Raw genomic sequence first — 68961 nt, 5'->3', positions numbered from 1 at the left:
TCAGCTGGCTCCCGGTAACAATTGATGCTGCTGGCACCTCCAACGGCGTCCGGGTCACAGGCTATGCCATTTATGCTGATGGGCAGAAGGTATGGCCTGGGGACTGCCCACCTGTACCCTGGGATCGAGATGTGGGTCTCTCCTCGCCATGCTCAGAGGCCTAGTCTCCCCAGCCTGGCACAGAGGCTGCCTGGCCCTGGCATTTGGGCACTAAGTAGCAGATTGGTTAAGAGCGTGGGCTCTGGTAGCAGGTGACTGGGATGCCACCACTGAAACCACGTGGCCGGGAGGCTTAGATGAGACGTGGCACGCCGAGGGCGCCGAGCCTGGCACGATGCTGGTCGCGGTGGCGGTCGCGGAGTCCTCACACCTGGCCACCTCAGCCGCCCTTTCCTGTGCTCCTTCCACCCTGCAGATCATGGAGGTGGCCTCCCCCACGGCAGGCAGCGTGCTGGTGGAGTTGTCGCAGCTGCAGCTGCTGCAGGCGTGCCGCGCGGTGGCTGTGCGCACCATGTCGCCCCACGGCGAGTCGGCCGACTCCATCCCGGCTCCCGTCGCCCCTGCCCTGGCTGAGGCCTCCTCGCCAGCCAGGGTCTCCTGCCCCTCCCCACGACTGGGCTCGGAGGCCAGACCGCCCCTCGCTCCAGCCTCCCCAGGGCCTGGAGACCCCAGCTCTCCCCTCCTGTGCCCCAACCCCCATGGAACTCGAGAGCCCCCCGGGGGCTCCCCAGCAAGCTGTCCCGGAGAGACACCAAGAGGATCCTCAGAGGAGCCCCCAGTGCCTGGCTCTCAGGTACCCTGCTGGGGAGAAGGGGAGCAGGTAGAGACTGGGAGAAGGGTCTGGCGCTTGGGCCCTTCCTCAGTGCCTGCCATTCCAGGAGGAGGCTGGGACAGCTGAGCTGGGGGCCCCAGGAGACAGGAAGGCCAGTGAGCCAACCTTGGGAGAGCGAGTTCCTGGCCCTGCAGCTTCCTCCCTGGCCGAGGAGAAGGCTGAGTGGACTGCGGGAGAGGCCCGCCCGGCCCCTGGCTCCATCCAGGGAGCGCTGGCCCAGAGGCTGCCCTGTGCTGAGGCCTGCCGTGCAGGAGACACAGGGCCTGGGCTGAGGCCCAGGGCTGAGGTACGGGGTTGGGGACACTGGGCCACCTCAAGGAATCGAGGCCCCCCTCCCTGCCCTCTGCCAGCCCAGATCCGGCTGTCCTCTCTGCTTGTTCTCTGCTCTGCTCTGGCTCTGGTCTGTGCTGTATGTCTGACCAGCTCTTTGTCACTTTGTCTTCCAGGTTTCTTTCCATTTTGGCTGCCATCCTTCTTCTTCCCCACCCCCTGCTCTGCGTACCCCCCGTATGGGGCATGACCCTGTCTCCCTCTGCCAAGGGACCCCTTTCATTCTGGCTGGGGCTGACCCTGCCAAAGCGCCCTCCCTCACCTCCCTGTTCTCCTCCTTTGTCTGGCCCCTTGCAGAGAGAGGACACGGCCGAGCTTGGGGTCCGTCTGGGGAGCGCCCTTGTGGACCATGGCCGCAACTCAGATCTGTCAGACATCCAAGAGGAGGAGGAGGCAGAGGCAGAGGAGTTGGGTGTCAAGACTTGCTCCTTCCCGAAGCAGGGTGCTGGCAACAGCCTCAGGGACAATGGGGCCAAGGTAACGGGGTGAGGAGGGACTGGTGGGCCCTAGACCTCGGGTTCTGGGGCCCTCTGCCCCACGTGTCAGCAGCGGCTCCAATGCCACCGAGTGCCAGCAACATTCTAGGTGTGTGGCCTGGGCCCTGTCCTGAGCAGCAGATAGGAAGTGGCTCAGGCTTGGCTTCTGCCCTCCTGGAAAGAAAGGGGAGAACGAGGCACTCTTTCTGTAACTTCTCCCCACTAAACCCACCAGACACAAGCGCCCTGGCCATCTGAGAGCTCGTGCTGGGAGCTTCCAAGGAGGGGACGGGAGGCCTCCCTGCTGTTACAGGCATGGCCTGTTCCCTGACGCTTCTGCCCCTCGGGATCCCAGCATCTGGGCAGCCCGTTCTTGGGTGTGCTCCCTAATTCTTCCTCTGGCTCTGCCCCGGACATGCTGTGTGGCTTTGGGCCAGCCTCTCTCTCTGGTCTTTCCTCTTGGAGGAAGCTGAGAGAGGACTATGGGTTACCTGAAACCCCTGCCCTCATCTGAGGGCAAAGGTCACAACTCTGTCCTTTTCCCACGGACCTCTCTCCCCTGCCGCCCTCCTCCCCTACCCCCAGCCCCAGCCCGACCCCTTCTGTGAGACTGACAGCGACGAGGAGATCTTGGAGCAGATCCTGGAGCTGCCCCTCCAGCAGTTCTGCAGCAAGAAGCTCTTTAGCATCCCTGAGGAGGAGGAAGAAGAGGACGAAGAGGACGAGAGGAGGCCGGCGGCAGGCTCTTCTTCCCGGGACCCTGACCCGCCTGAGCCTGCATTCCTGGGGCTGGGCTGTGACAGCGGTCGGCCCCGAGGACCTGGCCTATGTCCTTTGTCTCCCGAGCCCTCCAGGGCTGGGGACCGCCTGGAGGACATGCCTGGACTGGTTGGTGGAAGCAGCTGGAGAAAAGGAAGTGGTTCCCCCGAGAAGCCCCCCAGCCGCAGGCGGTCCCCAGATCCCCGTGAACACTGCAGCCGACTCCTCGGCAGCGGCGGGTCCCAGGCCTCTGGACGACCAGGCCCCGCCCGGGAGAGGGGCGGCCCCCCCGTGGGCGAGGGCGCCAGGGCTGGACCGGAGGCTGGTGGGAGAGGGCGGCCGGCCCCTTCGAGGAGGTGCCCCCGTGGCCCAGCCCCAGAATCGGGCCTGGCCAGCTGCCTCTCCCCCACGTGCTTGGAAATCAGCATCGAATATGATTCTGAGGATGAGCAAGAGACGGGCGGCGGGGGCATCAGCGTCACCAGCTCCTGCTACCTCGGAGATGGGGAGGCGTGGGGTGCAGCACCCACGGGAAGGCCCAGGGGGCCTCCGAAGGCCAATTCAGGCCCCAACCCCTACCCACGCCTCCCGGCCTGGGAGAAAGGGGAGCCAGAGCGGAGAGGCCGCAGTGCCACTGGCAGAGCCAAGGAGTCACCCTCCCGGGTCCGTGCCCTCCCCCCTCCCTGGGCAGCCCCCTGCCTGCTGCCGCCTGGTGGCCCTGCTTGCTGCCCACCGGCCGCTCCCATTCCACGCTGCCGTCTCCATCAGCAGAGATGGGGCTGGGCCTCCAGGCTCGCTCACCCGCCTCTTCCCACCCACATTCCACTGCTTTGCTGCTTCTGCCAGTCGGAACTGGGATGCACAGTATTCTGTGGCCATACGTCGCCAGTTGCCGCCCGCCGGCCCCCTGCCTTCGGGCCGGGGGCCCTTTCCTCTGCTTAGCTAGTTACATCTTCGGGACACTGACTGTGATGTCCGGCATCACCCAACCCTGACACCGAGAAGAGGCACTCCTCTCCCACGCTCCTCGGCCAACTCTCAGATCTAACCTTAGTCCCTCAACTGCACTCATCTACTAAGGTGGCCGGAGCTGGGCCTCCCCTCCTGCCCTTCCTCCCCACGTGGGGGTGTCTGATGCCTCCAGTGAGGTTGGGCCACGGCTCCAGGAGAGGAACGTGTGTCCCTGCTCTGCTGTGCCGCTTTCGCTGACGGGGCAGAGCTGGGGGAGCGCTTGCGGGGTCCCGCCCCTGCTGAGGTGCCCATCAGAGGGGCGGTGTGTCACTTCTGCCGTCTTGTTGCCCTCTCTTTGCAGGCAACAGAGACTGGGGAGCCCAGAGGGCAGGACGGCTCTGGGCGGAGGGGCCCCCAGCGGAGAGGGGGCCGGGCCCCCAGGCCAGGCTCCGCGGAGCTGGGTGAGCACCTGTGGGGGGCTGGGCCAGGCTGAGGGGGCTTTCCTGCCCCCCTGGCCAGAGCTTATTGCCTCCGCTCTCCCCAACAGCCCCTCCGAGGAGCCCTCCAGAAGAAGCACTGGCTTACCAGGACCTACCTGTCAGGGTCTTTGTGGCTCTGTTTGACTATGACCCCGTGTCGATGTCTCCCAACCCTGATGCCGGGGAAGAGGAGCTCCCCTTCCAGGAGGGCCAGATCCTGAAGGTGACTGACTCACCGTCTGGTCCTCCTTCCTCCCTCCTTTCCTGCACTGGGGGTACGATAGCCACGCGTGGGTGAGAACACAGCTTCTAGAGCCAGGTGATGTGGGGTTGGGTCCTGATTCTGCCACATCTAGCTGTGAAACGTTGAGGAGATTAGCTAGCTCCTCTGGGCCTCATTGGTGAAATGGGGATAATGTTAAGTGTCTACCTCGCAGGGTTGTTTGAGGATGAAATGATTCAGTACCCGTAGAGCCCTGAAACTGCCTGGCGCATAACACAATGTGATAGCTGCTGCTGTTAGCATTGTAACTTTTATTGTGCCTCCAAGTATTTATTGAAGGCTTTCGGCTGTTGCTCTGAGGTCAGGGGGATCTAGTCTGGGCTGGACTGGGGGGATGGATGGGCAGATAGTGGGTGACGACCACACGGAAAGGGCTATTTTCTGTCATCCCTCTGATCCATGTTCTTGGCTATTTCCCCCATCTCCTGTTCCACAAAAGGTAGAGCACTCCTCTGCAGTCCCAAGTGTGGTGCTGTGAGCTCGGGGCCCCGGGTGCAGGGAGCAAGCTGAACTGGCCTCCTGACACAACGGGTCTTCTTCGCCTCCAGGTGTTTGGGGACAAGGATGCCGATGGCTTCTATCGGGGTGAAGGCGGAGGCCGGATGGGCTACATCCCGTGCAACATGGTGTCCGAGGTGACTGCGGACAGTCCTGCAGGGAGACAGCAGCTGCTCCAGCGGGGCTATTTGTCCCCAGATGTTCTCGTTGAGGGTTCAGGTATGACCTGCTCCTGTCCCCCACCCACTTCCGGCCACCAGGTGCCAACTCCAACACCACCCCGCCCCCCCCAGAGCAGTTTGTATGTCTGGAGTGGCCGAGGTGCCTGCTTGGTCCAGGGTCTGGCAGAGCCACTGGGGCCCTCAGAGACTTGCCGCCTGGAATGGGGGTTCACTGCCGAGGGGACGGGCCCTGTATTTTGGATCCGGGAGGTGGGGGATGAGAGAGGAATGCCCGTAGACGCTCTAGTGCAGGAGCCCTGGTACAGCCCCGAGAGAAGATTGAAGCCACTGCCCATCTCCCTCCCTGGCCTCGGCTTCTCTCTGACATCTGCTTGCCTTTCTGGACCAGGGAACGGTCCCTTTGTCTACTCCACAGCTCGCACAGCTGGGCCTCCCCCCAAGCCCCGCCGCTCCAAGAAAGGTGGGTGAGACCCCCTTCTCCCTCGGGGGCCTGTGAGGACGGGAGGGTGGGGACACTACGTGGTTCCCTGGGGAGACACATGGGAGGTCTTGAGCAGGTTCAGGGAATTGGGCCAGACCTTCATCCCCAGCCACCCCTCCAGTGGGCAGCTTCATTCTAATGGAGATGGGGAGTGGTTTGCTGGGACCTCTGTTCCAGAAAGCACCCGACTATAAATTCTCTGCCAGCTGGAGCGAGTCCCTTACCCTTTCTGGGCCTTAGTTCGCTACGGAAACCGAAGGGCTGGGCCGATGTGCTCTCCGGGCGTCCTCCTCCTGCATCCCTTGTGTGAGGCTGAGCATCCTGCCTGCCCTGCACCAGCACCCCACCTCCCCCGCCCCCAAAGAAGAGGGATGTGAGGGGCGGGGCTCACAGTCATATTCTCTCCGCAGCTGAGTCGGAAGGCCCTGTCCAGCCCTGTGCAGGTGAGGGGCCATCCCTGTGCAGTGGAGACTGGGCAGAGAGACGGGGCGGGGCAGCCCCTCCGACCTCTCCCCAGGGGCTACAACTAGCGGGCAGGTGGTGAATAGGGGTCAGCAGGCCTCCAGTGCCAAGGATAGTAGGGGGGTGGGGGAGGGTCTAGAGTGAGTCCTGAGTCTTCTCCCCCTCCTCCTCCAGGCGCCCCCCAGCCGGTCTCCTCTACTGGCCTGAAAGCTCCCCGTTCCATGGTGGCTGCATTTGACTACAACCCCCGGGAGAGTTCCCCCAACATGGATGTGGAGGTGAGGACCCTCAGATAGAGCCCAGCCAAGCTGGGTGGTGGCAGGGCCTCCCCGGACTTGACACGTGCCTCTTGGTCTCTCCATAGGCAGAGCTGCCCTTCCGGGCAGGGGACGTCATCACTGTGTTCGGGGGCATGGACGATGATGGTTTCTACTATGTGAGAACATGGGGGTGGGGGGATGTGCCCAAGAGGGCTCTCCCAGAGCCAGGGAGGGGGATGAGCAAGGGTTCCTGATGGAAGCCCGGAGGAATGGACCAGGTAGCCTCCCGTGATAGTGACATTGACTCCAGCCCGTCCCCCGGGCGCTTCAGGGTCAAGGGGTTGGGGGTGAGGCCTCTCCCGGTCTTAGTCTCAGCATCTCCTCCCCAGGGGGAACTGAATGGACAGCGGGGCCTGGTTCCATCCAACTTCTTGGAGGGCCCTGGGCCTGAGGCAGGCGGCTCAGACAGGGAGCCCGGGACACCCCAGGCCGAGGGGCAGGTCAGTGAGGACCTGGGCTCCTGGCTCAGCGGTTGGGTCTCTATGCTGCTGGTGTGGTTGGAGGGGGGCAGGGGTGGGCAGGATGGCGTCGTGCGAGGAGCACGGCCGGGCAGTGGTCCAGGTGCGCACTGCGCCCAGGGCGGGGCTGCGAGCTACCGCCAGAGGGAGCCCAGCCGGGGTGGCTCCCTCCCAGTGTGTGGCCCTCTGTGCAGTGGGGTGAGGCCGAGACCTTGATCCCCACCTGCCCACACCTCCGGCCAGTGCAGGTGAGGGGCCCTATGGAAAAGGACCCTAAGCCTCCCACACCTCTAGCTGTCATAGCCCCTGGTACAGGGACCCTCCCCACCCCACTGCTGCATCTCTCTGTCTCCCAGGTGCCTTTTAAAGCCAGACGCCCAGCAAGGCCCAGCTTCCTGGGTGGGTGGAGTACAATTAAGCTCCTGGGGCAGGGAGAGGGTGAGGAGGCCAGGCGCCAACCGGAAAGCCCTGGGTCTCCATGTGCAATCGTTCCAAAGGCAGGGGCTATGCAAAGCAGCACCTGCCCCTAAGACCTGGTGACCTGGGTGACCTGGTGACCGGGTGGAGAGCGTATGGTCTGGCTGTAACCCATCTCCTCTCTTTGTTCCCTGTTCTTCAGAGAACGAGGAGGAGAAGAGTCCAGTGCTAGATGGAGATAGATATATGTAGAGAAAGCGACATGTAAGTGGGGACTGACTCCTTATGTCCATGTCACCCTCCTCCTCGTGTCACCACAATCAGACGGCGCTCCTTTGTCTCAGACACCGGCGCTGAACTAACAGGGGACAGAGCTCTTGCCGTGAGCCAGATTTGGGCCTAGGATCAGCCCCTCCCCTTGCCTTACTCTGGGCAATGCCAGCTGCCACAGGAATACATGTCACCCTAGGATGTAACGTCCCATATTAGCTGAGTGCTCGTATTCTATAGCACATGTGGCTTATAGAATAGTATGTGACATTCCCATGGCCCATCAGTATATTATGATACTATGCGACTATGGTGTTATAATATTGTGATTATTCCTGGTGACAGAGGGATGACACTAACGCCGCCAGTAATAACAGTCTCCCCCACCACGGTCTCCTCTGTATCGCGACCTATTAGGGAATCAGATGCGTGATTTTATGTCCAACTCTCCATTTTCTCCGCTGGGGGGCATAAAAGGGGAGGCTTAAACAGTTGGAGTCTGTAGATAACCCCAGACCATTCATCTCTGGGGCTCAGAGACTCCCTCCATTTGTTTCCCAGCAGCCCCTCCCTCCCTCCTGGGAGCCCTGGGAGGGGGTGGGAAGGGCCTACCCCCCTCCGCCCCACCCCGGCCAGCCATCAGCCCTGGCTAGTTGGCAAGACACTCTTCGACCTCTGGGTGCTAGCAGAGCTCTTCGTGGGCGGCCTTGCCACATCATCAGGGTCTTAGATGAGGGTGGGCCCCAGGCTGGGCACCCAGCACCTGCCAGCAGACTGCCAGGTGCTGGTGGAAGCGGGGCTTCGAGGAAGGGAGTGGGGGGCAGGGGATGGAGAACACACAGGCTGACAGGAGCGGACGGGGCTGTACCAGGCACAGGAGGTCGCAGAGTGGATGTGGTAATTTGGCGGGTAGCGGGGAGGCTTGCTTGTGGCTCTCTTGCTTGCCCAGCCGCTGTTCTTAGGCCACTAACAGCACAGTCTGGGTGGGCCTGTGGCAGAGGGAGCCACTTACGGTGGCAAACGGAGCAAGGAGGAGATTCTGCAAGGGAGACGTGCCAAGGGAGGGGCAGCAGCCTCCAGAGCTGTGGTGGGCGCAGAATGCCGCCCGACCGTGAGTCCCCTCTGGCCCCGGGCTCCCTGCAGCCCTCTCAGGGGCCATTCAAGGAAGAGGCTCCGTCTCCTCCCCATGGGGTGGGCACTCCTCCACTCCCTGAAGGCCCTCGGACACCGCGTCTGCTGGCCTGTGCGGGCCTGCTCCTTCCGTCTGTGCGCTGGTGCGGGAACCATCGTTCCTGGAGTGTATGGCTCCCTCCAGCGTCCCTGTCCCCACTCTGCCTTCGGTTGGGAGGGGATGATGTGGGGGATTTGGAGCACCCAAGCCGAGGGTCAAGTCCAAGGACTCTTGAGCCCAGCATCCTACAGAGAAACCCAGAGAAGCGGAGGGGCTTGCCCAGGTCCAAGTGAACAGAGCAGAAATGAGACTCCACGTCCGTCCCTTCCAACTCCCAGCTCAGTGCTCCCTCAGCATCATCGCGCCCGTTTGCCTCTCCGTGCTCTGTGGGGGGCAGTAGCCAGGCGGTGGGTTTTGGTTCACGACTGTGGTTCCGTGACCTGGGGTCTGCAGGCCCCTGAGGTTGTGGCAGAACGGAGGTGGGTGGGTTGGCCGTCAGGCCCTGACGTTGCCCCTTTTCTCTCCCATTCTAGCCCTGGGCCAGCTCAATCCAAGGGCCCCCAGCGCCCCCCGGCTGGCCCTGTGCTCCCGGCCCTGGCCGCTTCTCTGGGATTGAATGGGGGGCACCACAGGGCCCGGGCAAGAAGGTGTGGGGTCTCCTCTCCAAGGGGAAGCAGCTCCTCAGGAAACTGGGCTCTGGGAAGAAGGAGTGACGCTGCGGCCCGTCCTGCAGGCCCGAGGCCCCGGCGCACTGTCCTGGCTGCTTGGGGAAGGCCCTGGACTCTCGTTCTCCCGAGCCAGCGCTCTGGCACTCGGATGGAAATTCTACCCGGTGAAGGTCAGATCTAGATGAGCCCTTGCGGATGCGTCCTCTGGATGGGCATCTTCCTCTGCCCGGAGGGCGGCCTGAGCCGCAGCGTGCGGAAGCGAGTCGGCCACCGGGGCTGAGCACCTGGGTCACAGAGCCAGGCCTGGATGTGGACTCATGACTCCTGCTTCTCCCACCCCCGCCTGGTGTCCAGCATGCCATGCGAGTCCCTTCTTGGCCTCCACACACCTGGCCCGGGGACCCTGCTCCCTCCGACGGCGCTGGCCAACCTCAAGTCTTCCCTCCCTGAAGGAGAGTTTGCACTGGATTCTGCCCAGCCCCCGACGACCCCCGGGCGGGCAGGGGGGTGGAGCCGTGTATATATGTACATACCCAGTGCCTCAGCCCAGCTTCCTCCGTCTCCCTTCCACTGCACAGGCCCCCCGGGAAGGACCCCGGGCGTAGCGCTGCCCTCCTGCCAGCCGCCCTCCTGGCCTGAGCCCCGGGCCAGCGGGCAGAAAGCAGGAGCTGGGTTTGCCTTATTTTGCTCATCAGATTCAACTTCTCTTTTGCATCGTTTTCCTCTGGCCCCTGTTGGAGTCGGGGGCCTGAGGAAGAGGACAGATTTATGCAGCTATTTTCATACATTCCCTGTTCAGGTTGGGGTGGGGGGCTCTCCCCCCGCTTACCCTAGCCACCTCCCTCCCCCTCCCCCTCTGGCTGGGTGAGCGACTCTGCATGTTTCCTTTGCTGTGCTGGGAGATTGATTGTTGGACTGAATGCCCCACCCCCCCCCACCACCACCACCTTGGTCTCCAGGGGTGTGGAATGGTGGGGGCATTTGTTTAAAGAGACATTTTATTATAATAAAGTCTATTTTCACAAAACCCATGCTGGGCTCTACCTGGGATGAAGGACTCCTGAGGGGCGGGTCATGGTGGGCTTCGGACTCCACTTTAGAGCCCAGAAGTTAACATCTGACGGTGACTGGGGTAAAACTAATGAACACCAAGAAGACCAAGCAGCTCTGGAATTCTCTTCCTAGGAAGGTCTGGCACCTTCCTGAGTGCCGGGTTGCAGGACCAGGTGTTCGGAGTTGGGTCAGGGTCCTGGAGGAAGAAAGTGAACTGGGAAGGGGGTGGGGAGACAGGAAGAGAGAAGGCACCTGTTTCAAGGTGGTGGACTGAACTGATTACATACTGCATTCTTGATTCTCCTGGACCAAACTCATAGGAATACTAGAGATTAAAAAAAAAAACCCAGGCAAACATGCAAATAAACAACATGCATAGCTCCATTTGAAGACCACGGACACCCAATAGACTAGAAACAGCAGGATTTCAGAAAGGACCGAAAACAGATGGGAGATCACACTCAGAAACCTCAAAGCAGGGCACCTGTGGGAGAATTCTGCACAGATCTCCACACCTAGAGGTGGCAGAAACAGCAGAAGGACCACAGGGGCCGTGACAGTGTGATCAGTTGGGGTTCTATGTGAGGAACCACCAGGCCGATGGTTGCACATTCTCCTTTTCTCCATGGGCCAAGGGGCAAAGGTGAGGATGGCTGCCCTTAGACGAGAACAGTGGGAGTGGCAGCTTGGATCAGAGCATGTGGGATCTTCCTGGGCCCGGGCTCGAACCCATGTCCCCTGCGCTGGCAGGCAGATTCTAAACCACTGCGCCATCAGGGAAGTCCCAGGAACACAACTTTTTTGTATTTTGGCCTTGTGTGCTGCAACCTTACTAAACTCACTTATTAGTTCTAGTAGCTTTTTTATGGATTCCTTAGAATTCTCTGCGTATGTGATCATATTGTATATGAACAAAGATAGTTTTACTTCTTCCTTTCAAATTTTGATGCCTTTAATTTCTTTTTCTTGCCTCACTGCACCGATAGAACTTCCAGTACAATGCTTAATAGAAATAACAGAAAAGGACATACTTGCTTTGTTCCTGGTCTTAGGGAGAAATCATTCGGTCTTTCACTCTTATGATGTCAGTGATAGGGCTTTTTTTGTAGATGCCCTTTGCTGTGTTTGAGGAAGTTCTCTTCTATCCCTCGTTTGCAGAGAGGTTTTTTTTTTTCTGTTTTAAAGAGAATCAGCATTAAATCAAAACTACAAAGAAGTATCAAAAAGTCTGCAAATAATAAATGCTGCAGAGGGTGTGGAGAAAAGGGAACCTTCCTACACTCTTGATGGGAATGTAAATTGGTGCAGCTACTATGGAGAACAGTATGGAGGTTCCTTAAAAAACGAAAACAGAGTTACCATATGATCCAGCAATCCCACTCCTGGGCATACATCCAGAGAAAACCATCATTCAAAAAGATACATTCACCCCAATGTTCATAGCAGCACTATTTACAGTAGCCAAGACATGGAAGCAACCTAAATGTCCGTCGACAGACGAGTGAAGATGTGGTATACATACACAATGGAATATTAGTCATAAAAAAGAATGAAATAATGCCATTTGCAGCAACATGGATAGACCTAGAGATTATTATACTAAGCCTGAAGTCAGTCAGACAAAGACAAATATCATGTGGTATCACTTATATGCCGAATCTAAAATCTGATACAAATGACTTTATTTGCAAAACAGAAATAGACTCACAGACGTAGAAAACAAACTTACGGGGACTTCCCTGGTGGCTCAGTGGTTAAGAATCCTCCTGCCAATGCAGGGGACACGAGTTCGAGCCCTGATCTGGGAAGATCCCACATGCCGTGGAGCAACGAAGCCCACGTGCTACAACTACTGAGCCTGCGCTCTAGAGCCCACGAGCTACAACTACTGAAGCCCGCATGCCTAGAGCCTGCGCTCCGCAACAAGAGAAGCCACTGCAATGAGAAGACTGTGCACCGCAATGAAGAGTAGCGCCCACTCGTCGAAGCTAGAGAAAGCCCGCACGCGGCAACAAAGACCCAACGCAGCCAAAAATAAATAAATAAATTTATTTTTTAAAAAAAGAAAGAAAACATACTTATGGTTACCAAAGGGGAAAGGGGAGGGAGAGATAAATTAGGAGTTTGGGGTTAACTTATACACACTACTATACGTAAAATAGATAATCAACTACGACCTACTGTATAGCACAGGGAACTCTACTCAACATTTTGTAATAACCTATAAGGGGAAAGAATCTGAAAAAAATAGATATATATGTATGTATAACTGAATCACTTTGCTGTACACCTGAAACTAATACAACATTGTAAATCAGCTATACTTCAATAAAAATAAATAAATTTTAAAAAAGAATCAGCATTAATTTATTTTTAATTGAAGTATAGTTGATTTACAATGTTGTAATAGTTTCAGGTGTACAGCAAAGTGATTCAGTTACATATATATATACATATATATACACACACATATATATATTCTTTTTTGGATTCTTTTCCATTATGGTTTATTACAAGATATTGAATATAGTTCCCTGTGCTATACAGTAAGACCTTGTTGGTTATCTATTTTATATATAGTAGTGTGTATAGGTTAATCCCAAACTCCTAGTTTATCCCTCTATTCCCTTTCCCCTTTGGTAACCATAAGTTTGTTTTCTATGTCTGTGGGTCTGTTTCTGTTTTGCAAATAAGTTCATTTGTATCAGATTTGAGATTCGGCATATATGTGATATCATATGATATGTGTCTTTCTCTGTCTGACTGACTTCGGGCTTAGTATGATAATCCCTAGGTGTATCCATGTTGCTGCAAATGGCATTATTTCTTTCTTTTTTATGACTAATATTCCATGGTGTATATGTACCACATCTTCTTTATCCATTCATCTGTCGCCATCGACAGATGGCCATTTAGGTTGCTTCCATGTCTTGTCTATTGTAAATAGTGCTGCAATGAACATTGGGGTGCATGTCTCTTTTTTTTTTATTTAATTAATTAATTTATTTTTGGCTGCATTGGGTCTTCGTTGCTGTGCACGGGCTTTCTCAGAGCGGGGGGTTACTCTTTTTTGCGGTGCGCAGGCTTCTCACTGCAGTGGCTTCTCTTGTTGCGGAGCATGGGGTCCAGAGCGCAGTCTCAGTAGTTGTGGCACATGGGCTCAGTAGTTGTGGCTCATGGGTTCTAGAGCGCAGGTTCAGTAGTTGTGGTGCACAGGCTTAGTTGCTCCGCGGCATGTGGGATCTTCCCGGACCAGGGCTCAAACCCATGTCCCCTGCATTAACAGGCGGATTCTTAACCACTGCACCACCAGGGAAGCCCTGCATGTATCTTTTTGAATTATGGTTTTCTCTGGCTGTATGCCCAGGAGTGGGATTGCTGGGTCATATGGTAACTCTATTTTTAGTTGCTGTTGTCGTTGCTTTTGGCTGCACTTCGAGGCTTGTGGGATCTTAGTTCCCTGACCCAGGATTGAACTGGGCTCTGGCAGTGAAAGTGCTGAGTCCTAACCACTGGACTGCCAGGGAATTCCCTATTTTTTTTTTTTTTTTGTGTGGTACGCGGCCTCTTTTTTTTTTGTGGTTGTGGCCTCTCCCGTTGAGGAGCACAGGCTCCGGACGTGCAGGCTCCGCGGCCATGGCTCACGGGCCCAGCCGCTCTGCGGCATGTGGGATCCTCCCGGACTGGGACACGAACCCGTGTCCCCTGCATTGGCAGGCGGACTCTCAACCACTGCGCCACCAGGGAAGCCCCTATTTTTCGTTTTTTAAGGACCCTCCATACTGCTTTCTGTAGTGGCTGCACCAGTTTACATCCCCCCCCTCCAACAGTGTTGGAGGGTTCCCTTTCCTCCACATTTTTTTAAAAAAAATAATCAATCAGTAATGGAGGTCGGATTTTGTCAGATGATCTTTCTGCATGTAATGAGAGATCATACCATTTTTCTTAGTTATGGCAAATTTCATTGATTGATTTTGGAGTATTAAACCAACTTTACTTTCCTGGGGTAAATTCTACTTGGTCATGACCTGGGAGGAGGATGAAAGCCTATTCCCCAGGATGCGTCCCTTTTGTTGAGTTAAGGAGTGTGTACAGGGCAAAGATAAGGGGGCGGTGGGGATGGTGGGAGACTCATACCTTAGCGTAGAGAGGCTCCAGTGTTAAAATCTGGACTCATCCATTCTCTGTTTCCTACCTACCCTCAACTGTGGGTCCTTACCCATTAGGGAGTCTCCATGTTCCTCTGTCAAGGCAAGAACTTCCCCTTAGGTCATAGTACTCTGGTCCTCAGGGCAGAGGAAAGAACCTGTTGCTTCCACTCCCGAACCTGGCCAGGGTCCAGCACCACTCTCACAAACTTCTGTTGGCCTTGAGGGGCTGTTTTCCTGCCTGCAGTCCCTGCAGAGAGGACGGCATAACTAGAAAGTTCTCCCTAGCCCCACGCCCTACTGGAGATGCCTGGCCCTCATCCCCTCTTAGTCTGTCTTTCTGTTACCAGGTCCCAGGCTCCTTCTGTCTCCCTGGGGGTTTCCCACAACTCTTGTTATTTTCTGCTTTCCAACAATTTCACTTCTATGTTTCACTTCTGTGACATCTTCACCGTCAAGTTTGGCCGATGGGATCCTGTAGCCCATGTTAATTCTGCTTTGCCTGAAACCAGGATTAATGTCATGTTGCAGGAGCTGGAAGTCTGCTTGTAACAGAGAATTTAACTGTAATACTAGATGCACAAAAATAATAGAGCAATATCTTCCAAGTGCCGAAAAGAAAGAAATTTGGACTTGAATTCTATATTTAGCCAAATTAATGGTCACACTACTGAAGTCTCCCACAGGGGAAGCACTTAATCCTGAATGCCAGGTGTTTCAAGGTCATCATTTCAATCTTTGGTAATGTTTGACCTCATATTTAGAAATCGAAATAAAAGTAATCCAAAACCTCAGATTATGTAAATCAAATCAAAGTTTGCTACTTTGCGGGGGGGGGGGGCGGTTGAAGTGGAGGGAGAGATTATTAATTCTTTTGTGAAAAAATTATTATATTTTCCTGGTAAAACTCTCAAACAGAGGGGCATTGATTTTACAGTAAAGCCTCCACCTCCTCAGCCTTTTCCATTCCATTCCCCAAAGGTAACCACTGTTAATAGGCTTCTGCGTCTGCTTCTAGAATGTTCTATGTATATTTAAAATACATGTGTGCGTGTGCGTGGCGTGTGTGTGTATGTGTGCTTTGCGCGAATTGCATTATGATGTATATAATGTTTTGTAACTAGCCCTTTTCCTTCAGCTACGTATTTTTCTTCATTGCTACATATAGACCTCCCTCCTTAGTCTTAAAGCCTGCATAAAACACCATTATGTGGATGTACCACAGTATGGCAAAAAGTTTTTGATGGACATTTGACTTGTTTCTACTCTTTTGGTTGTTGCAAATGAGGCTGAAATGAAGAACCTTGTGCTTTCTGTTTTCCTAAGAATGCATCTGAAGGATAAATTCCTTCCTGGAAGTAGAATTGCTGAGTCAGAGCAAGTGTACATTTTGGATTTTAACTGACATTGCCAAATTGCCATTCCATGGCATGGAGCCAATCTACACGTATCTTTTCACATGCTGACTGGCACTGGCTTTATCAGCCCTTTTAAATTTTAACTAGTCTGTCCGATGGATAAAGATGCCGTTGAATTCTTTTACTTTGAGTTTCATTGCTTCTTAATTTTAGTGTTATTTTGTAGAATTTTGACTCATGGAAGCTTACCACCCATCCCACCCCCACCACCAACAACCACAAGTATAAAGGGGGTTAACTGAATAACCATTAAACATTTGCATAGTCATGTTACTTAACTGTCTTTACCTTTACAATACTACCCTAAACAAATTTGGGAACCATTATTTGAAACTAACAAAAGCTTGAATGTTCACTCTTTAAAATGTTTTAATCTTGTTCAGTAAATAGGAAGTGCAACCTCTCTAGAATGGAGGGTTAAAAATGTCCAACGCTTTTCTGCTCTATGAATTTACTTTCTAAAGAGAACCAAAAGAAGCATACTAAATTTTTTTCTTTAAAAATACTTACCTTGGGGCTTCCCTGGTGGCGCACTGGTTGAGAATCCGCCTGCCAGTGCAAGGGACACGTGTTCAAGCCCTGGTCTGGGAAGATCCCACATGCCGCGGAGCAACTAAGCCCATGCACCATAACTACTGAGCCTGCACTCTAGAGCCCACGAGCCACAGCTACTGAGCCCGAGTGCCACAACTACTGAAGCCTGTGCTCTAGAGCCCGCGAGCCACAACTACTGAGCCTGAGTGCCACAACTACTGAAGCCTGCACGCCTAGAGCCCGTGCTCTGCAACAAGAGAAGCCACCACAGTGAGAAGCCCGTGCATCTCAACGAAGAGTAGCCCCCACTCGCCACAACTAGAGAAAGCTGCACGGAGCAACACAGACCCAACGCAGCCAAAAAACAAATAAATAATTAATTTTTTAAAAAATCCTTACCTTGAAAGCTTTTAAGGGAAAGAGAATGTTTATAAGATTTTACAAGTTCTGTGGAGAAACTCAAAGGCTGAACGTATATACATTTTCCAAAAAGAGAGTACTTAGGAATAAACCTAACAAGAGGGTAAAACAATAACACTTCAATGAAGACTATAAAAGTAGACAAATAAAATGGTACATTGTATTACTCAAGAATGTAAGCTCCGTGAGACCAAGTAATTTGTTAATTGCTATATCCCCAGTGCCAAGAACAGTGCTGGCACAGAGGTGCTCAGTAAATACATGTTGAATGGATGAATGTGCATGGATAGGAAGATTTAATATCATAAGATGCCAATTGTCACCAAATTTGTGTATAAATTGAATACAATATCAGTAAAAATCTCAACTGGATTTCTCATGGAACTAGGCACTCAAAAATTCACAAGAGAGAGAAAATATGTTAGAATGTTGAAGATTCTTTTGAAAAAGAAGAATGAGGAAGGAGAATTTATCTCACGAGAAATCAAAACATATTAGAAAGTTGTGGCAACTGCAACGTTTAGGTATCGACATCGGAATTGACAGCTAGACTAGTAGATCAGTAGAATAGAATAATCTAGAAACACACACACATATTCATGGTGAGAGATAAAAGTAGCATCTCAGCTCAGTGGAGAAATGACAGATTATTCAGTTAAAGGCACTGGGACAACTGGTTTTCCATTTGGAAAGAAATGAAGGTAGCTTGGTTTCTTACAATGGTCACGCACACAAATTCCAAATGGTGATCTAAATGTGAAAAATCAAAGTATTAAGGTTTTAGAAGAATATACATATGATTTTTGAAAAAGGGGAAGATCCTCTTAAACAAGTCTGAAAAGGAAGAGCCAAAGAGGAAAAGATTGATAAATTTGACCACCTCAAAATTAAGACCCTATAAAAAACATAAATGAAAAGTGACAAGACTGGAAAAAAAATATTAGCAACATACATGACAGATGACTGTTCATCCAGAACATACAATAACTTTTGCACTTCAATAAAAAGAGTGATAGTCAATAGGAAACTGGACAAAACCAAGCACAGGAAATTTACAGGGGAGATAATATGCATACGATGATGCACAACCTCCCTCTTAATCAAATAAATAAAAATTGAACCAATAATGTGATTCTAATCTTTGCCTATGAGAATTTTACCACTTGGAGGACAGTTTGGTGATATCTGTTAAAAATTTTAAATGCACAAAACCTATGAGCGACTTCTCAATCTTTACCCAGGAGAACACGTGTGTGTGAACAAGGAGGCTCTTGCTGCATTGTTTTTAATAGTGGAAAATGGAAAAATGTCGGCTTCCATCAATAGAGGAAGGGTGGCATAGTGGAGGTATACCTCATCTGAAGAATACCGGGTAACAGTTAAAAAAGTGAGATAGTTCTCTAAGCAGCCCATGATAACAGATCTGCGAGAGGTATTATTGAGTGAGAGAAGCACGCCTGCTGAGCTATGTGTACAATGTGACATCATTTATGGAAAAATATAGAAGAATATTTCCCACAGATCCATATGTATAAATGAAAGTAAAGTAAAAAGGTTTGGAAGGACAAATACAAAAATGACAAGTGTTTATGTCTCAGGATTGGGGGAAAGGGACTGTAATTGGAAATGGTGTAATAACCTAATCTAGAGGGAGCTTGAAACTGACCTGTAATATCTTAATTTTATTCAAAAGATATCCAGGTATTAATTACCTGCCTAATTCTAAATTAACTTTTAAAACTTTAAAGAGAGAGAAAACAAGGACTTTGGACTGGGTGCAATTGGGGTGTTTGAGGAGTCACTGCCCCCATTCCCTCCCCAGCTTCCATAAGCCCCCTTCCCTCCAACCACACACACACACACACACACACACACACACACACACACAGGAAATCTGGCTGTAATCCCAACTGAACTGTTTCCTAAACGGCATTAAGAAAGAACAAGCTGTTTTGCAAGCAGTAGCAGAGAGAGCCCGTTACCCCATAGACAGTTGGATTTCACCCTAGGAGTGGGGATGTTTGGGAAGGCAAATGGAGAGAAGGAGGGCAGTAGGTGTGGGTGGGTGGAGGGGCTCCCTCAAAGGACTGTAGTCAGGAGGTGTAGCAGTCTCAGCAGTGCCCTCCAGAGGCCACCCCCAGGATAGGGAGCTAGGGGGTAAGTTGTGGGACAAGGCTTGTCTGAAATATCTCCTCTGGCAGACATTCTCCTTCTGGTTATTCTGCGTGCTGAGAAGCCCTCTGAGCCTCAATTACACCTGAGCCAGACAAATAGGTCCTAGATGAGGGATCAGCAGAGATACAGACTGGGCAGCCTTACAGTGGTCCCACCTGGGCCATTATTAATTGGTTGGAAACATCATAAAGAGCATCTCACATCATCACAGAGCATCTCAAACCTCTGCACACAAATGGAGACCCACAGCCCCTGCCCTGAGCCAAAGGCAGGTGGTTTGGGGATTATAAATCTTGAGAATTCTACCCCCTCCACATGGAGAGAGAGTGAAGGGCATTTTAACGTCATCCTTTGAAAAGGCTTTAGTTTTTCATTCATTGCCTCAACACCACCCGTGAGAAATCAGGGCAGGTCTCTTGATGCCCATGAATCACTGCAATGCCTCCTGCACGGCACTTGGCCTCTGGGCCTGTCCCCTCAGTGCACCTTCCACTTGGCAGCCCAAGTGAGCTTTCTAAAATGAACTCTGACCGTGCACTTCAGGGCCTTCATGGCTCCCTGGAGCCTTCAGGACAAGAACTTCTCAGGAGGTCAGCAAGAGCGTTGTGTCCTGGGCCTCTGCCTGTGTTACCAGCCTCATCCTGCCCCACCCTGTCCCTCATGTTGGAACTGTCTGGACGAAGCCCACCTGTGTCAAGGCTTTTGCTGTGTCATCCTCTGGGTCCAGAATGCTCTTCCTCCCCGTGTCCAACTTATAAACATTCTTCAAGACAGTCTCAAGCACCAATTCCTCAAAAAAGGCCTTCTTTGATGCTCCCAAAGAACCCTGCACAAGGCTGTTGGGCTGCCATCGGTCTGCATCCCCCTGTGCTCACGGAGGAAAGGGCCTTTGCTCAACGGAGGGCACCCAACAGCCAGCACAGTACCTGTCATGTGCGGGGGGCTCGGTACCTACTCATTGAGTAAATGCCTGAGTGAAAGGTCAGCAACAAACCTGCAGAGGCCACTGGGTAAACAGCACTCATTTGTAAGTCAAGAGACCTGACAACTAGAGTTTTCTGAGCTGTGCCACACTGCTGCCCTAGGCAAAGTTATTTCCTTCCCAGACCTCCATCTTTCTCATCTGTGCTATGGGGAACTTGTATTAAATGTCTCTTACCTCTTGGGCTCTGACAATTCCCTTAAAAGAGTAAAGGAACACTAATTGTCAGAGTTGATGAGGGCGATGGGGAACAGGTGCTCCCACGCATGGCTGATGGGAGGGTGAAAGCCTTATAAATGTGGATACCCAAATATGCAGCAATTTTACTTCTAGGACTTTTTACCTAAGGAAATGACTGAAGATGCGACTAGAGATTTAACTCCATGGATAATGACCCTAGTACTGCTTATAACAGTGAAAATAGGAAACGACCCAAGTATCTAACAAGAGCGGATTAGTGGATAAAACAGTATTTCATACCAAATATTACGCAGACATAGAAATGAAATAAATCTCTTTTTATTGACAGAGAGATGTCCAGGCTAAATTAAGTATTAAAAGATTGTAAATTGTAGGGGCTTCCCTGGTGGCACAGTGGTTAAGAATCCGGCTGCCAATGCAGGGGACATGGGTTCGAGCCCTGGTCTGGGAAGATCCCACATGCTGTGGAGCAGCTAAGTCCTTGTGTCACAACTACTGAGCCTGAGCTCTAGGGCCCGCGAGCCACAACTACCAAAGCACGCACGCCTAGAGCCCGTGCTCCGCAATGGAGAGTAGCCCCCGCTTGCCACAACTAGAGAAAGCCTGCGCACAGCAACGAAGACCCAACACAGCCAAAAATAAATAAATAAAAAAATTTAAAAAGTAGATTGTAAAATAAGATTTAAAGTAATAGTAAATATTAAAAATAATATATATTTTTGGCCTCACCACGTGGCTTGTGGGATCTTAGTTCCCTGACCAGGGATTGAATCCGGGCCATGGCATGAAAGCGCCAAGTCCTAACCATTGGACTGCCAGGGAACTCCCCTAAAGTATGTTCTTATCACTGTTTAAAATACATATTATATCTACATATAGGATATAAAATTATGAAATCGGGTTATTGGTGAGTGGTGGGATTATGGGAAATTATTTTCCTTCCTGCTTCTTATTTATGTGAAAGATGGCAAACCTCGAGAGAAAAAAAATTACACATAACCTCACCTGATTGTAAATATTTTATTTACTTATTCTATAACATTTCATGTATGGAAATATATGTTACTTACAGGATGAAAAAAAATGTATTTTCAAAAGCCTATAAAATTCTAGAACCTGATTCACAAAGAGCCATTCGTCCAAGTTCACCCATAGCAAGTACCTGGCAGAACAAGGCTGGAAGAATGCCCTCCTCTCTCATGGGCCCCTGGACTCTGCTTCCTGGCAGATGACAGGATCACTGGGCACATTGGGAAGATGTCTCTGTCCCTTGTTCCTTGGCCAAGATGTGGTCTGGGCACAGAAGGCGAGAGTGAATGCAGGAGGGTATCTGAAGGTAGGAGGTGTGGGTAGACCAAACAGGACATGGGGGCCACGGCTGGCACATCTGACGAGGGCACAGGGAGGTGGACTGACACAGTCATTAGTCGTAGGGTACCTTTCCTGCTGCGGAATGGCAGTCCCTTTGCCAGTCTTCCCCAGGGCTTCTCCCTCTTCTATATCAAAAGTTTAATGCAAATCCTAACGACAATGATCTTGTCCCTGGGAGGCACTGGGCTGTGTCACCCAACTGACCACTAACCACAACCAGCTCGCTTCTCTCCTGGTTCCTGAAATCTGGGGGCAGATGGTGGGGATGTTGGAGACAGCCCCCTACCAAAAGCCAAGAGGAAAGGGGATGAAGAGAGGGACAGAGGAAGTTAACCTTGGTCCTCAGCCCATGGCCCCCAGGGTCTTCTTTCCTGTGAAGCCCAACGGTCCCCAGCCAGATTTCCTGTCCCTTTAGCCTTCTCCAAGAATGGAGGACTGCCCATCAAGGTTGGCCACAGGGGTCAGGTTACTGTTGGGGGTGGGGCAAGGTGCCCTGAGGCAGATCGGGCCATCATCACTCCAGGCGTCTCCTTCACCTTCTGTTTCCCATAATTCCTTAGGTTGTCAGTTCCTAACTTTTGTCCCTTTCAAAGGAACCTTGGATACTCAGTTGAACCAGAATTTTGGAGGGGGTGCGGTTAGTTGTCTGCGCCCCCTGGGGACAGCACTGGTCTAGGCACACAACGGGGAGCTGAGAAACTCTGGGGGTGCTAAGTTCAAAGGCTGGAGACAGTTCTGGTCCCTCCTCTCCTGCCCGTGTCACCCATATCAGAGAACTCTTTCTAAGCACGCTGGGCCCAGGCGGGGAGGAGAGAGAGTTCAGTCTCCAGGGGCGGGCCTCATCTGCCCTGCCCCTCCCCCAGCTTGGAGGACATAAAAGCCCAGATTTAGCTAAGAGGTGATGTCAATGTCAGCTGGAGCACGGGAACTTTGGAGGTAGGGTCCTGGACTCCGTCTGTTGGCAGAACCCACTGAGGGGGCACTGGGGGGTGAAGGTGGGAGTGAGGGGCCTGGGAGGAGAGGGACATGGGGCTCTCTTCTCCCTAAATGCCCTGTGGGCTTTGGACACTTACTGGGCTTGGGGTCTTGCTGCAGAGATGAAGCTGCCCCTGGGCCTAGCAGGACTCCTGGTCATTCTAGCCATGCCCCAGCCTTCTGAGGGTGCCGCTCCAGGTAACAGTTCAGAAGGAAGGGAAAAGGTGGTGTGCTGGGGGAGGTTCTGAGTCCCCGGGATGCCTTTCCTCAGTGTAAGCCACCCGGGCTCTAGGGCCTGATGGGGGCTTTGGGCCCATTCCTTACCTCATGACCCCTGTTCTGGGCAGCTGTCCTGGGGGAAGTGGAGACCTCGGTGGTGCTGACCTGCATGGAGGAGGCCAAGCGGCTAGTAGACAAAGCCTACAAGGAGCGGCGGGAAAGGTGGGGCGCCGGGGAACGGCGTGGTTCTGGGCAAGGCTGTCCCAGGCCTTTCAGAGAAGGAACAGGCAGTGGGGAATTTGTGGCTGGGCGTGGGGTCCTCTGTCTGTCAGTCTTTTTTTTTTTTGCGGTACGCGGGCCTCTCACTGTTGTGGCCTCTCCCGTTGCGGAGCACAGGCTCCGGACGTGCAGGCTCAGCGGCCATGGCTCACGGGCCCAGCCGCTCCACGGCATGTGGGATCTTCCCGGACCGGGGCACGAACCCGTGTCCCCTGTATCGGCAGGCGGACTCTCAACAACTGCGCCACCAGGGAAGCCCTGTCAGTCTTTTTATCTCTGGGTGCGAGAACATTTTCCAAACCATGCCTCCCGTGGCCTGGGCTCTGGGCACCCAGGTCCAAACCCCGTTTAAAAAGAGAAACCTGCTTCCTAACTGTGGGTCTGTCTACACTGTCCTCTGTGTCCAGAACCCTGGGCTGGGGCTGTGCTGAGTGTCTCTGCCTCCCTTCTCTGGCCCTCACTCCTCCCTGCCCCAAGCAGCATCAAGCAGCGCCTTCACAGTGGCTCAGCCAGCCCCATGGAACTCCTGTCCTACTTCAAGCAGCCAGTGGCAGCCACCAGGACAGCTGTGAGGGCTGCTGACTACCTGCACGTGGCCCTAGGCCTGCTGGAGAGGAAGCTGCGGCCCCTGTGGCCAGGCCGCTTCAATGTCACAGGTACCATTCCCTCTACATCCCCAGACCCTCGCTCAATCCCAGTGGTTCCCCCAACCCCTCTTTCCAGGGAGTCTCAGCAGGCATCCTAGCGTCCCCTCCATGTCCTCAGACCACACCCCCCAACCGAGGCTCCCCGGCAGAGGATAGAAAATAGAATCTCAGCTCCCACTCGCCCCCTACTTTCCCGGCCCCGCAGACGTGCTGACACCTGCCCAGCTGAATCTGCTGTCCAAGACTAGCGGCTGCGCCTACCAGGACCTGGGGGTTAGGTGCCCAGAGGAGGACCAGTACCGAACCATCACCGGGCAGTGCAACAACAGGTGTGGCCGCTGGGGACCTCCCCTCGGCGGGCGGCTGGTGGCTAGAGGGGGGTGGTCCCGACCACATGGCGTCAGCGCCCTGTTCCCCCACCCCTGCAGGCGCAGCCCCACGCTAGGGGCCTCCAACCGCGCATTTGCGCGCTGGCTGCCGGCGGAGTACGAGGATGGCTTCTCCCTGCCCTTCGGCTGGACGCCCGGGGTCAAGCGCAACGGCTTCCCCGTGCCCCTGGTGAGCCCTGGCCCGCGGAGTGGGAGAGGCCCGGCCGAGGCCAGGGCCCCTGACTCCCCGTGTCCCGCAGGCTCGCGCCGTCTCGAACGACATCGTGCGCTTCCCCACGGAGAACCTGACCCCGGACCAGGAGCGCTCGCTCATGTTCATGCAGTGGGGCCAGCTGCTCGACCACGACCTCGACTTCACCCCCGAGCCAGCCGCCCGTGTCTCCTTCCTCACTGGCATCAACTGCGAGACCAGCTGCCTGCAGCAGCCTCCCTGCTTCCCGCTCAAGGTACTCCCTCCCTGCCCCACCGGCCAGCCTGCCGGGTCGCGGGAGGGGCAGCGTTCCCGGAAGGGAACACCTCCCTCCGTGCCCAGCCTTCCTTCCCTGGCTCCCAGCAAGGCTGGCCCTGAGCCCCCATCCCCCGCCACTCTGGGCTACGGACCGTCCCACCGTCCCTCAAACCTCTGTGTGCAGGTGCCGGGGGCTCAGTCCTCCTCCCCCCCCCACTCACGGGCTCCCTCTCCCCAAGCCCACATCACACAGAGGCTGGGTTTTGGGGTTGGAGCAGGGCTGAGAGTGGGCTGGTTGGTCGAGGCATGTGCAGAGTAGGTAGACGAGGGGAGAAAGAAGGAAGGAGGATCCGAGAGAGAGGGAGAGAGATACAGGGGCCAGAGTGAGAGAGAGGAAGGGGAAAGGAAGAGGAGGCCCCCGGAGAGTGTAGAGACCAGATCTAGAGAACAGAGGAGGGAGGAGCAGAGACAGAAAAGAGGAGAGAAAGGAGGTTTGGGGGGAGGGGTCAGAGGACTGGCCACACCCCCTTCAGGGGCCCCACATCCCCCACGCCAGCATCCTACTCGTCACCCCTCCAGCTCGGAGGCGCTCTGCTGGTGGAACCTCAGGCTGATCCCCTGGGGGCCTTGAGACGGCTTCCTGCCGGCCGAGGGGGCCGAGGAGCTCCGTTTTAGTATCTGGGTTGCCCCCTCTGGTCCTGGGCTCTAGGCTGCTTCCGAGGTGGGAATTAAGGCCTTCAGGAGGGTGGGCGGGGGAAAGCCGCTCCTGATCTCTGTCCCTGGCCTCGGCGAGCCCGCCGGGCCTCTCTCTGTGCCGCAGATCCCACCCGATGACCCCCGCATCAAGAACCAACGCGACTGCATCCCTTTCTTCCGCTCCAGCCCGGCCTGCAAAGGGAGCAACATCACCGTCCGCAACCAGATCAACGCGCTCACCTCCTTCGTGGACGCCAGCATGGTGTACGGCAGCGAGGACCCCTTGGCCATGAAGCTGCGCAACCTGACCAACCAGCTGGGGCTGCTGGCTGTCAACACCCGCTTCCATGACAACGGCCGGGCCCTGCTGCCCTTTGACAACCTGCACGATGACCCCTGCCTCCTCACCAACCGCACCGCGAACATCCCCTGCTTCCTGGCAGGTCAGTCTTGGGCAGGGACCTGGGCTGATGCAGGGGTGCCCCCTACCAGAGCCACAGCGGGCCTGTTTGAGAGCCCCTTGTGGGTTTGCATTTAGAGAGACTGTCCTCATCAACTTCATGATATTAATCCAGTTGCCTTGGTAACAAGTTGGATGGAGCCAGAGAGGCGAAACAGAAACAAAACCCCAAACCAACAAAAACAATAACCCCAAACCTAAGAAGGAGACTCAGGGATGGCCAAGGAGCGAGCCTCTGTCCATCTGTTCAGCCCTTTCTCTGTCGCTCTCTTTCCCTCTGGACTCTGGGAGAGAGGAAAGTTGAGTCCTCCAGGAACAGGGAACTGAAGGGACAGAGAGCAACATGGTACCCTCACTCTCTAGAATCACAGTATCCAATATGGTAGCCACTAGCCACACATGGCTATTTTCATTTACGTGTAAGTTAATTTAAATGAACTTAAATTAAAAACAAGATCCCTCCACAGCGCTAGCTACATTTCAAATGCTCAACAGCCTCGTAGGCTAGTGGCTTCCATATAGGACAGCTCAAATGTAGAACATTTCCATCTTCATGTTCCATTGGACAGAACTGCTCCAGCACATCACCACCTATCCACCTTGATTCCCTGTAATGAGAGCGGGTGGGATTTTCGATTTAAACAACTGGCATTCCTGGGGATATGGTTGGGGCAATGATGGTGGTAGTGCCCAGAAATTTTACGCTTTTACCTTTAAACCCAACAGTGGGTCTGAGGCCTTTCTCTCTGGCCTCCCAACCTCACCTCCTGGTGGCTCCTGATAGGTGGGCCCTGGGGAGGAGAATCAAGGTCAGCACCAGTGTGGGCTTTTCTGGGCTAGTGGGGGAAGAGCAGCACTCCTTGGCCTCCTCATGGTGTTGAGCCCCATGTTCCCAGCCTGGATGGTCATGACCTCTGTCAGGTTGTGGGAAGGAAAAGCTGCTCTCAGAGAATATCCTTCTCAACAAACTTTAGAGCTGTGGAGGACTGAACCCAGTGTCCTGCAGAAATGGGCTTGGCCCTAACCCTCTGGTACTTCCAGAGCAGGTTTAGGGGAAGACTTGAGGGATCAGAGGGTCACACTTCGTTCTTTTGCACAGTCTCAGGGGTGGACTTCAAACATCCTGTACCCTGGCTCCCTGCCCTGAGCAGGCTGCACAATTAGCATGCAGTAAGGTGTGGATGGCAGTTCTGAACAGATGGTACTGGCTTTCTAGGGTCCTGTGTTAAGAAGGATTCTGAGGTTGCATCCAATTTTAGCAGGAGAGAGGGCTGTGATCATTCACTGTGTCTCACATGGACGGGAAAATAGGGAGAGCCAACGTGCATGCTACTTTTTGGCCTTCCCTGAATCAAGAGAATAAGTCAATCAAGCTGTATTCATGGATCTCCTATTTTGTACCAGGCACTGTGTTAAACCCCATGTGTCTGTGTATACATTGGGTGGGAGGGTCAGATACAAAAAGGCACAAGCCACAGTCCTTGTCCTCAAGGTGCTACCAGTCTCAGGTGTGGGAAGGTGGCAAGTCCTGTGTCAGATCTGGTGCTTAGTGAATGAGCATCTCTGACCAGCCGTGCCACTAAAGAGAGGAAGAGCTATTATGGTGGACCAGGGCATCAAGGCAGGCTTCCTAGAGGAGGTGTAGACTGAGCATGGCGTGGAAAGATGGGTGGAGAGGAGGGCTGGGTAAGGGGCATTTGAGGCCTTGGCTTGGGAGAGGGTTTCAGTGGAGCAAATCCTTTCTGGGAGGGAGGTCTTAGGAATGACAGTAGCTCTTGCTTCCCCAAGGGGACACCCGCTCAAGTGAGATGCCTGAGCTCACCTCCATGCACACACTCTTTCTGCGGGAGCACAACCGGCTGGCCACAGAGCTCAAGCGCCTGAACCCCTGCTGGAATGGAGAGAAGCTCTATCAGGAAGCCCGAAAGATCGTGGGAGCCATGGTCCAGGTAGGCGGTCCTGCGCGTCAGTGATGCCAGGGGTCGGCAGACTTGGGATCCAGACATGCCTTTGCCACATCTTATCAGTGCAAATTAACCCTCATGAGCTTCAGTTTCTTCATCCATGATACTGTAAGGATTAAAGGACACATATGAAAACACCTGGCAGATACCAAGCACCTGACAAGGGTCACTTGCCTTCCAACGCCTCTTTCCCAGGCTTGCTGACCTTTCTACTGATACTTTCCTGTCCACCAGGAATGGTACTGGGAGGTTTAAACAGGTGGTTCTAAAGTGCCTGGCGCACAGTAGCTGTTCAGTAAATGCTTCTCCTTTCCTTCATCTCATCATCACCCTTGGCTCCTTTGCACACTCTCTCTTCTTTATAGCTCTATCACAGGTCACCTGCTCTCCTTATCCTCGCTTATCCATGGTGGGTGTTCTCTGAACTTTTTTTGAAATGTTTAAATGCTTTATTTATTTATTGGCTGCACTACATGGCTTGCGGAATCTTAGTTCCCCGACCAGGGATTGAACTCGTGCCCCCTGCAGTGGAAGCAGAGAGTCCTAACCACTGGACCTCCAGGGGATTTCCCTTCTCCCAACTTTTGATGCTCCAGCATCCCCATTGTCTCCCCAAGACATAAACACACACACACACACACACACACACACACACACACACACACACACACGCACATGCACACCCCTTGTTAATACTCTTTGACCCTGGAGGAGAGAGAGTTGCTGGAGCTGAGGGTGAATTTTCAATCTGCACTAAGAAAGTGAGATTCATTTAAACCTCAGAGGAAATTCCAGAGTCTAGAATCTAGAGTGGGACTGTTCCATCTCTTTTCTTTTCACTGGGAGAAAGCATCTAGGGTGGCCCTTTTCCATTTTGCTTCCCCTCTTCCTACAGGCAATATATTGAACCCTACTGTGAGCCAGGCACTTGCTGGGCACTGAGTAATTTCAAGAGAAATGAGATACAACCCTTGCCCTCAAGGAGCTAATAAGTTTGTAGGAGAAATGGGACCATGGGTAACAAGGGCAAGGGAGCTACTGCAAGGACTAACAAAGCCCTTTTTTTATGAAATACTTTAGGGCAGAGAGCAGCATAATTACCCGTAATTTACATTTGAGGAACTGGGGCTCAGAGAGGTTAATAACTGGCTCAAGGGCACACAGCTGGCAAGCACTAGAGCTCTGTTTATGCCATTCGGTGCCACTCTGTGAGACTCAGCTCCAGTGCTGTGGGAGGCAAATCTCTGGCCTTATACGAGGGAGGGATCCCCTGAGTCAGGAGCAGGTGAAGAATCTGCTGGGCGGGATGAGTGGAGAGGCTGCTCTGTGTGACTTTTCTTTAGATCATCACTTACCGAGATTACTTGCCCCTGGTGCTGGGGCCGGAGGCCATGAGGAAGTACCTGCCCGAGTACCGCTCCTACAATGACTCGGTGGACCCGCGCATCGCCAACGTCTTCACCAATGCCTTCCGCTATGGCCACACCCTCATCCAGCCCTTCATGTTCCGCCTGAACGATCAGTACCAGCCTATGCAGCCCAACCCTCGTGTTCCACTCAGCAAGGTCTTTTTTGCCAGCTGGAGGGTTGTGCTGGAAGGTGAGCGGGACCTAAGCCAGGAGTGAGTTAGCTGGCAGCCGAGGGTGGGATGGGGGTGGGCTTCATCACAGGGAGCTAGGGTGGACAAAATCCTCTTTCCTTCCATCTTTGGGGATCTGATCTGACTTTCCAGCCTCTGACTTTCAAGCAGAGTTCACCTGACTCTGGTGAACTCTGGTGCAGATGGCTTGTAAGGAGCTGGCTCCTTCCTGTGTGTTGTACTGAATAATCCTCAGTGACCCCGGAGGCCAGGGGCTGGGAGCACCTGAGCCTTGCCAGTCTGAATGGCATTACCCCCCGAGACCTCAAAGCCTCAGTGAGGACCTGCCCGCTGGGGACACCTTGGCGCCAGAAGCCGCACATGCCAAGCCCGCTTCTGCAATCCCCCCGGTTCTACCTGACTCCGGTCTGAGCTCTGATACTGAGCCAGATCCTTCCCCCAACCTTGCTCCTCTCGCCCCAGGTGGCATTGACCCCATCCTCCGGGGCCTCATGGCCACCCCTGCGAAGCTGAATCTGCAGAACCAAATCGCGGTGGATGAGATCCGGGAGCGGCTGTTTGAGCAGGTCATGAGGATCGGGCTGGACCTGCCCGCTCTAAACATGCAGCGCAGCCGGGACCACGGCCTCCCAGGTGAGGGCCCCGCCCCTCCCCACCTCCCACTCCAGGGCCTGCCCTCTCCAGTGCCCCCAGCTGCCCAGGGCTCCCCCGACCCCCCAGAATGTTGCTCTTAGGATGCGGTCTGAGGTCAGGCTCCTACTTCTCCCTGGGCCCATCTGCCCCATTTCCAGCACCTCCCACCTCCTTTGTGTTGCTGTAACCCTCCAACTTAGAACATCATCGTAATAACCACAAGCCCCCACCCACAGTCTCAAAATCTGTCTCCATCTCATTTCACTTTGCTTCATTTTACATGAATTCTGAGGGGAAGAGATTATTATCACCTCCATTTTACTGATGAGGAAACCGAGGCTTGGAGAAATTCAGAATCTGCCCAGGTTCTCCAGCCACGTCCATGACAGAGCTGGAATTGGAGCCCAGATCAGCCTCACGCCACGCCCGTGCCTGTGTCATAGGACAGCTGGTGTGGCCGATCCTTCTAGACACACTGCACCCATCACGGGTCTGAGATCTCCACAGAGGGCCGGGAGATGCCAGCAGGAGTTATGGCAATTTAGGATTTACCGAAGGGTGGGAGGACAAGGGGAGAAAGAGAGGCTCCTGGAGAGACCCAGCTGTCCCCAGGCCCCTGGAGAGGCCGGAGGGTTCCCTGTGGGGTTTATAGCCTGGTAGCAGCCCCTCTGTGTCCTCCCCTCCCTCAGGTACCTCAGTACGTGGCCTCGCTGTGTTGGGAAGGTGGCCTTTCTGGGACCCACCCACGGGCGTCTCTCCCCTCCCCCCGTACAGGGTACAATGCCTGGAGGCGCTTCTGCGGGCTTCCGCAGCCCAGCACGGTGGGCGAGCTGGGCACGGTCCTGAAGAACCTGGACCTGGCGAGGAAGCTGATGGCCCAGTACGGCACGCCCAACAACATCGACATCTGGATGGGTGGTGTGGCCGAGCCCCTGAACAGCAAAGGCCGCGTGGGCCTGCTGCTTGCCTGCCTCATCGGGACCCAGTTCAGGAAGCTCCGCGATGGCGATCGGTGAGGACGGAGGCCGAGGGGCTCAGGCCCGCTGCGTGGCGGTGGGCCTGTCCCTGACCCTCGGGGGCCCCAGCTTCCTCCTGCTAGAAGGGGTGCATTCTGGGGAGCCTCAGGGTCATCCCTAATGCGCCCTGAATCTGTTGGGGGCACAGCAAGGAGGGACCTGGACCCCTGGTTGTCAAGGAGGGAAGAGAGAAAATGCCACTCGTAGTCACTTCTTCTCCGGGTCCCGGGCTGCCGCCACGGCACCGCCAATCTCTGTTGGAAGGTCCCATCCTCGCTTTCCCACGGCTGCTCCTGGGGTCCTGACATCTATCACACCCAGTTCTACCCTAGCCTGAATCGCGCCTTTGGGATCATTTTTAAAAGGTGTCCCACTCCAGGTGGACAAATTATAAGCCACCCCCAAGGGCCTTTCTCCCCACGTGGATGTAGCCCTGGCTACATTGTGAATGAGTGGGGGCCTGGCTCCCAGTCTGTCATCAGCGGTGCCCGGAGGCTGCTGGGGCGTGGGCGGGGGAGGCAGCTGGGCAGCTGTGAGTGGGGCTCTATTTGTTTGAACCCCCCTGGGCTGCCTGAGGGCCTGGAGCTCCCCCGTGCTGTGGGGCCGGTGTCTGCCGTGGTCCTCTGTCATCCGGGAGCATCTCCAGCCAGTGGATGCCCTCCCGGCCCAGGAGGGCCTCAGGCACGATGGCCAGCGGTGTTCCCGTGCAGGTTTTGGTGGCAGAACGAGGGCGTGTTCAGCCCGCAGCAACAGCAGGCCCTGGCCAAGATCTCCTTGCCCCGCATCATCTGTGACAACACAGGCATCACCGTCGTGTCCAAGAACAACATCTTCGAGTCCAACACGTTCCCTCGGGACTTTGTCAACTGCAGTGCACTCCCTGCGTTGGACTTGGGTTCCTGGAGGGACAGGGACTAGAGGCTGGGTAAGGGGGTGCAGTGGTGAGGTGAAGGTTGGGCATACCTGGGCTGGCCAATTGGAACCACAGAGATCTCCCTTCCCTAGGTGGGCCCATCCCTGTTCTGGGTGCCAGCCAGAAAAACCAATGACTAGACATTCATTCATGTGTGTGTGTGTGTGTGTGTGTGTGTGTGTGTGTGTGTGTACGTATGCAGTGAATATAAATTGCATTTCGTGTGTGTGTGTGAACATGGGTAGTATTTTGTGTGCGTTGGGTTCAAATCCTGCCTCTGCAGCTCACCAGCTATGTGACCTTGAACAAGTTCCTCAACCTTTGCTAAGCCTGAATTTTCTTCTCTGTAAATAACAGCTATCATGGCTCCTTAGAAGGTCCATTTGCATTCTCTAGTACTCGGTTTATTGAGCACTTACTACCTGCCAGGCACTGTGCTAGGCATGGGAAACATACAGAAAAAGTCAGACACCATTTCTGCCCTCACAGAGCTTATACCTTGAGAGGGTCCGGGTAGCAGAGGTGAACCAGCGACCCCAGAGGAGTGGCTAGTAGCAGTGGGGCTGTGGGTGGTGGTTGAGTTATGGGCCCGTGCGAGCCAGGCTCAGTCCCTGGCTGCCCTTTGTCTTCCTGACTCTCTTCTCTTGCTTTTTCACAGGAGCCTGCCTGGAGAGGGACTGGGGCCCACTGGCCCTTTGGTACCATTTGTTTGTACCTGATGATTATGATAATAAAACATCACTGATGGGGATCTTTGCTGTGTCTGCAGTGGGGCTGGACCCTCAGCATAAGGCTTGTTCTGGGCTCTGAACTTGAACCAGGGTGGTCAGTGCTTCAGGGCCCTTTCTGAACTGGGGGTCAGGACATCCAGGAGTCCTCCTTTGGCCGATTCATACGTGGAAGGCAGTCAGTTCTTAGAAGCCTAGGGGCCAGGCCAAACCAAGCAGACCCTCTTCGCTCACCTTCCCCGGGGAACAGGAATTGTGGTCTCCAAGCCCTTCTGTTCGTGGGAAGTATTTGCTATGTGTCAGGCCGGGAAATAGAGGGGACACACACTTTTACTGCAGGAGAGGAAGAGCAGAGGGGTGATGGGAAGGTAGTTCCCTCCCCAGATAACAAGGCATCTCTGGATCCTGCATCCCTGCAGCTGGCACAGTGGTTCGGAGGCCCTAGGACAGTAGACTCCTTCTCACTCCTGCCTTCACGGGGCCAGGTTCCCAGACTGGGACAGCAGGCTGGGCTGAGGGAGGGGAAGGCGCATACTTCCCTAATAAACTTGCCTGGAACTTAATCCCTCTGATCGGTAGATTCCCTCCCTGTTCCCTCCCTTCTTCCCACATTTGGGGAGGGGCACCCTCAGCTAGAGCCTGAAAGTATGCAGGATGCTGGGGCTCCCATGCCCATAGGAGCCCCCGGCACTTCACCCTAGCAGGATAAATACTACTCAGCTCCATTTCACTGATGACGAGAGGGGTGTTCAGTGAGGTTAAGGGCCTCATCTGAGGCCTCAGAGAAGAGGGTGCCAGAGTCAGGGCTGCAGCCCAGGCCTTGTGGCTCCTGGGCTTTTCCCACAGGATGGCTAAGTGCCTCCCACCTCTGCCCCACCAGTCAGGCATCTGGAGGCCCCGGCTGGGCTGACCTTACCCAGGAAGGTCATTTTAAAACAACTCATGAATATGTATTGGGCGGCAGCGCTAGCGATGTTCTGGAGCTGCCCGTCAAAGGCCTCGCAGGCTCCAAGGACTGGCCTAGAAGAAGAGGGTATTTCCCTGAATGGCCCCTGGAAGGGAAATTAACTTTAGCTTTGGGGGAATCCAGGCTTGGATTTCCTCCCTCTTTGACCCCGTGGCACTGAGGGCTCTCTTGCCACCCCACAGCCATGGCTTCTTTTCCCAGGAGCCCCTTGCCTCCTCTTTGAGAGCACTTTGAAATCCCACCAGACCGGGCCCTCTCGGCCCATGGACTCGTGCACACGACCTGTTGGTGGTGAGACACGTCAGAACTGTAAACATCCAGTTACTCATTTGGCAGTGACCCCAAGGCCTGCCTTGGGAGGGGAACAAGGTCATTGCCAGCCCCCGTAGTCAATCACCAGATGTTTACTGGGCACTTCCTGTATGCTGAGCACCGTGCTGGGGGCCACGGAACACACTTGGATGTGGGCTGAAGTCCCCGGCTCAAGGAGTTTACAATCTTGGGGAGTTTATAATCACGGGGGAGTTTACAATCATGGGGACTCGGAGAGATAAGGGTGTAAAGGCCTTGACTTGTTCAGGGGAGAGGATGGGTGACACCTGGCAAGCTAGACTGGAAGGTATCTCAGAGGGTATCTCGGAGTCTTGACAGAAAGGTGCGTTTCCGCAGGCAGAGAGGATGGATTCAAGAGGAAGAGCTGGAGAGGCCGAGGGGGCTGGCTTCGGGCTTGAGCGAGGTGTGCATCCAGGGAGTGTAGAGAGACCCGGCTGGAAGGAAGGGCTGGGATTAGGTATGGAGCTCTAAGGGACCGGGTCACTGAGCTTGCTTGAAGTGGCATCGTGGACCAAGGGGAGCTTTACTGCACAGTTTGGGAGGCCGTGGAGTCCAGGCCCCTAATTCTCCTCGGAGGCCCACGGTAAGAGGTCCAGCTTATCGATGGCTGAGCAATCCACAAAGCCTTGGGGGTAGCTGTTGGCTTGGAAGGGGTGCAGCGGGACCTTGGTGACGTGGGTGTTGTCACAGACAAGGCGTGACAAGGACATTTTCTGTAGAGAGTTCCGCTGCTCCTCAGTGAAGACCCCAGGGTTCTCCCACCAGAACCTGCAGAGACAGAAGCAGGGTCTCTCCATACAGCCCAGCCGTTGGACCCTCCCCAGTCTGCCAGAGGGGAAGGAAGGAGGTCACCGGAACATGCCAAGGTCTGGCGTCAGTCCTCCTGTAGGACGCCCACGGCCCGCCTCCGAGAAGGGATGCCCTCCGTGCCCTCCCCCGTGAGGTCTCACTTGCCTGTCTCCGTCACGGATCTGCTGGAACTGCCTTCCCAGGAGGCAGGCCAGGAGATGCCCCACCTGGCCCCTCTCTACCAGGGGCTCAGCGATGGCCCCTATCCAGATGTCAATGTTGTCAGGGGTCCCGTAGAGAACCAGTAACTTCTCAGCCAGCACCTTGTTCTTCAGCACGGCGTGCAGCTGCTTCAGTGTTTGGGGCTGTGAGAGGCCACAGAAGCCTCTCCAGGAGTTGTACCCTAGGGCAGAGAGGCTGGAGCTGTCTCATCCCCCTTGCAGAACTGCCCACTCCAGCTCCATCAGCCCCAGAAAGTCTGTGTTCACAGCCCTTGGGATAGGGGAGTCAGTGAGCCATTGTTTTATACTGTGGCACTTGAGCTTCGAGGGGGCTAGTAGGTTATATGGTGCTTACTATGGGTCCAGGAACTATTCTAAGCACCGTACACAAACGTAAATTGAAGAACAGAGATGTCAAGTAACTTGCCTGAGGTCACATAAGTAGGAAGGGCATAGCTGGAATTTGAACCCAGGCAGTCTGGCTCTTAAGTACTACATTTAGGAAGATCCGATAGTCGTTGTTTTCCCTCTGTTATCCTTTTCTTAATATTTTCTGGACTTTTAAACTGGTTTTACAAGTCAGTTGTTGATTCCTTTCATTTGAGGAGCTCAAAGAAAGTACCAGATGTGTTCTCTGGTCTCTGCATTAAGGAGAATGGAAGATTCCATTTCACAGATGAGCAAAGTGAGTTTTAAAAACGGGCATCTCTGGACTTCCGTGGAGGTCCAGTGGTTAAGACTCTGTGCTTCCACTGCAGGGGGCACGGGTTCTATCCCTGGTCGGGGAACTAAGATCCCACATGCTGCGTGGCGCAGTCAAAAAAAAAAAAAAAGGGCATCTCTGCCTTCTGTTTTAGAAGTGATCACCTCCTCAGGGCTACAGACGAGAGTCCCTTGGAACCCCAGAAAGTAGCTAAAAGTTCCCCAGGCCTGGCAGGACCCTAGGCCCACTCACCAGGCATCCCATGGTCCCGGCAACGCTGTATGTTGATGGCAGCCAGGTCAAAGCCGTGGATCACGTGAGTGGGTTGGAAAAGCTTGTTGCGCAGCTCACTCGTCATCATTTTATTCTGATTCATCGATTTGGACTTCTTGGCCAGCAGGCCCCGCACCAGAGGGTCAATTCCACCTGCAAGGGAGACCCAGAGGCCATGTTGGGGATGGGGGCAGCTGGGGACATCTTCCACTGCTGGCTCCTCCCTCCACCAGACATTTTCTCTTTCTCAGGTGAAAGAAGGGCCAACTGCACCTCTCGGGCTGGAAGTGGGGAGAGAAGAGCCCAATGCAGCCCGCAGGGTATGCTGGGGGCTGGGGGTCAGTCCAGACCACCTGCCGTCCTGGGGTGATGGCATGAGCATAAGCTCAGGGTTTCTTTCAAGCTCCAGTTCAGAGAGCTGGCTCCTTCTCCTCCATATGTTCCCCCAATGAACTGTGCAGCTTGGGAAGAGATGTCAGAAATCTCTGGAAAATGCCCTGACTTGTCAGGCCTTAAGTAAAGCCAGTTTCAACACAGCCCACCTCAGGATAAAGGGGAGCTGGCTTCAACCTTTGGCACTTAATGTAGGTAGAAAGCCGTAGAGGAGAGCAGAAAAGAGCAATTTTTTTTTTTTTACCAGACCTAGGAATTATTTCTGCAGGGATCAGAGAAACCTGAGGCAGGGAAAGAGAACAGGGAAAACTCAGCATCTTAAAGGCCAGCAGAAGAAAGAAAGAATAATAACCACATCCTGTGTGTCAGGAACCATTGTAGGGCACTTTATACATATATTTCTATTTTTTTAATATCCAATGAGATAGGTATTATTACTGTCCCCATTTTACAAATGAAGAAACTGAGGCTCCGTGAGGTGAATTCACTTGCCTAGGGTCACACAGGAAGTGCCTGGAGTCTGACTTCCAAGCCAGGTTTCCCTAGAAGCAGGCTACAGAGTGAGACAGCCTAGTGACAGTGCTTCCCTGAAAGGACATACCATCTTTGACTATCCTCCAGGTGTTGAAGAAGAGGGTATGCAGGGGGAGCTCTGCTTCCGGACCCCATGGCTGATAATTCTCATCCAGGCGGAACACAGTGGAGGGGACCTCTAAGTGGCCAAAGCGGAAGGCGAAGGTGAAGACATTGGAAATTCGGGGATCCACAGATTTGTTATAGCCTTGGTATGGAGGGATCCACTTTTGCATCTCATCACCTAGCACAATGGGTAGGTAGTCCCTAAAGGTGATAATCTGGAAGGAGAAACAAGTCGTGAGAAAAGGGTGTGAGAAGCCCTACCTCTGGCCACAGTGGACGGGCCCAGCTGTGGCACCAGACTAAGCTGGTCAGTCAGACTCTCTCTCTCAGGAACTTAGATATCAGATGCAGCTCTTCAAGAAATTATAGCTTGAATAGAAATAGCTATTCAAGCTATTTCTGGCGGTGCTCTATCTGAGGGGACAGATGGGGTGATATGGGTTGTCATCTTCTATCATGTGCAGAAAAGCAGAGAAAACCCATCTGCAGAGAAAGAGAGTGGAGAAGTGAAGAGAGGAGCAGAGAGGAGGGAGAGACAGAGTGAGAGTAACTGCCCTAATTCCAGATGGTTTCCAGTCTCTGGCTCTCACCCTAGTTGAGGCCCAACTACACTCCCTGCCTGGGGGTTCCGGGAGAAACCCTTACTAGCTTCCAGTTGATACATGTATAGGGTGAACCTGTACTGAACATCTGAACTAGCTTGCATGGGTTTCTTTTTCTTGTAGTCCAAGACGCCTTATTATGGATGCAAATCCATATGTTGAAGCTCTAACCCTCTCATTTGATTGTATTTGAAGATAGGGCCTGTAAAGAGGTAATTAAGGTTAAGTGATGTCATAAGGGTGGAGCCCTAATCCAAAAAGACTAGTGTCCTGATAAGATGAGAGACACATGCACAGGGGAAAGACGTGTGACCTCCAGAAAGGAAAGAAGAATGATGTACTGGGTAACACTACACCCATCAACAGCAGAATACAAATACCTTCTAAGGACCTATGGAACATTCAACAAGATAACAATACCAGGGTTATAAAATAAACCTTAACAAATTTGGAAGAATTGAGATCATAAGAGTATATTCTCTGACCATGATGGAATCAAATTAGAAATCAGTAACAGAAAGGCAGCAGAAAAATCTCTAAACACTTGGAAATATACTTCTCAATAACCCACAGGTCAAAGAGAAAGTCTGAAATGAAGAAACAACAACAACAAAACATACACAGTGAATTAAAATGAAAATATAACATATCAATATTTGTGGGATACAACTAACAGTGCTAAGAGGGAAATTTATATCACTTGTAATACTTATGTTAGAAAAGAAGAAAGCTCTCAAATCAATAATCTAAGCTCCTACCTCAATAACCTAGCAGGAAGAGCAAAGTAAACCTAAAGCAAGCAGAATAAACTAAAGAAGAAAAGTCATATGATTATCTAAATCAATGCAGAAAAACCATTTGACAAAATTCCACATCTATTCATGATAAAAACTCTCAGTACGCTAGGAATAGAGCAGAACATCCTCAACTTCATATAGAGCATTTACCAGAAAAAAATCACAGCTAACTATACTTAATGGTGTAAACTTGAATGCTTTTCTTTTACTATTGAGAAGACAAGAATGTCTGCTCTCATCACTCTTATTCAGTAGAGTACTGGAAGTTGTAGCCACTGTAATAAGGCAAGAAAAAGAAATGAAAAACATACAAATTAGAAAAGAAGGAATATAACTGTCATTATTTGTAGGTGACATGACTATCTATGTAGAAAATCCCAAGGAATCTACAGAACTCCTGGAACTAATTGCATTCAACAAGGTCATAGGATACAGACTCAACACATAAAAATCAATTATATTTTTATACAATGAATAAGTGGAAACTGAAATAAGAGATGTAATACCACTTACAGTTCCTCCAAAGGAAATGAAATGCTCAGGTATAAATGTAATAAGCATGTATAGGATCTGTCTGATTAAAATTATAAAATGCTGATGAAATAAATCAAAGAAAATCTAAATACTTGAAGAGACATGCTATGTTTATATAGTGGAAAACTCAACATTGTAAAGATGTCAATTGTCCCTAAATTGATCTATAGTTTTAATACAATTCTTATCAAAATCTCAGCAAGATTTCTTTGTAGACATAGATCAGCATGTTTTAAAATATATATGGAAAGGTAAAGACCCTACAATAGCCAAAATAATTTTGAAAAAGAATAAAGTGAGGAGTCATTCTTCTTAATGTTGTCTTATTTTATAGCTACAGTTATTAAACACTGTGGTACTGGTGTAGGAATAGACACATAGATTAGTGGACTATAATGGACAACATAGAAATAGATTGACATAAATATGCCCAAATAAGTTTTTTTTTACACTTTTTATTCTATATCGGAGTATAGCTGGTTAACAATGTTGTGATAGTTTCAGGTGTACAGCAAAGTGACTCAGCCATACATATACATGTATCCATTCTTCCCCGGACTTCCCTCCCATCCAGGCTGCCACATAATGCCCAAATAATTTTTGACAATGGAGCAAAAGCAGTTCAAAAGGAGAAAGATAGCCTTTCAGTAAGTGGTGCTGGAGCAATTAGACAACCATACCCCCCACCCCAAATGAACCCTGACCTAAACCTTATGCTTTATACAAAAATTAACCTCAAATGGATCATGGACTTAAATGTGAAAGATAAAACTATAAAATGTCTAGAAACATAAAACCAGGAGAAAAATCTCTGGGACCTAAGACTAGGGAAAGAATTGAAACTTGACACCAAAACACAATCTATGAAAGGAAAAAACTGATAAATTTGGCCTCATCAAAATTAAAAACTCTTACTCTGCAAAAGACCCTGTTAAGAAAATGAAAAGACAAAGTACAGACTGGGAGAAAAATTTTACAGTCACATATCTGACAAAGGAGTCATATCTAGAATATATAAAGAACTCTCAAAACTCAACAAAAAGACAAAATCCATTTTGAAAATGGGCAAAATATATGAACAGATGTTTTATTGAAGAGGATATCCAGATGGCAAAAAAGCACATGAAAAGAAGTTCAAGATGATCAGCCCTCAGATAAAGCAAAGTAAAACCACAATGCAATATCACTACATACCTATCAGAAAGGGTAAAAAAAAAAATGAGTGATGACACCAAATAATGACCAGAATGCAGAGAAACTGGATCATTCATACATTGCTGGTGGGAATGTAAAAAACAGTACAGCCACTCTGAAAAATACTTTGGCAGTTCCTTTTAAAACTAAAAATGGACTTAGTGTATGACCCAGCAATTGCACTCTTGGGCATATATCCCAGAGAAATAAAAACCTATTTTCATGCAGAAACTTATCCATGAATGTTCATAGCAGCTTTATTCATAATAGCCCCAAATTGGAAGCTATGCAAATGTCATTCAATAGGTGAATGGTTAAACAGAACTTAGAATACTACTCAACAACAAAAAGAAATGAACAATTGATGTATGGGACAAGTTGGATGAACCTCAAGGAAATTATGCTGAAAGTAAAAAGCCAGTCTCAAAAGAATACATACTGCATGGTTTCATTTATATAATACTCATGAAATAACATAACTGTACAGATGGAGAACAGATTAGTGGTTGCCGGGGGTTAGGGATGTGGGAATGGGGAGGGTGGATGTGGCTATAAAAAGGTAGCACAAGGGAGTCTGTGGTGATGGTAGAGGTAAGTGTCGTTATTGTGGTGGTGGTTACCTGAAACTACATATGTGGTACACTTACATGGAGCTACACACACACACACACACACACACACACACACACACACACACACACACGCCACATGAATTGACTGCACTTATAACTGGTGAAATCTGAATAAACTTTATGGTTCGTATCTATGTTAACTTCAGGCTTTTGATATTGTACCATAGTTATGCAAACTGTTAGCACTGGGGGAGACGAGGTGCCTGTGCTTTTTTTTCTTTTTGATACAACTTCCTGAGCATCTACAATTATTTTTAAATAAAATGTTTAAAAAATAGGTGTATGGTTAATATCAACATATCAACTTTTCTAAGTCTCTTCTAGTTAGTCAATCAGTCAATCAACAATAGCAATTGACTATGCCTGTGACATGTGGCTTAGGTGTGGAAAATTTTAGAAGATAATCCAATCAAAACAATCAAAATAACTGTGATGTAACAGTCCCAGGAGTGATGGAGCCTGTGGTCCCAGTGATGGCCCCTGGGTGGGCATACTGAGTAACTGACATATGAATGACTCTCCAACACACTGAATCCAGGGATTCATTCTGGGGCCGAGAAGCTGAAGAAACAAAAGGGAGGGTTTAAAAGAATGAGACAGTGGGAAAGATGCAGCAGAGAAGAGGAAGGGGGAAATGGAGGTGTGGAAAGCCGAGGAGGTCACTAGACGCGTGGACGCGGGCAGAGGGCAGAGCCAGGAGCAGAAGCGAGGCTGGCACGTGACGCAGTTCTCCTGAGCCTCTTACCTGTATGAAGGCGCCTAGGATTTTCCGGGCTTCCTGGTAGAGCTTCTCTCCATCCCAATGAGGGTTGAGTCTCTTTAGTTCTCTGGCCAGCCGGTTGTGCTCTCGGAGAAGGAGGGTGTGGGCAACGGCCAGTAGGATCTGCTCCGAGGCTCGGGGATCTCCTGAAAGCCCAGAAGGCAGAAGGGTGGGTCCCCCCTGAGCAGCCCCAGAACCCAGTAACCTGCACAAAGAATAAATGTGGTGTCCCAGAGGGAAGCTCTCCTAAGCCCCTCCTTCCAGTTAGTTTAAGGTGGAAAGAGATCGGGTTTGCGATTCATAGATTTGAATCCCAGCTCTCCACACACACTTTTTAGTTCTGTGACTTTGGACAAGTTACTTAACATTTCTAAGCCTCAGTCTTCATGTCTGTGAAAATGGGGATAATAAGGTCGAACCCACAAGACTGTGGTAAAGAAAGACTACATACAGGTGACGTTAAAAAGTAAAATTTTGCTAATTAAATCCCAACTGCCTTCTAAGACGGGACCTACAAATAAACGAGGGGCTTTTTATTGTGTGGAGCAATTTGGATGGTTTTAGGAGTGCAAGTTTGAGGGTAAGAGATTGGGTAGGGTTGAATTCCTCTGTGTAATAAGGGAGAAGAATCTAGAGATGGGGACTATTGGGAAGAGAGGGTCGTATAGATGGTAAAAGACCAGCTGTTTCATAAGGGGACTTCTCCTTGTGTCCTCTAATCTTCAGGAAAGTCTATTAAGTTCATGAATACTTGGTCTTACCGGATATTTTAATGGAAAACAGGAAGGGCTTAGTTTTGTGTCTGGACTGATGCGAGATGTGTATGGACACAGAATCCAAGAGCTCTACCAAGAGATCTGGGTCTTCTGCCATGTCTGGGTGGGCTGGGGGTTTGTCCTGGGAGAGTGGGTTTTTGGAAGAGAGAAGGCCTCCAGAAGCCACAGGCAGAGAACACCAGGAGGGCATGAGCCCCCGGAATGAGGAGAACTGGAGGGCTTTGGCTGCGTACAGGATACGTGGAGCGGGGACTTTGTGCCAAGTTTATGGAAAGCCTTAAAAATATACATTCCTCTTAATCTAGAACGTCCTCCTCTAGGAGGTTATCTTAGTAAAATTATTAAAAATGAGCACAAGGGCTTCCCTGGTGGCGCAGTGGTTGAGAGTCCGCCTGCCGATGGAGGGGACATGGGTTCGTGCCCCGGTCCGGGAGGATCCCACATGCCGCGGAGCGGCTGGGCTCGTGAGCCATGGCCACTGAGCCTGTGCGTCCGGAGCCTGTGCTCCGCGACGGGAGAGGCCACAGCAGTGAGAGGCCCGCGTACCGCAAAAAAAAAAAAAATGAGCACAAGAATTCATCAACAAGGATGCTCAGGACCTTAACAAAAACGAACAAACAAAAATCACAGAAAAACTAGAAATGACACGAATGTCTCCAAGTAAGGTTGATAAAATACATTATGATACATATATGTCATGGAGTACCAGGCAGCCATTAAATATCATGATGTAGATGAATATTTAAAGATGTGATACATTAAGAGAAGATATCAGACAATGAGAAGACAGAGAATTACTTCTAGTATGACCCCAATTGTGTAAAACAAGGTAGAACTAGATCTATGACAGAAAAAAACTGGAAACATAGGCACTAAAATGCTAACAATGATTGTCTGTGAGTGGTGGGATTTTGGGGATTTTCTTATTTTCTTTGTGCTTTACTGGACTTCCTTAATTTTTTTTTTTTTTTATACAGTGAACACATGTTCTTAGATTCTGTATTCATCTGCGCCCTTCTGCCAGTCCTGGACCACTGCCCACGGCAATGGTGTCTTGGTGTGTGTTTTTCCAGGAGACAATGAGAAGAAGCAATGGTAAAGCCTCCCTGGAAGCCACCCAGTGGCCTCGAGAAGCTCTTCTGGCCTTCCTCTGCTCTCAGGCCCCAGGATAATCCCCTTGTCCTTTGGCCCCTCTGTTGCCAGCCTAGACTCACCTGTCAGGAAGCAGGGCACGCGGGCAGTGGTGTTGATGAACTCACAGGGGCTCGGCTTCTTGTTGTCAAAGGGCGGGTAGGCCAGCCCGTGGTCCTGGGCCTCCTGGTTGATGGCCATGAGGCCCAGTGGGCTGCTGAGATCCCGGAGGCGGCTGGCCAGGCTCGGCTCAGGGCCGTACACTAAACTGGCGTCCAGGAAGGAGGTCAGAGCATTGATCTGCTCTCGGGCCAATGACTGGTAAGGTGGAGTGGGGCAGACAAACCCGGCCCGGAAGAAAGGCATGCATTTCCCTTGAGTCTTCACCTTGGGGTCGTTGCACGGGAACTGCAGAGAGATCGGGGTGGGTGACTGGGCAGAGGTGGTACAGCTGGCAACCTCTCCCCAGGGTAGGTCTGGATGCAGCTGGCAAAGATGCTGATGGTGCCCTCCTGGGACCCTGGCACCAGACAATGGCTCCAGATGCCTCCTGCTGATGCTATAAATCCTGGGCCCCCAACTCCCTGAAGGTCACTACATCTGCTGACTAAAAGGGCTGAGGGGGAATCATTCAATCTCTCATAGCAAAACCTCCAAATTTTTGGTTGAGAGAGAGTCCTGAGATCCCGGCACAAGGAAGCAGGACGTGAGGCAGGAAAGGGTTTGTTAATAATTAACAACAGCTACCATTGATTTATTCTGGCCCTACCATGTGCTTGGCATTAGGCATACTTTATCTCACTTTGGTCCTCATAAAACCCTGTAAGGTAGACCATTCTGTCCCATTTTACACGGGAGAAAACGGAGGCTCAGAAAGGTTAAGTAATTTGCCTAAAGTCTTACAAACTGAAAGGGAAAGATGTGGGATTCAGATCTAGGCTGACCTTACTTCACAGCTTATGTTCTTTACACCACAGCACATAGCCCCGATTTGTTTGAGTGAATAAATCATTCTCTAACTGTAAAATCATGAATAAGAAGAAAGGTGCACCACTGCAAGTTCCTTTCCCTTCCTGCTGGAAATTCCCACAAATGCCTGCCACTCATCCTGACTCATCCATTCTGGGAGTAGCCTTCCCGACTCTGAGATGACTTACGGTAGCATTCCACAAATTTCACTGTCTATAAAATGAATCTCCTGGGGATTCCAATAAAATGTAGATTCTGCTTCCCGGTGTCTGGGATGAGGTTTGAGATTTTACATTTCTAATAAGACCCCAGGTGACATCAGTGCTGCTGGGCCAGGGATGAAGACAACACTCCCCAGAGCTTCCCAATTTTGCCATTAGTGATTACTTGTCCATTTCCCACACAGGTCCTTTGTCCTTGATGGAAGGGACAGTGTCTTGTTCACCTTTGAATTCTAAGTGTTCAGTGTACTGCCTGGCACAGAGTAGATGATTGATGTCTATTTGCTAAATAAATGGGCGAGTGAATGAATAGATGTGTGAGGCTTGGGAAGCTGTCAAATCAACATTCAAGATCTCCAGGAGGTCCTGACTGACAGGCTGGGAATGTCTGCCACATCAGGGAGGCAAGGGGTTTGCCAGGGACCCGCAGCTGCAGGGCCTACCATGATGGGGAAACAGTTGTCTCCCTGGATACAATGCTCATCACACTGTACTTTGGAGTACTCGCTGCTCCCCAGTTCCGTGTCGGGGGCAAAATCCAGGTCGTGGTCCACAATTTGACCCCACTGCATCAAGAGCAGGGACCTGTTTTGGTCCAGAACACCCTCTTCATTTAGGTAGCCTACAATCTTGTTGGATACCTCACGGGCCTACAGGTGGAGAGAGAAGGACAGGGAGGAAAAGGTGCTTTGAGGATTCAGATTCAACTGCAGTTTATAGGGTACCTGTGACGTAACGGGCGCGCTTCATCCCCATGACAAGCTTGTGAGGTACGTGGCATTACCCCCATTTTGTAGATGAGGAGACTGAGGACTAGACAGGTGAGGTCAACTCACCAAGGTCCTGCCGCTACAAAGGGCCAGGTGTGTATGATGTGCTGGCTTCAAGGCCAGTGCTCTTTCCACTCAGAGAGGCAACACAAAGACAGGCTGTCCCTGAAGTGCCACGGAGGTGCCAGGTGTCTGGGACTAGAAGAGGGGCTCTGGGGAGGGCCCGCCAACTCAGATGAGGCCAACAGATAGGACGTCCCGGCAAGCACCAGCTGATGCACTCCAGGGGCTGGGGCAGGGCAAGCGCGAACAGGATGGGGCAGGGAAGCCATCTGCCTGGGAGACCCCAGGATACTTGGCCTGACGGCAGCTGGGACGTGACCGTCACGTGGCTGGGCTCCGGGACCCGGACTCTGCTGCTCTCTAGTGGCATTTTCCGGAACACCACCAGGGAGGAAGTCCAAATCTCCATCTCTCCGGATGCGGTTCTACCGCGCGTCTGTCCTCCCACCTATTTCTTCTTCCTTTCCTTGTGTGTTTGTGGGAGGGCATCCTTTCCCCTCTGACTCCCATCTTTCACCCGCCTGCTCAGGGCTCGCCCCCACCCCGTGTCCGCCCTCACCAGCGGGACAGGGAAGCCGTTCCGCTTCTTCCTCGGCGTCCAGCCGAAGGGCAGGGAGAGCCCGTCCTCGTACTCCGCCGGCAGCCAGCGCGCCAGCGCCCTGTTGGACGCGCCCAGCGCGGGGTTCCTCCTGAAACAGCAAGACCGGCCCTCAGCCTAGGCGGCGGGTTCGCTCCGGGGTCCGCTTCTCCGCAAACCCCACGGGGATCCCCTGGGGAAGGACGCGGAGGAGGGGCCTCTCAAATGTGGGGTGTCGGAACTACTGCCACCTCCGAAGGCGCGGGGCTCCTCTGCCCTGGGGAAAGGTGCTCCTTCCAGTGGGATACAGTGGTCTCTTTAGAAGGTGGGGAAGTTAGCGGGGTTCCAACAGAACAGATTCCCGTGGGACGCTAGTCCAGGAGGGCAAGGCGGTGGGAGTTAAGCCTGTAATGCCCAAGTGACAAAGGCCCTGGCTGGGCTGAGCAGGGCAGGTGGGCTGGACAGATGGGTTGGCTGTGGTGATTGGGAGAACCTGCCTCCTAAACCCACCTACTGGCCACTCACCTGTTATTACAGTCTCCCGTGATGGTGCGGTAGGGGCTGTTCTCATCACATTTCACCAAAGGAACTGGGGCACCACAGCCCACCTCCTGAGAGAGTGCAGTGAAGTCCAGGCTAAGGTCTGAAAGAGAAGGGATGCCAAAAGGGCTGAGTTCTTTCTCCATTCTGAGGCCCTGAGGGGAGGTTCATTTTTTGAACTTTGATTTTTTGGGGAATACATTTTACGTTCTAAGTAAGCATTTCTCAGGGGGTTTCTCATTGAATCCTGACAACTTATTAAGGTAAGAATTTAAATTCTCATTTTACGAGAGAACGAGACTTGCCCAAGGCCACACAGATAGTAACGTCTCCAGAATTGTTAGTAGTTCTTTGTCTATCAGACCCTTTGAATCAACAGATCTTTCTTTTAGAACAATACCCCTGAGAGGTTAGGTACATGTTAGTATGAGTTAGTTTGAGAAGATTGCTTTTCTTCTAAAGCTCCACTGACGTCTAAGGTCCCAAGCACGCAGGAATCTAGATAGGAAAGATGTTGGGAAGGGACAGGGCATTTTTACGTGAGGGGCGCTGTGATCTCGGTGGGAGTAACAGAGCGGGGAGCCTTAGGCATCAGAGACCTCCACGTGGGCACAGAATGGAAAGAGCTGCCAACGTCCTAAAGCAGCCTGAAGGGAATCCGGCTCTGGGGGCCTTCTTCGGGGGCTCACCTGCGGAAGTTGGCAGGGGCTGAGGTTCAAGCCCCAGCACCTTTTGAGTCTCAGAGTCCAAAGTGCTCCCTACTTCTCCCTACCTTGTCCTGGTTCCCTCCTTTTGGAACTTTGGAATTTGCCCGAGTCCTAGGCCAGGTATCTTCCCCCACTTGATGTTTTCCCAGGGAGAACCTGCAGCCTCTTCCTCCTGTCAAGACCAATCCCCTTCCTCCGTGACCCACCGTGAACAGCGACGTTTGGTAGGGGGTGGGGTGGAGGGGTGGAGGAGGTCACGATCAATCCATCGGCTCATTGTTTCAGCTCCACGGTACCCAGAACAGGAGAGACAGCTCATCACCTGTGACGTAATCCCAGTAAATCCCCCCTGACACAGGTGGCTGAAATGTCCCGTCCACAGGCGGAAGTGGTGACACTGTGGTTTGGGACAGGGAGCCTGTGTTTATTAACTTTAGTCCTTCCTCTGGACAGAGGCCTTACAGACGGTGTTATAACAAAAGGCACAAATGTCCCCTCATTTGGAGTTGGCAGTGTGACCTTGCCGGGCCCAAGTTCCTTTCTCTGCAAAAGGAGCATTGGCCTGGCTGTCCGCCCAGCCCCTCCTTGCTCTGCAGTCCATGATTCTGATGGAGAGAGAGGACATGGCTCCCAGTAGGAACTGTGACTTTTGGTGGCTTGTGTTCTCTCCTGCGGAGAGATGACCCCTTCCTGCCATCAGAGGGCTGGTGGGTTTTCTGTACCTGTGACGTTGGTCAGGGTCACTTTCTGCCTCAGTCTCTTTAAGGACTCCTCCCACACCTGCCCGTGGCGGATGGCCATGCGGGTCCAGCCCTTGGCGTGCTTCAGGTATTTGGAGAGCTGTCGGGTGGTGGGTGCCTCAGAGCTCATGGCCGTCTTCAGCCTACAACGGAGAGCAACGGGGGAGTCCTGACCGGGCCCTCGGCTCCGACCCTGTAGCAGGGGTGTGAGGTGCTGTGTGTGTACAGCAGAGCTGCGGGGGTGTGGGCAGCATGCAGGAGACCCCGACTTCTGTGCTCTCAGGATCTTTTCTTAGCTCTCCTCTGATGCCTCTGGAAAATCTCCTCTGGCAGGAGGAAGCTACAGTGTGTCTTTAAGCTTTGTTAAGTCTGTTTCTCAAGGAAGGCAGACAGATGGACATGAGCACTTCCTGAATTAGAGTCAGAGGGTTGCAGCTGTGCTGGCTGCTTCCGAATCAGTTGGGGGACCTAAGAACACCTAAGTCCCAGGATGTACCGATTCAGACCGAGGAACCCCTGACCATGGAGCTGGCCTCGTGCACCGAGAATTCTGGAAATAACATGCCTATGGGCCCCAGTTCTGCCCATGAAAGCATCCTTCCTCCTATCTGGCCCTAGAGTTAGTGTGGAGTTTGTTTAGTTGTGGCTGTAGCATCTAGCCTCTTGTTGACCATTTCTTGCGCCAGATGTTCGGGCTTTGTCTTAATTACCTATCTATAAAAAAGAGAAGCCCCAAACCTTTCTACTACTAAGAAGTTGGTGACCAAGGGCAAGGTGGTGTCAGAAAAGTCCCTGCATGAGAACCCTCTCCCCCTTCCTGTGCCTCAGTTTCTTGTGTGTGAGATGAGGGGTCCTATGAGATGATCTTTACGGCTCTAAGACTGAAATTTTGGAAGTGGCTCAAATTCTCACAAAGGCAACCCTGCTTCGGGGATATGCGTCACAGGCTGTAACTCCTGGCCTGTCCCTGTGGATCAGGTTATCGATTCTACTTCAAGCATGAGGGGGCCTGGTGCTCAGCCTGAGGGGTGACAATGGGCGATGACTGAGCTGTAATCACCAGGCCTGACCCCTTCCAACCTCCCCCCAACCTCGGTAAGAAAGGACCCAAGAAGATAAGCCAGACTGCCTTTTGTTGCTGTTACAAAAGACATCGTGGGCCAGTGGCCCAGACTGCTGCATGGCATGTCCAATATGGTAACCGCTAGCCACATGTGGCTGTTTAAATGGAAATGCATTAAAATTAAATACAATTAAAAATTCAGTTCCTCAGTGTCACTAGCCACATTTCAAGGGCTCCGCAGCCACATGTAGTCAGTGGCTCCTGTATTGGACAGCACTGACCTAGAGTTTGAACCCTGGTTCCCCCAGGATTGGTTTACAGACATGACCTCTGAGTGAGCTAGGACTCACTGTGTTACTTACATCAGGGCCTTTGGAACACGCTGGCTGGGTCTGACTCCTGCGGCCACTTAGTAGCTGTGTGCCTTTGAGCAAGTTACTCAACATCTCTGTACCCAATTTCCTTACCCATAAAATGAGGATAATGGTCGTAATCACGTTATTTGATCATTTTGAACTTCAAAAACAGTGACTTCACATAGTTGGATTCAGCGCTTTCTAGGATTTGGGGGAGGAAGGCGTGGGAAGTGCTGAGAGCTGTCTCTGGTACAGAGGAAACACTCACACGTGTTAGCATCAGCGCCATCCCCATCATCATGGATCCCAAAGGGCCCCCCCACCCAAGAGAGAAGGTGTGTTGCTGGGCCTCCCAGGGCTCCACCCAAAGGTCCCATGCAAGCCCCTCCCTGTTCCTGCCTTTCTCCCCCGGCTAGCGTTATGCGTGGTCTCCTGCCTGACCTTGACTCGCCAGGGACTTACCTCCTGATCTGCCTCAGGGCCGGGCTCCACAGGCGCAAGCAGGGCCTTGGAAGAACTCTGTTTCCATCTCCAGGCCTACCCCCTTGTCCTAGCCCCCAACCTCTCCCATCTGGATGGCCACAGCAGACTCCTAACGGGACTCATGCCTCCTCTCCTGTCCTTCTCCCATCCGTTCTCCCTCTGGCTGCAGGAAGGTGCTTTTTCGAATGAAAAGCAGACCAGGACACTCTTCCTGAAGCACTTTCTTGGCTCTCCCTGTGACGTGCGTGAATCCACAGGCTTACTGTGTACGTGCTCGTGACGTTGTGGGATCTTTGCCTCTATCTAGTTCCCAAGCATTTTCATCACCCTCCAAGGAGACCCCACACCCATGGACAGCCAGCCCAATCCCTCCCCTTCTCCCCCAGCCCCTGTCAGCCACTGCTGTGCCTCCGACTATCTGGCCCTCAGGCCCCACCTGTGTGTCCTCTTTTCCTACTGCCACCACCAGCGTGGGCCTTCTTTCTGTTTCCTGAGGACCCTAAGCTCTTTCCTGCCTCAGGACCTTTGCCTTTGCTGCTCCCAGACCCTGGCTTTCTACACGGCTGGCTCCTTCTCGTCCTCCGTCAGGCTTCCCTGCTCCCCTGCTCCCCGCGCCTAGAGTAGCAGCCATTGCCCTGTTTATTTCCTTCGTTTTCCTTATCACAGACTGTGAGTCACTGGATTGTGTGTGCGCCCGTGAACAAGATGTTTCAATGTGATTCTTTGAGTCTCCATGAGACCCCTAAATCCAAGAACTAATCGGTGGGGATGAGTTCCAAGGCAGGGCTGGGTCGTCCTGTGCAGCACGACTTGCAGAGGAGGCGATGAAAACCAACTGTGAGGCTTTTATTCTACCCCGACCTTGGGCTATAAAACGATTGACATTAAGGAGGGGGACAGGATGTTCGTCTGGAGGTAGTTGCTGAAATACCAGGCAGTTCCCTCCTGCCACTGTGGGGCTTCTTCTTGGCACTCAGTCTAGTGACAAGGGCCTTGAGAGGAGGGCCCTGCTGTGTGTCCTGGAGCTATGGCTGGTGGTTGACCCCTGCCCAAAGAGCCTAAAGAGAACAAGAAAAGCAGATGTGGCCCGTGCTGTGCACCTAACAGCAGAGTAAGCCAGGCAGGGCAGCCCTCGGCCCCAAATCGGCACGTCCTCCGGCAGCAGGGCAAAACTTTTAGTCTTCTGCGGCATCTTTAAAGGGGACCTGGCCCAAGATGGTGTGAGGAGGGGTGAGGGAGGGAGCCGCAAGCTCCAGGGCTGAGGGGTGGAGCTGTGAGCTACTGGTCAGAACTCCTCTGGGCTGAGGGGTGGAGCTGTGAGCTACTGGTCAGAACTCCTCTGGGCCAGAGAGCTGGCAGCAGAATCTCTGAGAGCCAAAAAGCGCCCAAGGAGGGAAGGAGCTTCTGACCCAACCCCTAACACCCAGGCTCTAAGCTGACCAGGCGACTTAGACTTTGCCATCCTGTACCTCTCCTACCTCCCCCAGCTTGACCCCTAAGAGGGACAATCCTGGGCTGGGGGATGAGGAGAAGCTCGAGAAAGAGGGACGGGCGGACCACGTGCCCTTCTCTCACTATGAAAGCCTAAAGCAGCTCCGAGGGGAGGAAAGTGAGAGGCTCTGTGCTTTGTCTTCTTCTGCTGACATTTGAGTTCCTGAAAGGACTAGAAGTGATCAGAGCACATCTTGTCATCTAAGAGTCAGCAAAAAAGTTATGGGACCTCTTGAGAGTTTATGCAAGGGCCAGGGAGGAATGAAACCCCAAGTCCAGTAAAGGGGCAGCAAGAGGAACAAGTAAGGTTGTTTTCTGCTCAGTAAAGTGGTTACTCTTGTTTTTCTGCCTCTCTAGCTCCAGCATGGGCTTCCCGAGGGCAGGGACCCAGTCTGCATCGCTTATTTCAGGAAACCCAGGCCCTACACATGGTTGGGAGGTGGCTGACTCTGCTGGTGTCCTGCACGTTTCTCAAGTTCATTTGGGCCCATTTATAGCTTTGGCGTGCCCCTTCCCTAGCCGCTGATGGCTCACTCCCGTAACTGTCCTGAGCAATTGCTTCTGAGTCAGGGTGGCTTCCTGGCTGGAGGTGCCTGGGAGTCACACAGTGTGCTACACCACGGCCCCCCACCCCCACCCCAGTGCCAAGCTTGCAGCACGTCTGGCTGACATCAAGGACCCTTTTGGCAGGTGAAAGGTCTGCTCTCTTGCTTGGGGTAGGAGAGGCTCTGAGGTGCAGCCTACACTCTGGATCTCCCTGTGGGGTCAGCTGGGGCTAGACCTTAAACCACATCCCTGCTCAACCCCTTCTTTTTATCTATCTGGCCTCACTCCCTCACTCCGCTACAGCTTTCGTGAGAGCGCTCCCCAGTAAGCACCCACATGTGAATCCAGGTCTCAGGTTCTGCCTCAAGGGGCCCTGACCTAAGACATGTTGAACAAATGGAGAACTTCTAGGGACAGGCTTTCTGAGAGCCTGCAACACATGACCTGAGGAGTCACTTAGCCACGCGGAGGAAAGTGCTTATAGGATCAGATGAGACATCCCCTTCAAGGTAACTTAGAGGCCGAGGATTTTAGGAATTGTTGGCTTTTACTCCTACTTGCCCCATACTCGCAGGTGGGCAGGGGCTGGGAGTGGAAGGGCAGGTTGTAAAATTGCTTTGGCTCATTGGCTTGTCAGGACTGGCCCAGATGCACTTGTCAGCCTAGGAAGAGAAGCATGTGATATGTGTGTCTCACCTACCTGGTCCGGGAGTCCAGGAAGGCCTTGTTGACCTGGATCTTGACCTGACTCACAGCATCAGAGATAGTGAAGGTGCGGGTGGCCTGCTCTTGGAGGGGGAGAAGCAAGGAGCAGGGTATCAGACACCACTCTTTGGAGAAGCCCTTTTCTCTCTGTCCCTCTTTCTCCACCATTATCCTCACCACTCAAACCTGAGCAGGCAGAAGATCAAGGTTAGGAAACATTTGACAGGAGGAAAAGCCCAGAATGGGAAGAATACTCTCTGGTCCTCAGTAAGGTGTCAATATCACTCTTTAGGAGTCCAGTAGAATACATTCGTCCCTCAGTATCCACAGGGGATTGGTTCCAGGACCCCCCAGGATGCTCAAGTCCCTTATGTAAAAGGGCATAGTATTTGTATATAACCTATGCACATCTTCCTGTATACTTTGAGTCACCTCTAGATTACTTATAATACTTAATGCAACGTAAATGTCATATAAATAGTTACCAGAGTGGGTTTTTTTGGGGGAGCCTGGGAGCTTTCTGGAATCTTTAAAAAAAAAATATTTTCAATCCACTGCTTGTTGAATCTGCTGATGCAGAACCTGTGGATACAGAGGCCTGACTGGACCCAGTGATGGGATTAAGAAGGCGTGTGACCACTCACGTTGGCTCTTGGCTCTGGGCTGTGGGGATTTTTTTGGTTCTTGGTGAGGTGGATCTGAAAACAAGTCCCTCAAAAGGCTTAGCTGATCACAAGGACCCTGAGGTAGGGAAGGGGATGGTGTAGAGTAGAGGTGGGGTTCCTTGTTTTACTCGAATTGGGGTCTGGAATGGTGGGGGGATGAGGATGCAGTCTTTGAACAAGGGGAGTGTAGTGGCTTAAACAGTGTCCCTCCAAAAAACTTGTCCAACTACCACCTGAGAATGTGACCTTATTTGGAAATAGGGTCTTTGCAGATGCAGCTAATTAGGAAGAAGCCATACAGGTACAGGTTTAGAGTGGGCTCTAAATCCAATGACCTGTGGTCTTATAACAAGAGGAGAGGACACACAGAGGACACCACAGAGAAGAAGGCCATGTGAAGATGGAGGCAGAGATTGGCGTGAGGCACATATAAGCCAAGGATTGCTGGGAGCTACCAGAGGCTGGAAGGGGCAAGGAATGATTCTCCCCTAGAGCCTTCAGAGCAGCATGACCCAGCCAATACCTTGATTTAGGAATTCCAGCCTCCTGAACTGTAGGAGAATAAATTTCTGTTGTCTTAAGCCGCCCAGTTTGTGGTCCTTTGTTACAGCAGCCCCAGGAAACACAATACAAGGTGGTACTTACCATTTGTGTCAGATTCTGCAACCTGGAACAAGCTCAGGGAAGCCAAAAGGACTGGGAGATGGAAGAGGACCCTCATCGCTGAAATGAGACCAGGATCAGGATGTGAGCCTTGTAGAGTCCCCATGGGTAGGACTTACAGACTCACAGAAAGGGGGTGGTAAAGCAGAGAAAGGCCAGAGAACATGAGACACCCTAACATTAGAACAGAAGAGGGGAAACCACAGTAACTAACTAGGCATCTACCATATGTGCAGGCCCATGGTAGGTCCTGGGAGATGGAAAGAGGCAGTGGTGGAAGGGAAAGAACACAGGCTTTGTGGTCAGAAGGTCCTGAGTTGTAGTTATGCATTTGCTCTAACTAGCTGTGTGACATTGAGCAGGTTACTTGACATCTCTGGGCCCCCGGCCTGATTGAGTGAGAGGGTTGGACCAAGTGATCCAGGATGTCTGATTCTGCCCTGACACCCCGTGACCCAACTTCCTGTACCTGTCTTGTCACCGGTGACAAATGCTCCTACCAAACCCAAAACACAACTCTGGAGTTCCTCTTCCTCTTTTCCCCTCAGGACGTATTGCCATCCTCCTCTGGCCCAGCACCCGGGGAGTGTGCCTGAGAAGCAGACACTCAGTTCCTCCTGTGGGAACTGGCAAGGAACTCAACCCTCCCTCAAAGAGTCGACATGATGGGAAAACATGAATGAAAATTGTGGCAAAGCTCAGAGCTCTCCAGAGCTCGCAGCTGTGTTCCAGGTTGCCTGAAGAGATCCCTGCTCTTGGATCAACGCCTTCATCATGAACTTTAACTCTGAACCTAAATCATCAGATCGAAATTGTGCAACTTTGTTTGCTGACGAGGGGCTTTGGGGCTCAGAGCGTTCATTAGGATTGGTGGGATAGACCCCAAAATGTCTTTTGAGGAGATTCTAGTTCCAGCCCAGGAGGCACCCATGCTGTATGGATGGAAGGATCGTGCGTCTAGACCATGTTCTTCACGAGAGGGCACAGGCTCTCCCCATAGTGTGCATTCACTGGTTGGACCCCAGAAACATCCTCAGATTGGCTGCCCCCTCTGTCTCTACTCAAAGCTCCCTAAGAGAAATCGTGGTTCTAGAGTTTTGCCCAAGAGACCACCCAGGAGGTCTTCCAGATACTCTCCAGAAAAGGACAACTGTGTATCTGGACAGGTAATTTCAGCTTCCCTTGCACTCCCCCAATCTTTTCCTCTGACCTTTGATGATCCCCCTAATAATTTTTATCTTGTTGAATGTACTTCTTGTAAGCTAACTGTAGAAAAAAAAAACAAAACCAAGGTGCGAATAAATACCTCTCTGGCCAAGATTCTCCCTGGCACTTTTTTTTTCCCCAAGAGGAAAACAGCTTGACCCCTCAGTGGGCTCCTGTCTTTACACCTCTATGGCCCCGCGTAGTCCTCCTATTTGTGCTTCGAGGAGACCACTGAGCCAGCAGAAATCCGCCCTTTTAAGCAAACAAATACGATGGTTTTGGAGTAAAAAGCATCACTGATATTATTTTAAGTTTTGGTAAAAACGCACAGGATAAAATTTACTACCTTAACCGTTTTAACCAGACAGTACAGTAGTGATAAGTACATTCACAGGGATGTACAACAGATCTTTAGAACTATTTCATCTTGCAAAACTGAAACTCTCTGCCCACTAAACACCAACTCCCCCTTCCTCCCTCCGCCCAGCCCCTGACAACCACCATAGCATTGATTTTTAAGAGAGCTGATGGGCACACAAGTATTCATTATGTTATTCTTTCAATGACTAGTGTGTTTCATGAGAAATCAAAAACAAAACGTGAAAGGTTAGTCTATGAAAATAGGCATCATCTGAAATAGACTGAGGAAGAAAAATATCATAGCCAGAGAAATAAAAGTTGAGAAATCTGAACAGGAAAAAGTCCTTAGGTACTCATTGCTCCTCTCCTTTCCTTGGAACCTCTTTAATACTCCCCATCACTGCAAAGTGGTGGGAGGGAACCTCAAGGCAAAAGCTAAAGTATTTTCCTTGTCTTGGCCATCTTTCCTGGTGGGTGTGAAGGAAGCATGTGGGACAGAAAGCAGAGAAAAGCAAACACGAGGTCGTGCTGCTGGGAAAGGGGTGTTCAGAAAGATCCTGGAGGAACCCTAGCTGCAGCCGGAGCCAAGAGGCTTCTGGGATGTTGGGATATTTACCCACATTCTTATCATCACGCTCAGTGCAGAAACCCTTTCCCAAGCCCTTTGGTTTGCATCAAAGCTTGGAGCCTTCCCTGAGACACGAAGCGTTATCTGGAGACAGAACCACAGCCTCTGCCTCTCAAATGCCAGTCTGGTCCACAATCCCCTGCCTCTTACTCACACTCTCCTATGCAATGCCCTCTTGGTCCCGTGAACTCCTATTCGTTCTTTAAAACCCAGGCCAAATGCCACCTTCTCTGTGAAGTGTACCAGATCTAGGCAAAATTAGGTCATTCTTTTTTCTCTCTTCCCACAGTACTTTATTCACATCTCGTTTCACTGTTTTCATTGTCCGTTTCCCCGTCAGATCATAAGCTTCTCAAGAGCTACGTCCTATTTTTGTTTTTTCCACTGCCCAAGCCTAGTGTTGATACATAATAGGTGTTGGGCACGTGCTGAATGAATGAAACTCCCACGGTAGCGAAGTTCAACGTCCAGATGGTGCAGAGGGAGAGGGTGGTGATGGTCCCTTCACAGGCTTGTCCCACCTTAGTGTGGCAACTAATCACCGGGGGACCTTGTTAAATGCAGATTCTAACTTGGAAGGTTATAGGAGGGACCTGAGAGCCTGCACTTCCAACAAGTTCCAGGTGACGCTGATGCTGCAGGTCTACAGACCACCCTGAGTACCACGATCTCCCAGAGTCCGGCTCTCATACTTGCTGAGAAGTCACCAAGGGGGCTTCAGGAAGGCCTGAGAAGGGAAGGCACCAGTAGGATTCTTTTCCATGAATGGTGAACGCTCTGTTGAGGGTAGTGGGATGAGCCAGAAAGAAAACCAATGAACTCGCCATCACCCCCAAGAATGTTCTATTTGATCTTTTGAGCAGTTCCAGTATCAAGAGGAAAATAGAGAAGAGACAAGCTCTTATCAAGCTCTCTACAGCAGAAAAAATCCCCCTTAGCCACAGGGTTTGGGATATGCAGTTTCATAAAAAAACAATATGATTCAATCACTCAATTTTCCCAGGATGAAACCCATTTAAATATTGATGCAATTCATAAATCTGATTGAGAACATAGTGTCCACAGGACGTTGGAGACACCTGGGACTAGACATTCAGGGCTAACTAGATGTTCAGGTCTGCTGTAAATAGCACGAGACACTAGAAACAGGTTGAAGATCTGAGATCCCTGGCTTAGGGGACCCCTTAAACACTGCAAAATTTTCACTAGAGTGAATTTTCATTAGCGTTCATATCATAATTGCATCGGTCTCAAGAACCCCACATGGAGCACCATTCTGTTACTATTTCCCCCCAACTTTCTGTGCGACCTGGACACATGATATGTCTTAGACCTTAGTTCCTAAACAGGATGGATGAGAGGAATATGGTACCTTCCAGCCCTGAGAGTTTACGATTCTATGGCTCGGTGTTCAGACTCAGAAAAGCCTCTTTGCCCCACAATGGATTCAATCACATTCTCCCTTATGGATTCGATCACACTCTCCCAAACGGGGATGACCTGCCAGGTTGGCAGCCAAATCTGGCACCAGAAAATGCCTGAAGAAGACAAGTCCAAAGGCAGTACCAAGCTTTCTGAGAAGCCTTTAGGAAATTTCATCATCAACTTTGCAGATTCCACTTAATGAGTCTTACCTGCCAAGTGCCTTGGCCTCCTGTGGCAGCCAGGGGAGTTTCTCTCCTTGGAGGAACTGGTCTTTTATACCGTCTGTCAGGAATTAATTTCAGGGAAAGGCCCAGAAAGAAAGATTATGAGGGGCTGATGTGGCTTGGAGGAGGATCTCAGGTTCAGCAGGAAATACCCTGTGACTGGGCAGATGCTCGAGGAAACTGTCAAAAGGCAGAAATTGGTTGATGCACTATTGCTGGTCCTGGATGAAGCACATCCTCTTCTTCCTATTTTTCAGGTGAACTATGTGGTCTTGCTGCAGTCATGGAAGGCAAACCTCCAATCTTTGAGCAGCCTTGCCCCTTTTATGCCCTTAATGGGATCTGAATTGCTCTTAAAATTAGGAACAATTAAATGGCTTTCTTCCCCATTTGTTTATTCAGTGCCCTTTGATCCCTCTCTTACCTTTCACCCAATCACTGTGGAAGCCACTAGATTCATCTTTGGGATTTGCAATCGTTTTCAACTGTTCCCTTCTGGGAAGGTCAACATTTCAAAATACTACCCCTTTTTGGCCACCAGGGCAGTGAGAAGAGCCCTGGACTTTTTGTCAAGGGGTAGGTTAGATCCCTGCCTCTGTCGCTGTGTGGCTCTGGACAAGTCACTCTACCTTCTGTTTCCTCGTATACTCTAGTTGCGAAGCCAATGGTTGGCTTTGATTACTAGGATTCTATGACTTCATACTTTCTATAGGGTGAGCCACCAAAAAAAAAAAAAAAAAACCCACCACTATACAGGAACTTATTGACTTAAAGCCCAAGTATAATGTTATATACCATCAAGTTCATTAGATCCATACAGGAAGGAAGTGAGAAGGTTTAAAGAAGATGACATTTCATGAGAGTGTATTTTACAGACAGGCAAATTAAAACATAAGCCTCTTTATAAAATTATACTTTGGGTTGAAAATACTCTGGGGGACTGTCAGAACTTCATCACCCCAAAACCAGCCCCCTGAATTTACCTTCCAAAATATAATATCCCTTTTCTCTGGCTGATGGAAGGTAGTTAGAATCTGCTTCTCTTGTGATGAATCCAGGCAAATGAGCTGGGCATCTCAAAAGAAGGCAGCTGTCCAGGAAAGGTAAGTGAAAGACATCAGGCTTTTCTTGTTTTCTTTGAAAGACATTTCTGCTTGTCAGCCAAGCTTTTCTTTGTCTGAACACTCCTTGAACTTTGGAGCATGGTTCTCAAGGCTCTCACCTCTGGGTTTTGTGCTTTACGAGTTAATGAAGCTGTGTCTTTAGGTGGATCTTGACCTAGTTTTTTCTGAATACTTGTATTTTCAGAGCTTTGCTGATGTGTGATGACATGGATTCACGGACTTATCTCAGTTTAGTTAAATCTGTTTAGCGCAGTTAGATGTCTCCCTATGAGGGAACTGGCCCAAGAAATGGAGGCTGGAAGACAGGTAGCCCAGTAGAAAGCTAAAAAGGCCAACAGCTTCTCATATATCAGCACAGAGAGTCCAAGATATTTTAGTAACAGCGGCAGCAGGAAATACCCAATGAAGATGAAGTCTGCCACTGGCACATGGTAGAACACGCGTGCGCACACACACGCACATACACTTTCCAAGAATTCACACTTTATAAGCAAGGCTGGCCTCAGACATGGTTGACTTTCCTCCTTTACTTCGGGAAGTACAATTCTGCGTGCTGATCAAGGGACATTCACGGTCAATGAGTGACAAAGTGACCACTGTGTATGAGGTGACCGTAGCTCTCGCACTGGGCCCTGGCCTTCCGGCCATCTCCACCGTTTCAGGTGATATCTTCTTGGAAGCCCAGCCAGTCCCTCTCTTAGCTGTCTGTTTTCGCCCACCTTCCGCTGGCTTGGCTGTCATTCACAGCTGGACACGTTAAGTTTTTTCTTTCCTGGCTAAAATGCATTTCCTCTTGTTGGTTCTCAGAACACCAAACAAACGGACCTCTTGACCCCAGCATGGCTCCACATGTCAATGTTTACCCTCTTTGGGACACATCCGCTGTTCACCCCAGAGAAGGAAGGAACCCAGGTGCTCTGGCGTCAGCCATCCTGGCCTTGGGACAGGGGTGGAGATAACAAAGTTTCTCTGAATGGTGTCCCTGACAGCACAGGGCCTTGGGAGGGATGGGAACATTACCAGGCAGCCCCCTTCGGGAGGAAGAGAAAAGTGTCTGGGATGGTTTGTGTGTCTTCCTCAGTGGGCAAGAGGCCTTCTGCCTCCTGTAAGTATTTTTTAGTGGGAGGATTCATTGGATACTTGGTGGCTTCTGAGATTGGCATAACATTGGGGTTCTGACTGGTAAACCAAGTATCAATGAGTTTTTCCAATTAGCCACAGAATGTTGGGAGTGGAAGGTCTGGGTCTTGTTCAGGGTTCCTCCAGGGACCACTCTGGTGGGGTTGGCAGAGGGAATTACCAAGAACCTCTCTGCTGGAGTGGGCAGAATGCTCTTCCTTCTCTCCATTAATCTAAAATCCTTTTTGGTCAAGGCCATTCTCCTATTTTCCATCAGTGTTCCATCTCTCCTTCCTTTCTTTTATCTCCCTCTTAGATGTTCAGTGAGCACCTGGTATTATGTATGTGTTCTTGTTTTTTTCCTTTTCTTACCCCCAATCCTCCTTCTTCCCAATTAGCTTACAAGTGGTGTATTTTGATAAAGTTGGCTTCAAATAAAAAAGATGTCATATCTGTTCCATGCCTTGGCAGAATTGTGTAGGGACAGAACTGGGAAAGGTGACAGACAGATCTTAGAGCTCAGCTGAGACCATTTGACCTAAAATAGATCCAGAGATGGTCGGAGTAGAGATGGGAAGAGAAACCAACTCTCATATAAGTCACAAACTCAGGCTTTTAAACAAAAGCCAGTCTTGAATTGTTATTGTTATTACGTGAGAAGTCAGGTGAGGTATGTTTTGTGGTAAATCCACAGAGAAAATATCATTCCAATAAAATACCCCCTGTCACTCAGCAAGCACGTGCACACCACAGACAGACAGACACACACAGAGATAAAACACTAAGCAACAAGTGGAAATGCAAGGAACTCTGGATTAAGATTCAGGAAGCCAGGTTCTAGGCTTACCTTGCTATCTACTGGCTGTGTGACCTTGGGGAGGTCATTCTTCATTTGCAGACCTCAATTTGTCTGTAAAGAGAAGTGGGTCCACTAAATAATCGTGGTGGTTCTCCGAGGCTCTGGGGTTTAAGATTCTCCTGTGAATCATTAGATCTAGGAGCTCCTAGTACCTCTCTGCTTCTGCCCCACCTGTTCAACCTTGTACGAGTCACATATCCTCAGGTTCTCTTTATACAACAAGGACATCAGAATCCTATGCTATTCTCTGTTAGGACCAGCTAGGATGGAGTTTCCTTTAGTTCTGAGGGACAACCAGAATAAAAGAAAGAGAGGAATCTTGTTGAGAAACGGGAAGAAAAATTCTGCTGGGAATGTGATCACTCCCTCGGTCACTCAAGTGTGGAAACCAGGGAGTCATCCCAAGTACTTCTGCTCTTCTTTCTTTTCTCTTCCTCTGCCTTCCTCCCATCTCCCATCTCAGTCACTGATTCCTACCCATTTGCTCTTCATCAGTCACTTGCATTGGTCGCTTCCTTGCATTCCCCACATTCTGGTTCTGCTCTGACTCACCTCAGTTTTACTCCAAGATCATACCCTTCTCACTGGTCTCCCTGTCACCAGTCCGCTCCACCCCTTCCTCCTCTATACCAAGGTTTTCACTCCTGAGCTCCCTACTACCCAGAGGACAATGTCTCAAGTTTTAGCCAAAGTTCTAGCCTGCCTACCCTCCCCTCTCTCCCAGCCCCTCAGACATCACTCCTCTACCCAATCTCTTTATTCCAGCCAAATTAACCTACTCTTTTTTTCCCTAACATGCCAGGCACTGTCCTGCTTCTGTGGCTTTCCCACTGCTGTCCTCCATGTCTGGCTGGCTCTCTCCCTTCTTGTCTGACCGGTATCTCAAGCCCTCTCTTGTCCACGGAGACTTCCCTATCTGCCAACCTCCAGGGAGCATCGGATGTTGCTTCTCTTTTTCTCTCCTTTGTTTTTCCTATTTATTATCTCTTTATGCATCTTTCCTGATACCCAAATTAGATCATAAATTCCTTAAGAGCTCCAGATTGTATTGGGCAATCAATGATATTTGTTTGATTGATAAAGATGATGATATCGGCGGGGGGGGGGGGGGGGGGCGGGAAATGACCTTGCCTTAACTCAGTCATTCAAGTCCAAGGTCTTGGCTGTTGGTCCTAAAGCTGTTTCTGGAAATCACTTCTGGCTTAACTAAAACACGGTGGTTATTCAAAATGTAACTAGAGGGTATAATTTCTGAATTTTTCTCTTCTCTTTCGTTTTCCCCAACTTAGAGCCCAACTGCCCATCTTAAGCTGCACAAATGCAGAGAGAGCCAGGAGATTGTGAGGAACATCTGGATCTTGTTCCTTTTACAGTTGGGTGAAAACAGCAGCTAGACCCCCTTTTCCAACCTGAAGGTGGAACTTCAATGCTTATTTTCCAGATGGCGGAAGAATCTCTCAGAAGCAACAGAACCCACATGCCCTAGTCTTGTGAAGTTCCATCCTTAGGTCTCTTTGCCAGATGGAGGCTGGAATTCTGCATGGACATTCCTGAGAAGGCACCCGCCTCCCCTGCGGACTAGCCCTGGAACTAGTGAACGGTGCCCACTAGGTGCCAGGGTGTGCAGGCTCTGGGACTTACCGTAAATGGCTGAGACCTTGCTACTTCTTCTTGGGGCTCCACCCAGATAATTTGGGGCTGTGCAAATATAATTATCTCTGGAAGATCGTGGTGGAGGCTGGAATGGGGTGAGGTGCTGGAGCGTACTTGATGTAAGAGAATCCCTTCTGCTCTCCTGGGAACCTGGGATGGGCTAAGTGATTATTTGCCTCTCACTCTTCTCATAGCGCTAAGAAGGGGGCGGAGGCCTGGGGAGGAGAGTGTACGAGCCCTTACTGTCTTACTTTCTTGTCCTTCTCTGAAGAAATGCAGGGTTTTCAAGATGCTGTAGAATGTCCTTTTACTCTGCGAACAACAGGGCATGGGCAATGCTCTTTATTTATTTATTAAAATTTTCTTTATTTTATATTGGAGTAGAGTTGGTTAACAATGTTGTGTTAGTTTCAGGTGTACAGCAAAGTGATTCAGTTATACATGTACGTGTATCCATTGTTTTTCAAATGTTTTTCCCATTTAGGTTATTACAGAGTATTCAGCAGAGGTCCCTGTGGTATACAGTGGGTCCTTGTTGGTTAACTATTTTAAATATAGCAGTGTGTATGTGCCAGTCCCAAACTCCCAGTCTATTCCCCCACCCTTCCCCCCAGTAACCATAAGTTCTCTAAGTCTGTGATCTGTTTCCGTTTTGTAAATAAGTTCATTTGTATCATTTTTAAAAGATTCTGCATATAAGCGATATCATATGATATTTGTCTGTCTGACTTAGTTCACTTAGTATGATAATCTCCAGGTCCATCCATGTTGCTGCAAATGACATTGTTTCATTCTTTTTAATGACTGAGTAATATTCCTTTATATATGTGTACCACATCTTCTTTATCCATTCATCTGTTGATAAACATTTAGGTTGCTTCCATGTCTTGGCTGTTGTAAACAGCACTACAGTGAACATTGGGATGCATGTACCCTTTCGAACCATGTTTTTCTCCAGATATGTGCCCAGGAGTGGGATTATAGGATCATATGTTAGCTCTATTTTTAGTTTCTTAAGGAACCTCCATACTGTTCTCCATAGTGGCTGCACCAATTTACATTCCCACCAACAGTGTAGGAGGGTTCCTGGCAATGCTTTTTAAACGTGGCTTCTGATATACCTTCAACGAAAGAGGAGTGTGACCAGGTATTCCTGGAGGAGACTGAGATTCTACAATTTCTTTGATATCTCACATTTTTAAAAATAGAATTTTTATTTTAGAACAGCTTTATTTTTTTAAATTTTTATTTATTTATTTCACCGCTGCGCGCGGGCTTTCTGTAGCTGCAGTGAGCGGGGGATAGTCTTCGTTGCGGTGCGCAGGCTTCTCACTGTGGTGGCTTCTCTTGTTTTGGAGCTCGGACTCTAGGCGCGTGGGCTCCAGTAGTTGCAGCACGTGGACTCTAGAGCGCAGGCTCAGTAGCTGTGGTGCACGGGCTTAGTTGCTCCGCGGCACGTGGGATCTTCCCGGACCAGAGATCGAACCCATGTCCCTGCATTGGTAGGCAGATTCTTAAACACTGAGCCACCAGGGAAGTCCTTTTAGAACAATTTTAGATTCACAGTATTATTACTAAGACAGTACAGAGAATTCTCATATACCCAGCCCCAGTTTTCCCTATTGTTACCATCTTACATCACTGTGGTACGTTTGTCACAATTAATGAACCAATATTGTTACGTTATTATCAACTAAAAGCTCGAGATCTCACATTTTAACTTAACAAGTCACACTTTCGTGTTCTACTCCAGATCTCATCTGTGTGTGTTTTACTAAATAAAAAATTTTTAATTTACTTAGCATCAAGCTAAAACGGACATCCCAAGGAATATAAGCCATGTCTAGCCAGCGTCCTGTGTTCTCTGGGTTACTCCTTCTCCCCCAGGAGGTGTCCAGCCAGCTTGGGCGGCATGAGTTGTGGAGAGTGAGCTTGGAGTGGGGTCAGATCATCTCCCTGGGTCCTGATAACCCTGCTCAGTCGCTGTGTGACCCCAGACAGTCACTCAGTCTCTGAGCCTCGGCTTCCTTTTCTGGCCAATGGGAACAATATCACCAGCCTGTATCACAGGGCTCTGTCAGGGCCACTTGAGGTCCTGTATGCAGACGTGGAAAGCATGGATCACAGGTAAGAGATGAGTATGGAGATGAATTCTTAGTCATGGGAGGTGAGCAGCTACTTCTGCATGAACTTGTTCTTGAGACATCACACTGTCCGCTCTCAGCCTCATCTGAGTCTCTAGTTACTGAGGAGGCCAGAAGCTAAAACTAAGGCCCATGTTGTCCTTGCTGGGTTGCATTTCACAGGCTGGGAGAGGAGGGGGCAGTAATGGAAAGTTTCTTTTTTGGCTTCTGCTGCTGGACTCAGCTCGAATTGCCTTAACTAATAGGGAAATTTTCAAGTTGGATACTGTAATATCCAAATATACAATATAGGTGGTCATTATACTATTTCTCCATATTTTTGTTGTCATTTTTGTAATTTTTTAAAAATTCTGGTAAAATACACAACATAAAATGTAACACCTTAACCATTTTAAGTGTGGAGTTCACTATTAAGTATATTCACATTGTTGTGCAATCTCTGTTCCATATTTTTGATCATCTGAAATATTAGAAACAAAAAGAAAACGCTAACAAGAAGTCCAGAGATAGGGCAGACTTCAGGGTTGATTTAATTCAGTGGTTCTGGATTTCTTTACCCTGCAGTTCTCCCTGCCAAGCCTCCTCCAAGCTGCTTTGGAGGCAAAATGGCACACAACCACCTTCGTAGGAAGGCAGAGAATCTCACAGAAGAGAAAGAAGGGTTTTCCCAGAAATCCTGGCGAATCTTTTCTCAGTTCTTAACTGGCAAAGAAATTTTAATCCTCATCAGATTATTGCCTTAGAAAGGTGACTTTGGTATCAGTATGGAGAACAGTTAGAGGGGACAAGACTGGAGACAGAGAGATCAGGAGGGAACCTGTTGCAATCATTTAGGTAAGAAATCACAGTAACCTGGAGCTAGGTAGTGACTGGTGGTCCTGGAGATGGAGAGCCTGGAGAAGACTCCAGAGATGTTTATGTGGTAGATTAACCTGATTGAGATCTTAACTCATTTTCTTCTGTTGAAAGGATAAAAATACTTTTCCCTCCACCCTCCCTCAAGAGAGCAGTTAAAAGCTTTGTGTCGTGGAGGGCTGGATTTTCCTTGCCTCCCTGGAAATTAATAAGCCTTTGCTTTAAACAACCAAGAAATAATCAACCAACCAACCAACCAACAAGCCAACCAGCCTACCACCACCACCAACAGCATAACTGACAAACAAACCTAGCTCACAGGGGCTGGGGAGCTCCGTTGAGGTATTGGTGGGTGAGGAATGGAAGTGTACCTTCAAAATCCCCTTTTGTTCTTCTCGGACCTGGACATTCAGCTCCTGCCCTGAACTGATTTGGGAGCCTTGGCCTCCTGCTCTGTGTATCCTGGCTTCCCTTTCGTTCCTTCAACACTTGCTAGCAGCTGGTAAGATCTTCACACGCTGATTCTTCAATTTTCTGCCTGGTGACACTAAGCAGTAGGGTGGACAGTCCATACCAGGACACCCTGGAGTATGCTCCCTCTTGGCAGGCCCTAATTCACTGTTCCTTTGGAGTTGAGGTGTCTTTCTTTTTTCAGTTCTTATATTCTAAGCATTAGTACAAATAAACATTTTTACACAGGAAAAAAAAGTAAATTTCATGAGGTCAGAGACTATTTCGTATACAACATATCCCCAGGGCTTAAGACAGGAGGCTAGTAGTTTGATTCCTGAAGCCTGTGTTGATGGAGGGATTGCTCCGAGATGTAGGTCCAAGAAGCAGGGAACTTCAGCTCCCACGTAGCATTCCTAGATGGGGCAGGACCTCTGATGGGGTGGCACATGCGTATCGGGGACTGATCCCTGAGGCTACGGTCTTGGGGGGCCAAGGTGGTCATGAGGAAGATGGACGTCATGAGCAGAAAGCAGCTTACTCTGCAGTGAGCTCAGGCCATGACCATTCCAGCAATGACCGCAGTGGACTGGAGGCCCCTTTCCAGGGCACAGGGACTCTTCCCTGAGTCTAAGGAGTGGGAAGGATGCTCAATAATGACTGACACCGGACATCTCATCAGCTTTGCTGAGTGGAAGCTTGGAGTTAGTTTTAATTTAGCAATATCTATTACTATACTTATTCACATAAATTATAATACAGTTGAGAATAAATATAACATACACCCATGCCCCACGACCCTGCTTTGTAATGGCTGAATCCTCTGCCTGGAATGCTCACTCTCCAGATATCCACATGCCTTGTTTCCTCATCATCTTCAGGTGTTCACTTAAATTTGACAATCTCATTGAGTGTTTCCTGATTTCCCTTTAAAAAAATTCAAACTCTTCTCCTCCCACAATTCTTATTATCCTTCCCTGTTTTATTTTTCTTCATGGAACTGACCACCAAATATTGTACCATGTTTTACTTTTTTATTTGCTTACTGTCTATCTATCTACCTAGAATGTAAATTTCACGAGGTCAGAGAATGTTTAGTATATCTCACATATCTGCGGGACTTACACAGTGGCCCCCACACAGAAGGCCAGCAATAAATATTTGTTGAACTAAGTGAATTAATCAATAAATCGTGGAGGAAGCTCATAACTACCATATCTTAGTAGGGTAGGAGCTCAGACAGGATTGCTGAGAATCCTTACTCACAATACTTTCTATGACACTTAATTTCAACCCTAATAGCCGTAGCCAAATGATGCTTTTGAGGCGATAGCCAAAAACTTGATTCATAATTATTGTGTAGATATAGATATAGACTTTCAAAAGGTCATTGCTGATTTGGGGAAAGTCAATGGACTTTAATGAGATTAAACTTGAAAGAATCTTGTAGTTGGCAGAAAGTGCTGGCATTAGAATTTATTGAAGAGATAAATTTCTTCTTATTTCCAGGAGAATACCAAGAAAGGGAGGAGCATGGAAGGTAAATTTTAAAGTCCCCGTGTTTCCAAAAATTGAAACCTCTTCTTGGAGGAGGAGGGACCATAGGAGCCAATGTCATCAGAGTCCTACCATTTAGAACACTCCTACCGCTCCAAGTCTTGAGGTGTCACTGAAGACCTGGGCTAACTTGTTGGGACACATTGTAGGGAAAATGGGGCTGCCCAAGATAAAAGCAATTAATTATCAAAAGCTGAGTATGTTTCTTGAGAAAAGGCATTTGAGATCTGGTTAGGACATACAAATCAACTGCTTCAGAGGCTGAGTTTCTGGGTACTGCTGACCTGTTTTATTCTCCTACTGATTCTGGTAATGTTCGTGTGGTACTACCCATGTGGTCCCACCTGTTCTACCTATTGACATACTGCCTGGAAGGGGCTGGGGAAAGGTGAGGATGCTTTTGCTCTTTGTGCCCTGAGTAAGCTGGCCTGTAAATAACACTGTTATACAAGTATTTCCTGGGATCACCTCTCCAAAGGATACTTGCAGCAGATGCTGTTGGTGCCCTGCCCAGTTCCCCTTGATGGGCTGCTGAGCATCTTGACTGTTAACAGCTCATAGGTGCACCCATCTCAGGATTGCCCTTGGCTAGCTAGCCCAGCGGTTTCTAAGAGGTTCCATTCTGTTTCTTCCAGGAAATCAAACAATTCCTCAAGGAGCCTGATCCCTTATAATGAAGGATGATATTTACAAACCACGTCTGGGTACTGGGAATGCTCATTTCTCCTGGAGAGTGACTGCTTCTGGACTCTCTCGGTGGACAGAGCTGGGAAATGTATGTATGGATAGTACTCATGCATACATACACACATACTTACGTACCTCTATTCATGTCTGACTCTGTCTTTATACATATTTTAAAAAACACCCAGGAGTTTTATCATTAACTCCAACTCTGATCCAGCACCACAGGGTTCATTCTCACCTTTACCTCCTTTCCTTTTTGTAACTTCTTTCTCAGACAGTGAGAAACATTGCTTTTGTTCTCTACAGTATGATTACTTATTTCTTCAACCTTAGTATACATATAAAGTAGTTTCAGAATTGCTAATCCATACCCCTCTGAGAAATGAATTTACCAACCAGAGTACAGTGTTTGTGGACAGTTCTTTTTGTCTTTAGCTTTCAGTTTCCATCAAAACACTGCTTTCCAGAGTTATTTCGGTTGGCTCCTTACTTTCTCAATCCCTTCAGTGTGGTTATGTAAATTATTTGTAACACAGTTAGATTCCTTTGTCATAGTCTGCATTCTGGTCTTGGTGCTCTGGCCGGGTGTCAAGCCTGAGCCTCTGAGGTGGGAGAGCCGAGTTCAGGACATTGGTCGACCAGAGGTCTCCCGGGCCCACGTAAGATCAAATGGTGAGAGCTCTCCCAGAGATCTCCATCTCAACGCTAAGACCCAGCTCCACTCAACGACAGGCAAGCTACAGTGCTAGACACCCTATGCCAAACAAGTAGCAAGACAGGAACACAACCCCACCCATTAGCAGAGAGGCTGCCTAAAATCATAATAAGTTCACAGACACCGCAAAACACACCACCGGATGTGGTCCTGCCCACCAGAAAGATAAGATCCAGCCTCATCCACCAGAACACAGGCACTAGTCCCCTCTACCAGGAAGCCTACACAACGCACTGAACCACCTTACCCACTGGGAGCAGACACCAAAAACAATGGGAACTACGAACCCACAGCCTGCAAAAAGGAGACCCCAAACACAGTAAGTTAAGCAAAATGAGAAGACAGA

General features: G+C 50.6%; 3 protein-coding genes across 7 annotated transcripts in view; 2 read left to right on the top strand and 1 right to left on the bottom strand.

The window, feature by feature from the left end:
• TSPOAP1 (TSPO associated protein 1) overlaps positions 1 to 10068 on the top strand; it is a 24865-nt gene extending 14797 nt beyond the window's left edge. For 3 of the 4 annotated variants that reach the window (XM_032617675.1, XM_032617674.1, XM_032617677.1), the window contains 14 exons: positions 1 to 89; positions 416 to 793; positions 879 to 1118; positions 1460 to 1639; positions 2224 to 3060; positions 3710 to 3809; positions 3896 to 4050; positions 4659 to 4827; positions 5179 to 5250; positions 5682 to 5714; positions 5908 to 6011; positions 6098 to 6169; positions 6383 to 6493; positions 8903 to 10068. The exon at positions 1 to 89 is cut by the window's left edge and continues 63 nt beyond it. In XM_032617675.1, coding sequence (XP_032473566.1) covers positions 1 to 89; positions 416 to 793; positions 879 to 1118; positions 1460 to 1639; positions 2224 to 3060; positions 3710 to 3809; positions 3896 to 4050; positions 4659 to 4827; positions 5179 to 5250; positions 5682 to 5714; positions 5908 to 6011; positions 6098 to 6169; positions 6383 to 6493; positions 8903 to 9082 — 2720 coding nt within the window. In that variant the 3' untranslated portion in view covers positions 9083 to 10068. Of the gene's footprint in view, positions 90 to 415; positions 794 to 878; positions 1119 to 1459; positions 1640 to 2223; positions 3061 to 3709; positions 3810 to 3895; positions 4051 to 4658; positions 4828 to 5178; positions 5251 to 5681; positions 5715 to 5907; positions 6012 to 6097; positions 6170 to 6382; positions 6494 to 7130; positions 7193 to 8902 lie in introns of all 4 variants that reach the window. The other variant, XM_032617678.1, reaches the window with a different exon arrangement.
• Positions 10069 to 22250: 12182 nt separating this feature from the next.
• MPO (myeloperoxidase) lies at positions 22251 to 32326 on the top strand. The gene is made up of 14 exons (XM_032616782.1): positions 22251 to 22275; positions 22435 to 22512; positions 22662 to 22755; positions 23293 to 23468; positions 23665 to 23788; positions 23888 to 24017; positions 24088 to 24294; positions 25117 to 25435; positions 27241 to 27401; positions 28760 to 29015; positions 29479 to 29649; positions 30424 to 30661; positions 31376 to 31590; positions 32237 to 32326. Exons 2-13 carry the CDS (start codon positions 22437 to 22439, stop codon positions 31581 to 31583), a joined length of 2160 nt encoding a protein of 719 aa, XP_032472673.1. The 5' UTR covers positions 22251 to 22275; positions 22435 to 22436; the 3' UTR covers positions 31584 to 31590; positions 32237 to 32326.
• A 1365-nt stretch (positions 32327 to 33691) lies between these two features.
• On the bottom strand, positions 33692 to 57556 carry LPO (lactoperoxidase). 2 transcript variants are annotated; one of them, XM_032616700.1, is made up of 13 exons: positions 57438 to 57556; positions 53592 to 53669; positions 52277 to 52364; positions 47620 to 47780; positions 46176 to 46293; positions 45633 to 45762; positions 44684 to 44890; positions 43134 to 43458; positions 41129 to 41289; positions 36587 to 36839; positions 35572 to 35745; positions 34561 to 34798; positions 33692 to 34374 (listed from the first exon to the last, which is right to left on the bottom strand). In XM_032616700.1, exons 2-13 carry the CDS (start codon positions 53665 to 53667, stop codon positions 34167 to 34169), a joined length of 2139 nt encoding a protein of 712 aa, XP_032472591.1. In that variant the 5' UTR covers positions 53668 to 53669; positions 57438 to 57556; the 3' UTR covers positions 33692 to 34166. The 2 variants fall into 2 exon arrangements, with proteins under 2 accessions (XP_032472591.1, XP_032472592.1); XM_032616701.1 differs by lacking the exons at positions 47620 to 47780; positions 52277 to 52364; positions 57438 to 57556 and having other exon boundaries at positions 34167 to 34374; positions 53592 to 53667.
• Between the last annotated feature and the right edge of the window lie 11405 nt (positions 57557 to 68961).

This window comes from Phocoena sinus, chromosome 20 (genome assembly GCF_008692025.1).
Source record: "Phocoena sinus isolate mPhoSin1 chromosome 20, mPhoSin1.pri, whole genome shotgun sequence".
NCBI classification, from domain to species: domain Eukaryota; kingdom Metazoa; phylum Chordata; class Mammalia; order Artiodactyla; family Phocoenidae; genus Phocoena; species Phocoena sinus.
The sequence above is the reverse complement of the archived record's forward strand: the minus strand, read 5'-3'. Positions and strand labels throughout refer to the sequence as shown.

What these genes read in the sequence shown, in the direction of transcription:
- LPO (XM_032616700.1), bottom strand. Translation starts at nt 53,667, where the DNA reads ATGAGGGTCCTCTTCCATCTCCCAGTCCTTTTGGCTTCCCTGAGCTTG. An exon ending in ACGGGAGACTGTAATAACAG is followed by an intron (nt 45,763 to 46,175) that starts GTGAGTGGCCAG and finishes TTGCTGTTTCAG; the next exon opens with GAGGAACCCCGCGCTGGGCG. An exon ending in CGTGCCCTGCTTCCTGACAG is followed by an intron (nt 41,290 to 43,133) that starts GTGAGTCTAGGC and finishes CTGGGCTTTCAG; the next exon opens with GAGATCCCCGAGCCTCGGAG.
- MPO (XM_032616782.1), top strand. Translation starts at nt 22,437, where the DNA reads ATGAAGCTGCCCCTGGGCCTAGCAGGACTCCTGGTCATTCTAGCCATG. An exon ending in ACGGCTTCCCCGTGCCCCTG is followed by an intron (nt 24,018 to 24,087) that starts GTGAGCCCTGGC and finishes CGTGTCCCGCAG; the next exon opens with GCTCGCGCCGTCTCGAACGA. An exon ending in CTCCCTGCTTCCCGCTCAAG is followed by an intron (nt 24,295 to 25,116) that starts GTACTCCCTCCC and finishes TCTGTGCCGCAG; the next exon opens with ATCCCACCCGATGACCCCCG.